This window comes from Haliotis asinina, chromosome 15, assembly GCF_037392515.1.
Source record: "Haliotis asinina isolate JCU_RB_2024 chromosome 15, JCU_Hal_asi_v2, whole genome shotgun sequence".
In the NCBI taxonomy this organism is placed as follows: domain Eukaryota; kingdom Metazoa; phylum Mollusca; class Gastropoda; order Lepetellida; family Haliotidae; genus Haliotis; species Haliotis asinina.
In genome coordinates this window covers 25,988,118-26,060,206 of record NC_090294.1, presented here as the reverse complement: position 1 = coordinate 26,060,206, position 72,089 = coordinate 25,988,118, and the positions used below count along the sequence as shown (strand labels likewise).

Sequence of the window (72,089 nt, the reverse complement as noted above, 5' to 3'; positions counted from 1 at the left end):
CCAGAGTGACGTAATTGCCAGTTTCTGTAGTTCCTGCAAATGAAACTCCTCACATCGATAATTGTTTCCTACGAACCTCATACAAGAGCCAGGTAAATTACCACGCGAGCGAAGAAGCTTTGACAGAGACTACGTACCATCAAAGTATCGATGTATTACGGTAGTATAAGAGTAATTATCTGTCAATTTGTCCACAAGGAGGCTTAATATGTACGTTCTTAAAATTTGAAAATGGTTACTCAAATATAACTATTCCGTATGTTTAGTGTTATTTCCTGATTGACATTTGCCGAATGTAATACATGGTCTTCATTTTACTAGGAACTTTCCATGACTGCTTGCAATATCAGTGTCAGGAGCTTTGCTGGATGCAGCAACATGGCGGGCGTCATTGACTCAACCCCAATCCCATATATAAACATCCCAAAGGGACCTTACTTTGCATGCACGGCAACGCGCGTCTAATCATCTCAATGCCAATCAAGCAAAAACGAAGACCAATTGTCCGGCCAAGTACGACAAGGACTGGGTTGTTTTCATAACCGCGAGGAAACTAAACGTGTTAGGAAAATGGCGCTCTGTATTCGTTTGGAATCGGATACTGAATTGCATTTATCCTGACTTGTAAATCATGGCGTGAGGGCGGGAGTCTTTCCTCAGCTCATGAAGTGCATATCTCAAGGGATATTGCAATGCTGAAATCGTGATCTTTTGTGTTGGTGTTACACTCTCGAGCGATTGAATTTAGGCTCGACGTTTCGTTTGTTGTATTTTTTCGTTTCACTCGAGTCTTTATTTTCGGATTTATCAATTCTGGACTGGTTTACATGTAACATCTCCGAACTTCAGTTTATTGCAAATCTGTCAAGTTGTCTCTCGTTGAAATTGTAATAGTTCCAAAGAAATGAGATGGGAAAGAAAACGATTGTATCCTAAACGATTTAGTGTCATATTTGAGCAATTTTAATCGTTATTAAGTATTAAGTATTATACCGTTTGACTGGTGGCTAAAGTTTCCGCGAGGAAAAGGAACACATGTGATCATTGACAAAGATGCAAAGAGTGTAAGTTGCAACGCTTGATGAAGAGATAACCTAGAAAGTACATTCACACTGGTTCCATCGAGAAGGGAAATTCGTATCAACATGTTTTTAAATAACTTGAATGAGTTTCAGCTTGCAATTAAAGTAATTAAATTCTGAAGAACAGTTTGAAAATTCTTTTCAATTTGTGTAGAGAAGCGGATTAGTGTATGTGCACTTGTTGCTGTCGAGTTGGTAAGGAAAAACGGTATCATACCATTCTCAAGATAAAAAATGTGACACCAGGACAGGTGAGACATGACAAAAGTCAGGTTTTTACACTATAAATAACAGAAATGGAATTAAAACAACACACACGACCAATAACTGCAATCTTTGAAGTTGACTATATGCATTAAAGAGTAACATCCGTTTCTCGTTACCGTTGATGAATATTCTTCAAGAAATAATAAGAATGTTTTGATATATCTTTTCTGAAAAGAAACCATGTCAGTTACAGTTTGGAACTGACACATAAAACCCGACCAAACCACAAACCCTGACAATAATCAGTTCCAAAGACTCACCAGATTCACCACTAGAAAGCTCCACAAATACTCGATCGATTTCCTGATGAGTTAAATTCCCACGTGTACCAAGGTAAAGAGTCGACAATCTTACCTGGAATAGATCTTCGGCTCGAGTTCCAGTTCCTCATTATTACCGCCCTGCTGTTCCCTTGTTCTTCAAGAACGCCCAATCTCCAGGAATGGAAAAGTAACTCACAGTTCCTGATCCACTGAGTTGTGCCTGAACAACCACAAGCTGTTCGGAGTCCACACTCCCAGAAGTTGTAGTGCTCGACACTGTTTCACTTTATGAGGTTGTATTATTCATATGTATTGTTTTATTAATTTCTTAATCCAATCCGACGTGTAAACAATATTTTTTCAAGACCCTCCAAAGACGTTGAACAAAATGGTGAAAGTCAAATGCGTGAAAAACTGTCTCCAGGCTTTTGATGACTGAAATGGATGTTTTAGTTATACATCTGGGTTATGCCATCAATAATTTTTAACCTTCCGATTGCGTCTTTCTTGTTTCTTGGTTCGTCTCCTTTTCTGAGACAATGTGTGGACGTAAAAGGTTTCGCCAAGATTTTCCTATTTGTCGCTGTATTGTTAGTATTATTTCATAAAGGATTTCTATCCCACTGAACTTCAGTTCCGTCTGGTAACCAATGGCAACAGATATGGGGTTGATAAAAAATCCTGATGCACTATCAGTCCGATCACCAACAAATCCTCCTTACAATATATCTAAAGATATGACAAGAGGAATATATGTCTTCTTAGTACGACTGTAGACTAATCCCGTTAAGATTAATATCTCTGCTTTTAATAAACGTCCACATATTCATCGTGCTTCATCCCTCGTTCCTTAAGCGTTCCAGCTTCTCTGCGTCTGTCTGGTACCACTAATTGCAGAAAGTCCTCACGAAAATACTCCTCCAATTCTTCCTGATAGTTTCACTCGATCAATTCTGTCCAGAAATTGTCACGAGATCACGTGAGGTGAGGGTAAAAATAGACACACGTGGAAATGCTGTACCATAAACACAACCAGAGATTCTACATGAATTCTTTGTCTCGGTATTATTTTAATACAGTACTGATTGTCGGTTTTCGGTACCCACCAGTGACGATGTTCAGCGATATAATCATAAATGTTTAACTAAACAATTCCATCAATAGATTCCTTGATTTTTCAATTTCTTTGAATTATTGAAAACGTTAGATCTACAATCACATCAACAAGAGATCTATTCACACCCAATAGCCTTTCAAGCCAGATCTATAAATAAGATATTCGGTTAAAACGTGTAAAGTGTATCACCAGACCTTGAAAAACATCCCCAAACATCAGCTCCCGATGAAATGTATCATTGATATGAAAGCTTTCCGTCTCAAAGGAATACAGTTAGTTGACCGGTTTCTAGGAAGCGTTGTTTCCAGGAGCCCTTCTGATGAGAGATGACAGCTCTGTTTGTGACGAATGGGACAGTCTACTGAAAAGCGCGGCTCTAATTGCCGTAAGCAGTCACCGGCGGATATAGTGATGCGGAGGAACATGGTTGACATGGCAAATCCTAATTACGACATATTAACGACATTTGCCGCAAACCCTTGCAATGTACGTTCGGTACAGGACTAGCGGGAGAGCATGATCACTGGTGTTTACTGGAATGTTGATGGATCACAGCGCATGAAATATCAATATACCTCTTAGGGTTTCGTTCGGGCGTAATTATGGTAATCGAAAGTGGATTTTATATACAGTAACTCGAGCCATTGCGTTGTTCTTGCGTGTCAGTAGAAGGATCGCCATTAGGGGTACCGAAAGTCTTTTAGAATTTTTTTTTATGTGTGTACATGCACTTATGTATATGTTTAGTTATATAGGTACACGCTCTCAACTCGCGAAGATGCGGTTTAGAATTTGTCTCAAACAATCCAAACTTGTATGAGGCGACTAACTGCACCTTTTGGCTTGAATCGCTGATTTGGTTGACACGTGTCATCGTATCCTAACTGCGTATATCGATGTTCATGATGTTGATCACTGGATTCTCTGGTTCAGACTGGAATATTTCAACAAGGCCGCAATATGGATGTAATATTGTTGAAACGTTTAATAACCAAACACACACGCACACACGCACACACGCACGCATGGTACACGTGGGTACCATCAGTGGTGTATCTGTACCGACTTCGATCATTTTCAGCCGGTTAACATTGCGGCGTAAAGCAACAATCATACTATCACCGCTGGGATGTCGAAGATTAAGCTTGTTAACTGTAAACGTCCACGAATATGTGGACTGTCACTATCTATCGACTCCAACACACTCCATCAGTTGTACCTATCAATACCCTAGCCATGCCCACTAGTCACTGCCCAACGTTGTCAATGTACGTCAGTCATCATTATCACTGAAATGTGCAAGAGGGAACATTGTTATCGATTGGAAACTACTGGTGTGTTTCACGTACCTCGTGCAAGTTTCTGATGAAATTAAACCGTACGGCCTTGCACTCCGACGACGTTGACGTCACGGTGACGACATGGCGGTCATTAACGCTGATCTTTGACCCTCCGTGCAACACTCGGGGTCAGTGGTTCCCCCATCTTTGCAGAAAGGGAGGCCTTCTCTGCACAGCAAATGCTTTGGGCACATTGCTATTGATTTGTTGTTGATGTACGATCCATACAACGTCTTGCGACCGGGGGATATAATTATTTGGGAAGGTTAGTCCTTCCTAGCTTAGGCCTGTCCCCTTTCAAGTCATTTTGATGAGATTGACTCAGATTTACAACTTTTCAGAAGAACGGTCCTTATTACGCTGATGTAAAAGCGGCATGTGTGGACTGGAGATGAGACCGAAAAGCCAAATGGATTGAACTTTCTTCTTTCTCAACTCTTTAATGATGTTTTTTTCAAGAAACATGTAATTTCAGATGAATTACCCATTATCGATTTAACGCATTCGTAATATTTAGATGCATGAGACAGTTCAAATTGGAGGTATTGTTGGGGTTGAATGCGACTTAAAGTCGCTTGTTATCTCTTCATGCATGCAGAACAAATTGTGTGATGGTAGTATTTTTTATAAGCAGAACATTTGACTTGAGAATGTTTTAGTGGGTTTTTGCTAAGCCGTGTTTATTGTTTAACCTCACATTCAGCAATATCTCCGCTATTTAAGGAAGGTCTGTAGATAATCGAGACTGGACCACACAATCCAGTGACTGACATGAGCATCGATCTACACCATTGGGATACGATGACACACATCAACCAAGTCAGGGAGTCTGACCACCCGGTCCCGTTAGTCGCCTTTTACGACAATGATGGTTTGTTGAAGACCAGTTCTAGTCCGTGTTCACTGACAGGGCGCACTTATGACTTGACCACCTCGTCGATGTTCACAATGACCCAGTACAACTCACTTGAATTAAGTGAATGAGTGACTGTGATTGCACGCCGCTTATATCAATATTCCAGCAATATTTGGAGACACCAGAAATGGCCTTCACACGCTGTATCCATGTTGAGAATCGAACACAGGTGTTAGGCGTGACTAGCAAACGCTTTAACCATTAAATTATACCACCGCCCCTCGTATAATAGAAAGCCTAAATGCATATATTTATGTAAGATCAGCTAAGAACATTATGACTAACTTTGGGAAAGATCATATAGTTTACAACACGCTTATGTTTAATACTTTCTATTCATAAGGTATATGGTTTCAATTGGTTGTAACTGAGTAAATTAGCACATTATTAAAAACTGACATGATTCCGTAAAACATCAAAACTTGTTTAAAAGCTACAGCTGCCGACATGCATTAGAAGACATTTACGCGTTAGTTCCAAACAGTTCGATAAAAGCAATCGATTACGGATGCACCTATCATTATTGACAATTCTTTCTACTTATAAAAAACAATGGCACTTGCAGCAACGGAACTAAAGTTACTATATGCGGAATCTTTAACAACAACAAAGAACACTTCAAGATTACAATTTCGTCGCGTTAGATACTATTTTGGACATAGTGGAATAAATAATCGTTCTTTACGCCCTATCTTCGACAAAATAACTATTTCTAGACCAAACTCGGTTTATTTTAGGAAATTTTTTATTTCAGGAACAAGAGATGGTCTTTGCGGAAAACACCTCAATCGTATTTCAGTAACGCGCACCTTTGATTAGAGCTCTGACGTCATGTCGTTCCCAACGCTCCTTCCATGACGTCATCGATGCTCTTTGCTGTCAGCGTATGCCGAATGGACTGCATTGATGTCAAAAAGGGCTGCGTATAGCGCCAACGGTTCCCCTGAACTCAACACACATCAGTTACCGAGTATATTTTTACCTTTAATGAGCAATGGAATCGGTAGAACCTGCAAAAGATTGAGTTTTTAAGGATTACTGCTCTTTGAACCGCTCACCACTGATGGTTTGTAGTCATGACAACGCTCAGTGAAGCGATACGTGCCACTAGCTTCGTTTGTTGTGGTGACACGTTAGGTGTGAAGAAATTTAATTGATTTGACACATTACATGTATAAGGTAAAACAGCTTGAAACCTGCTTAGTCAGATATGTAAACTGAGTGTAGTTTTACGCCGTACTGAACAATATTTCACCTGTATGGTTGCAACCTGTAAATAATCGAGTCCGGACAACCCAGTGATCAACAGCATGAACATCGCTCTATGCAACTGGTATTCGATGACTTAGCAGCCAAGTACTAGTGAGTGATTAGTTTCAAACCGCACTCATATAGTCGAGCTGTATGGCGGCTGTCTGTGAATAATCGACTCTGGACCAGTGATCTACTCTATGGGCATCGATCTACGCAAAAGGCATACGATGACATACGTCATCCAAGTCAGCGATTGACCGTCAGATCCTGTTAGTGATAATTTAAAGGAGGTGTATATATTATTGAACCTGGACCAACAATCCAGTCATCAGACGAGCATCTACCTATGCATACCAAAGAAGCTCCGGGTTCGATTCCCAACAAGGAAGTGTCAAGACCTTTCCTGGCTTCCATTTTTTCTGAAACAGCGTAAAATCACTCACTCAATCTAGATTGTGGATCTCCAAGTCGTAAGAGAAGTCATATTGTCTGATGCACTGGACTTTGTTGACCAGACCTGCGTCCCCTGGGCACACCAAGGTGCCGTTAGCGTAAAGCTGACCTTAACTCCCATACCTTAACATAGACTAAGGCAGTCTTAGCACGACAACGACCCATAGCGTTTCTAAACTAGTTCCTCCCGAATATATGTCTGTGTCTGCTAGCACCATTCCCGAGCTCACCCGTGTAGATCCTGGTTAAAATTTATCTTCAGTAACGCAAGTTTGTCGTAAGAGGCAACTGACGGGATCCGATGGTCAGACTGGCTGAGTTTGCTGACACATGTCTCCGTATATCAGTTGCTGTCGATCATCGGACTATCTGGTCCAGCCTCATAAACCCAAAGATATTCCCATTGAATTCTAAGCTGGCGAATAATGCGACCAGGGTGTCCCAATTGTGTAGCTCGATGATCATGATATTGATCACTGGATTGCCTGGTCCAGACCCGATTATTCACAGACCACCCCCATATAGCTTGAATATTACTAAACTCACTCACCCACTCACGTGTTCGTGGGTTTCACCATAAGGGCGATGTCTAAGATATTCTGCTCTTTCCCATACCACATGAAGCTTACAATCTGAGAAAATCAGTTTTAAACCCAACCCCGTTACCTTTTATATTCAAACGGTTTGGGGGACAGTGGAACAGTAGTGCTTAAAGGGTTTGCTCGTCGCGCCAAAGACCGGGTTTGATTTCCATATGGGTACAACACTTGTAGCCGTCTTCTGGAGTCTCCGCCGAGATACAGAAAAGATTGGTAAAAGCGGTGTAAAAATATACTCATTCACTCACTCACTCCACGGATTTTCAAATCAAATCCGTAAGACAGTGGCATTTGCCATACTGTTGTATTCAGTCTTCGCCAAAAATCCAAAACTTCCAAATGTAGCTTGTGATCTGATCTAATCAGGTTTTACATGACACGGCTGAAAAGTTTTAATTTGAAAAAAATAATGGTTTAAAAAAACATTACGCAATCACGAATTTTACTAACGTATGTGGTGTGTACTTTAGTTGTAATGATTCATTATGAGTTCAAAACACGCACTTTATAGATTTATTGTTATTTTTTTCAAAGAGGAAAAGAAAATGAAGAGAAAATAAATATGCATAATTGCATCTAGAACAGCCGCGCTATCACCGTGAGCGATGTAGGTAGGTAGCGACATTCCATAATCAATAGTTCTCCTTTCTGTGAATATATTTCGGTCATCCGTGGGTGGACAAGTGCATGAAAGTTGTCAGTCGCTTGCCTTTTACATTGTTACATTGGGAGTATAATTCCTTTTTGTTTAATCCCCACTTATTGTTCCCGAGCAGTGCTCCAGATAAGAGCCGCATTGGCGTACGTACGAATAAAACATATGCACGACACGGTAGGAGATAATTTAGAAAACGCAGCAGATACGTACCACAGCAGTGGTGTACAGTCTTAGAATCATTTAAAGGCGTATTCATCTGAGGAAATATTGTTTTTTTTGTTTATTGACCTGTTTACACAGAACGAGCAATGTAGTGGTGCCTAAATGAAATACACGTAAAACACAAGACATCTGATACTCCATTAAATTCCATTCCATGTGCTTATTAGGTTTCCCAGTACACCTAAATTGAAAAAAATAAGTATTACGCACTCCCGATGTTGAAAACTTATCTGGAGCCCTGCCGATACAGGACTTGATCAGCTGGTGATTGGTAAAGTGCGCAATGACCCATTCAATGCCATTATACTGGACTTGACAAACGAGTGATTGATAAAGTGAACAAAGACCCATGCACCCTCATTTTCATCGGATCCTGTTGCTCGCCATCGCCAGAGATAGTTCTTAGGACACCCAATTACATCCTGCCACGTCAGACCGATCTATAACGGAACTTATAACGGTGGTTGATAACACGAGCAGCAGGCCAAAGGAAACCGTGCTAAATGTCACATAATTTGGTGTATACATATTGAAACGTTCGACTTAATAATTTTGAGATTGAGTAAAGAAATAGTTTATAAATCTTCATATTGAATGTTTTGAAACATTTGACATGAAGCGTCACACATTTTGCTAGAAACCGGCGAAGGTTTTGTTGCCACTAATATGGATATTAACAGGCCGCTTCAGGGAATTCAACTTCGTACACACCTCTGTGGAAATAGCCGCAATACTTTTCACGACTGGAGGGGGCGATTACAGCTTACATACAAGCTTATATACAAGCTATCATTTTGAGACAGACAGACAGACAGACAGACAGGCGGGCAGACTAACAGACACACATGCACACATGCGTACATACCTACCTACATACGCACGCACGCACGCACGCACGCAAGCACGCACACACACACATACATACATACATGCATACATTTGATCTCTTGATCAGGGCCTCCTTTCACAAAGCACTCAGGTGATCGTAAGTCACTAAGGTAACCTCGGCACAGTGTTAAAGAAGGGGAGTTAAGGTTAACCTTAGTAAGAGTTGCTTTTTCTGATGTGGAAATAAGTTCGCGTGGCGATGGTATTGAGATGAGTCTCAAGACTGAGCATGAGACTGCTGTCAAAGTTGCGGGCCCAAGTTGCGAGCACCTTGCTGATTGGAATTTCACAGTCTCCATATGGAGAAAGACAGAGTGGGAAGTACCGTAGATGTACATGTTTTGGGCCGATGATCATCAGTTCAATCTTATCAATTTACAGTTTAAAGAAATGCAACGTTATCCATGTTCAACACAGATTTGGAGTTGGGGAAAGCATTGATTACTGAAGACCGTTGCATGGGCATGTAGGTGGGATAAAGTTGCGTGTCGTCCACACATAAGTGGAAGCTAAACGTTTACTGTCTGGCTTCAATGTGTCACTGAGGTGGGAGGTGACATGCAAGACATGCAAGTCACACACCATTCCAATGCTTTGCCTGTTACTCCTAAAGTCTACGTGTACAAGATACTCTGTTATATGTGTTCATAATATCTAAAAGTCCTTAATGTGATAAGGGCATTGTTTTTCCTTTTAAAACATTGTGACAAAAGCTGGCCAAAGTCTTCTCTAGACAAAACGGAATGTGTTCTATTGGTCAGAAATATATGGGATTACGGCCCGGAGATTCTGAAGGTCTTTCCATAGGTGACAGTGTTGAATTGTAGAAAAGTGGGCACAACTCATTGTGGACACGTACCAGATATAAAGCTGGGACCACGCCGTTCAGTCAGAGGACGGAAGTCTTGATTTAAAACTAACCTAATTAAGTCTATACTGTGCATCCAGTTTTATCCACATTAGAACGAATGTAATTTACAATCTACTAAATGCCACTATTTTAAAATGTTCAAGTTATCTCCACGCCTTGAAGGTTATCTATTACAACTCCCCATTAAATGAGCGTATTTGGCTCACCTATGTTACAACTGTTAACCATAAACTACCGATAGAAACAAGTAGATGGTACCATGTTGTTAAAGAAGAAAGATTATGTGCCTGGAGTAAGAATACAATAGGAGATTAACTTTACTTCATGTTATATTTAAGTAAAGTAAGAAATACACATCTACCAAACTATTATTGTCATTGCCCATCACAAGATAAATATATATTCCCCTCTTGTCATTCACGCATAAAGCACTAACTATGTGAAAACCAGTCTATGTATGCTCCCATAAACAAACCTGTACATTTGTATTTTTCTCTTTGGCACTATTGTGATCTACATGAGAATAAACCATTCATTCATTCATTCATTCATTCATTCATTCATTCATTCATTCATTGAAGACTGGTGTGGTCACGCACACCTGTTACGGCACATGAGGTCCGTTCAATGTCCAGCCCGGACCTAAGCCCTTACCAACTACCACACAAAGACGGCAGAGCATAGTTCTGGTGCTGCTGCCATATTGTTTATTCATGTTTACTCCACACCCCTTAACCATCACTTAATTCCAATCAGTATCTCATTTGTAAGGAGGAGATTGCGCCAACAGCTGTCGATCCATATGTGATTGATTAGTGCATATCAGCTATTCCATCGGTTAATTTGTTTCATTTATATATATAGTTTAAGCTGTCCAAAACGGTACTCACTGGGACTGAAGAAACAATCCGGTTTAAAACAAAAGCTGGATTGTAGAGCTGATGATAAACATAGAAGTGACGGGTGGGACGGAGACACTGTCAGTGTTGACAACGTGCCGGATTAGACAGATGCCAGTTTTAACAGCCTCCACTGTATAAATTTGTTGCTTAACATTTTTAGATTGGTTGATTAATTGTTGGTTTGTTGTTTAGCCCCGCTCGCATGTATTCCAGCTAAATCAGGATATCGATTCCAGGATACAGGATATCGATTTTCACAAAGTCCCCTCACACCCAAAATGAAGTCTTGGTTAACACACGTCGTTGATGCTTATGCTGTTGATCACTGGATTGTCTAACCTAGATTCGATTATTTACAGACTGCCGCCATATGGCTTAAATATTACTAACAGCGTCGTAAAAACAAATTCACTCACTCACTCTTGCCGGGGGTACTCTAATGGCGGTATAACAGCACATGAAAACCTGTAAACTCCAGATGCGCTATGTTCTGAATATGATGAGGAAAGCCTCTGATATATCAACTACACATAAATAATTATAAAGTTAGATGAGATTGAATACCCAATTTATACACCGATAACATTCACACAACAAAAAGAAATCGTCAAACAGAAATGCAGCCACGGCCCTGTTGTCAAGGAAACATGTCGTCATCACTACGGTGACAATAGACTAGGAGATAACGACTAGGAAATAAACTGATACGTACATTCAAGTATAAATATAGTCATATCACCGTCGGTTTATTCTCTCTTCGCCGAAGACATTCACAGTCTACGTGTTTTCACATATGAAAGCGCTCAGATTGCTTGGGCAGTGGAGCGTGGCGCCTCGTAAATAATGACTCCAGGCCGCTGCACGTAATTTATGTCTGTGTATCGAGAGGCCGGCTGATTCGGTATATGTTGTGTCGAAGGCGGAGGTGTCTCTCAGTGTTCCGTGTTTCACTGCGAGCTTGTCCCATCACACGCTGCTGAGGGTCTATTTGAGTGTTTAGTTTGATCATTTGGTATATCACAACTGTATTCTACGATGGCAGCCGGCGACAAAGATACGGACAGCAGTTCTACAGGTAGGTAAACTTGTATCTGTTAACGACTTACAGACGAGATGGAGAGAGGAAACTCGGGTATTCAATACGGTAATTGCCAGTAATGCTAAGTGTAATGATGATTTGCTAGTGTAATGATCATAAGATTTTAGAGTTACGTTGTCGTAATTCTACTGTGAGAGTACGGAGGTTACGATACCCTCACCACTAATATCACTCCGCTGTACGGTAACGAATATCTACCCCGATCTACCCTTCGCACCCGTCGTAGAATTGGTAGGGAAAGATGTAAGCCAAAGTACCTGCTATCATTGTAGACACCGCATTCTAACATATTCCATTTTAACCAAATTTTGGTCAGTTCGCCTGGCACGGATGTGGTGTTCATCCACCTTTTCTAAAAGCCCCGTTTACCTCTCCTACCCGACAGCTTCCGACTTGCTTTCGTTCCGTTTGAGGTAGATAAGGGTGGTTGAATATAGCATTGGTTATTGTGCTATCTTGTCACTAAACACCCTGGTACAACGTCGAGACTAACTTGTTTTGTATAAGGCGATTTCCCCTTGTCCCCATTGCTAAAAGCGGCGTAAAAACACATTTAAAGTTACCCGCGTTTAATTACAGAGTGCAGTTACTGGTATGTTATTTTCAGTTATATTCATTCTTAAAATATTATAACGCCCAGATAGGACACACACCCCTGTACGTTCTTCAGTGTAACGGTGACGCATGGTAAAATATTTTTTATGCTAGTGCAGGGCACATGGCTTTAGAAGACCAGCCCTCACCAACAGGGCCATGACCATGCCGTTTTGAAATCAGTCAAGTAAAAACTGCTTGGTCATTGTGCTTGTTTATACCTCAACACATTTCCTGCGATGAATGGGTGTAGGAGATCAATAATGGATCAGCACAATCGTCGGGCCCATGATCGATATATTCTTCGGGTATTTTATTGATCAGGCAGTCAGTAACTATGGCCGGATGACTTGCAAATTTCTGAACTGCTCGTTGAAAGAAAATAAGTTGGATTTGATTAAACAATTGTAAACGTTACTGGGCTGAAATCACTTGCCTGGTTGGATGGGGTCGTTGATTTGATTCATGAAATATTCATGAATACCCGTTATCATCATATCAGTTATCGAGTAGCCAGTGTTAGATAGTACCCTAAAAATGCGTAAGGCTGGAACGGATTTAAATTTTCTACCCGGGTACCCCACACCTGTTACCCTACCCCACCCGGATACACGTTATGTTAATTCCTGATATCAACTTTGAAAGAAGGCTACGATTTCGAGTTTTTCAATGTCGCAAACCATGTATCATATTCAAAACAGGTGACTGCATACTTATATCTAAATCTTGAAAGAGTTTCAATGGTCATTTAAGAAAACAAAATTTCCCCCACTGAATCCGCCTATGCCAGTCCCAGTCTAAACAACATTGAAAATACTCCATTGAAGCGGTTTCACACTGTCAGTGTGATCATCATGAGAATGACGTTATTACAGTTTGTATAAATGAAGGACTCGAAGGATATTCCATAATATTCAACCAGATTAATCCCTTCTATACAAAATGATAAATTTGACTTCTGATACTTGAGGTAATGGTTTCGTGATGAAAATGTTTGTTGATAAAAATATTGTAAATCCTTAAACGCATAAAAGATATGTGGGTGGGTAGGGTTTGACGCCTATATTAGCAATATTACAGGAATGTCAGAAATGGTCTTCAAACGTCATACCCATGTGGGGAATCAACTCGAGAGAACTCTCTAGCCACAAGGCATCCTCGAAATAAAAAGGTCTTTGTAGATAACCGGCCTGGACCACACAATCCAGTGAGCAATCTGTGCAATCGTTAGTAGTGTTGAAAATCAATTCTAAACCGGATCTTCACGGTTACTGATAATGATGCGGATCAACATGGTCATATCAGATACAAACTCATACAAACCTCGACCTACATAAACATACAGAACATTGTGTAAGTCACCGCATGTGATAACACAGCTGTGCAGTCTCATATATCACTACCCGGATGTAAAAGCACACAAAAGAGACATTTAAACAAAGTCACGATATCCGATTTTCAAACAGCTGATTATGAAATGAGTCACTTTACTAGTTTTTTCTTGAGCCTACAGGAAGAACGACTTAAAATAGATTCGTTTCAGACGTACAGTCATGTTAACACATTCCCTACTACAGCTGAACATTGTGTTACCTATATATGATGTTGGCAGATACAGGGACTTGAAGGCAGTCCAGTGAAATTAAGGACAGCGTTTAGTGTAACCACCGAGTAAATCGGTTGGTCTGTTATCAGTAATATGAATAAAATTACTGAGTTTAGTTTTACGCCGCTGGATTTCACATATTGGCTTCACAATAGGGGAATCGAACCCGGACCTTGGGCATGACGAGCGAACGCTTTAACCACTAGGCTACCATGAATAGAATTAAAAAGACATGGATTTAATTTACCTGTATCGGAAAAGAAGAGTATCTGTGACTTTGATTCTGCTTCAGGAGTGGCTATGTAATATGTGTTTGTGGTTGGTAGGTTTGTTGTTGAATGCCGCTCTCAGCAATTTTCCAGCTATAGGAAAATAATGCAGTTTGGACCAGACAATCCAATGATCAACAACATTTGTATATGGAAAAGAAGAAAAGACCTGTCTTAACGCTAATTTATTAGTGGTTATCTTTAATATTCAGGAAATAAGAAATATATACTACAAGATCATTCAGTTGTCTAGTTTGCAGATTCTGAAATTATAACACTGTACTGCACTGTAAGCAATAGCAATACAGAACGACAAAGAAAAGAGGCAGAGAACAAAAACAACAAAACCAAACAAACACCCCCACCCCATCCCCCACCCCCAAGCAAGCAAGCAAACATACAAGCAAGCAAGCAAACAACCAAACAAGCAAACAAGCAAGCAAACATGCAAGCAAGCAAACAAACACACACACAAACAAGCAAGCAAGCAAGCAAGCAAGCAAACAAACAAACACACAAAAACAAAAACACAAAACCCAAACCAAACCAAAATGAAGTTACATATTAAAAAAAGTGTTATTGTCAAAACGTTAGACACGTCTGTCATTAAGATGTCTTTTACTCTTCAGTACACGATAGTGTATTAATAAATGAAACGTAAGACAGAAGAACGTTAATACGTAGCGATTAGCGTTCGTGTTAATTTTCGCCTGTCCTCTACGTGCATGTTTTATCACAACACCACTGGCACGGGTAGGGAACATTCGAATGAACAGTCGGTAGGGACTGAATGAGTTGCGTCAGTGTAAATAAATAAATAAAAAAACCGTTTTATTCACAGGCCACTGACTAATATACAGTAGGTCGGGTGACTTAAAACACACACAAAAATGAAAAAAATCCTTATCCCCATTACTCACACATCATCCAGCTTACAATCTGAAATCAAAGAGGGTAGTTAGAGAGAGTGTACATGCATAAAAATAAAATGATCTTGTTGACATGCCTAGTGGTTAAAGTGCTGGCTCGTCACGCCGAAGACCGGGTTCGATTCCTAAATGGGCGCAGTGTGTGAAACCCATTTGTGGTGTCCCTTCCTTGCTATTTCTGGAATATTACTTAAATCGGCGTAGAGCTAAACTCACATAAATGTAGAATCGAGATCACCTTATTTTTATATATTTTGTCACAGCTTCAAAACTTGAGGATGTCAAGGGACCGCTGTCGGCGCTGCAGACGTTGTCAGTTATCGAGATCGTCGTTGGAGTACTGTGTTTCACCCTCGGCATCCCAACACTGGTGTTCACCAAAGACAACCCTGCTTACCCCTTCTCTTCTGGGTCCGGAATATACACAGGTGTAGAGGTACCGGAATCTGACTGGATGTTGTGTGTTCTTTGGGATTCAGGGCCTATTGTTCGTTTTTCTGTAATGAAAATGAGAAAAGACACGTGCTCACAATTTCACAAATCAAACATTGTCTCTGAAGGGTTAATATGTTTTCTTGTGTAGTATTTGGCATGCGTAACAGTCTACCTTGAGTATCTTTAACAGCGGTAGTGACAATATGGTGCCTTGTAAAAGACGTTTACTCACTTGAAATGTGTATGCCAAAGGCCAATGATACACTGTTTATATACTACTCACACTCTGCCAAGGATCGAATCATGGATTCAACAGAAAACTTTTATGTTAGGTCAAATATTGTTAAATGGTTAAGCTTAAGCATTGATCCTATGTGTCCGTATGTGCTGTTTACTTGTCATATACTGATGCATCAAGCACATAAGGTTAATTAAAGTGGCTGTTTGTCTAAAGAGGGGTTATCATATTATTATTTATTCAGTTTTAGATGGATGTACTTTCCAATTTTCGATCTAATTTTTTAAGAAATTTTGTAATCCTTAACAAAATGTTCGTAGTGTATAATGCAGTGTTACAGAAGTGATCTGCGAAACTGTGATCGGAAACGTCGAGAGCGTAATCTGTTTTATTCACACTAGAAGGATATTTACTTTGAAATATTCACTCAAAATATCATACTGTATCGGCGGATGGAGGCAGGAGCGGCGAGAGAAGGGAGGGTCCGCTTGGCGCCCTATATATATATAACCGTTTACGTAGGTAATGTTTCATACTATGGACGCGATACGATTCGTTTCCCGATACAATATTAAGATTTGATAAGACTTAACGCTGGTGAATCGCATCTGTCAAATTTCAGATATGGGTATTGTAGTTGAGGAACACACTCACTTGGGGACATTGCAGATTCTGCTCTCTACAGCGAATCGAGAAAATGTGCATAAACTATACTGGACAAAACTAGTTAGGGCTATATGTAAATTTTGAAATTATGAATATTGATCTATTCATTCATTGATACACTAATAAAATATCAATCATGAAAATAACAATATCCCTAACTTATTTTGTCCGGTATAGTTCATGGACAGTTTCTGTTATTGTTCACACGCTGTTGCACCAATGTATCATTTAATGCATTGAATCATAGCTATTGCGATAAAGAGTAAGTATTGGGTTGTCAGCCTAGTATTGTCGAATAGAACCACATAGCACAGATGTTATATTGTGCCAGTATTACAATCATATGTATCGTGGTTCTAAATACTTGCTTTGTTCAACAGGTTATCTTGACTGGGATGTTTGGGATATTAACACTGAATGAAGCACAATCCACAAATCCAGCGAGACTGCGATGCCTAGTAAGTACTATTATGTAATGAAATCATCAAATACCATTTCATACACCTCATATCGTTAAGGTTGCGTCAGCTGAATCAAGGACGGGGGCTTGTAACGCTAAAAAACTGCCATCTGACGGGGTATTAGTACGATGAAAATTGGTAAAGCAAGCCCATGTTATAGTTTTGAGTTTGGGGTATACTGTGAAAGCTAAGCTGCCGTGGGTGTTTAAGAAAGAAAAGATAACCCGTCCTGTGACATGTTGACAGTCACAAAAACAAATATCGCAAGAGGCTACTATCTGGATGGAGTAGTCATGACATGTCATTGTATCGCCGACTGCGGCGTTAAAAAACAAACCAGTCAACGTACCTGACCACCCGATTCCGTTGGTAGTCTCTTGCGAAAAACACTGGATACTGAAAATCAAATTTAACCTGCATTTCATGGGTTAGTTGATACGTGTGGCGGTGTGGATCGATGTTCGTGGCTTAATGATCTGGTCTAGGCTCGATTATGCATAGACCGTCGTTGGAATATTGCAAGCGTGGTGTTAAAAAACAAACTACAAACTAATATTATGTGTTGAAAGTTATTTTCATACCAGCAAAGAACCCTTCACGACCTTCTCACAAGTTGCACACTTCAGGTCGTCAGTATTATGGGGTTTGGTTACACTTGTTGTCGGCGTTGTTGTTGTCAGTGCCTTCTCGGATTTCCTTGGGTTGAGTGTACAACCGACTGGATCAGTTTAGTTTTACGCCTCTGGTAAAAATATTCAGGCAGTGTCACAGTGGGGAACACCAGAAACTGGCTTTACACATTTTACTCATGTCGGATCTTCGGGAACGCTTTTATCACCTATTCATATGAAAACGCTACATGCTATGCTATGAAAATCAAATTCCGCTTATGAAATGGTAACTCATTAAATTAACAACTAACGAAATTGAAATTACTTGAAATATGAGAAGAATACCCAAGAAACGTGAATGTCAAATTAGAGCGAGTGAGTGCCCATGGTTTTACGTCGCTTTTAGCAATATTCTGTTAATATCACTGCGGGGGACACTAGAAATGGTTCTCAAGCATTGTACCACACCGAAGAGCCGGGTTCCTACATGGGTAAAATGTGTTCTGGGTCCTTATCTAACTTACAATTTGAAATCAAAGAGGGTAGTTAGAGAGAGAGTGACGAATAAATACAATCATACTGTTACATATCGAGGGGAGGTGGGTAGCCTAGTGATTAAAGTGTTTGCTCGTCAGGCCGAAGCTCCGGGTTTCCCACCATAGGTATAATATGCGAGACCCATTCCTGGCGTTTCCATCCGTGATATTGCTGGAACATTGCTAACAGCGGCATATAACTGAACTCAATAAATTAGTGTTAATTCAGTTTTCATTTTTCTCCAGGTAATCACATTTCGAGTGTTTTTATCGCTGGGAATAGACGTGGGATTAGTTCACTTCGCCTATGGGATCTGGTCATGTGTCGTCTGCTTCACCGGAAATGGCGGTGGGACGTGCGGGGGCACACACCATTCCGCCAACAGCCTACTCGCCGTGCTCAATATGATCGTAGGACTTGCCATTTTGGTGCTATGCTTAGTAAGCACTATCGTCGGCTGGCAGTCATTCAAGTTATTCTGGAAAATGGGGAAGGTGGAGGACGATAAAGAGACGGCGAAGGCCTAGACGTCCTTTTTAACTTCGCCCCTGGGTCTTCGAAGCTCAACAGAACCTCGGGGTAATGGATAGGCGAGTGACCCGAATGTTCTGTTCCGAAGTCATCGGAATATGGATGACTTTCGGGAGGTACATTGTCTGTGATCCTTCATACGCTCAGCCTCTCTGAGCTTCTGTCTTATATCAGATTGAATGGATATCTTTATCCGTTGTGTAAATTATATACTTATGGCCAAAAAGAGGTTGGAACCGTGAAATAGCTAACCTATCCCTTGTTTCATTTTCCCGGAAACTGCTCGGATGGTGAACTTAATATGCATATTTAATACCAGATTCAGATCGGAAGTGACGTCACAGGCCAATCTTACACTGTCCTTTCCACAAAAACGTAAACTCAGTCAGATAAAGCCCCATTCTGAATGGTAGTTCAACACAGGTCTATATTTAAACATACATTAGAACTCTCAGTGAGATCGGGGTAGTATAGTGCACGTGGTTAAAGTGTTCACTCGTCACACCAAGACCCGGGTTCAATTCCCCACATGGGTACAAAGTGTGAAGCCGATTTGTGGTATCCCTTGTCCTGGTATTGCTGACATGTGGCTAAAAGCGGTGTCGAACTAAACTAAACGCCGCTTTTAACTGTATTCCCGCAATATCAAGGCATGCGTAGGGGACACCAGAAACACGTTTCACAAGTTCTAACCATGTTGGGAACCGTATCTTAGGCGTTGTGAGCATTATGTTATAATCAAAAGATTACCCCCTCGCCCATTCTGACAGAGAAAGAAACTAAGGTGGCGAAAAGATGTGTATGGCATACTAATAAGTAATTATGAGCCCCTGGACCATCCAAATGGAACACGTCACGCACTGTATGTTTTTAAAATTGTCTCTCACTTTTAGTATGTAAAGATGCAACATGTATGAATATTCATCTCTGTGTGTGATGCAAATGTGTTCATATACCTCAGATACATCAACACTGGATTCAATTTGCACAACAGCAAATTTGTGTTTTTGAAAGACTTTCCTACTGATTTTTATCAGGGGCAGACTTAGCATTTGGATACGTTTCACCGTACATGCAAATCACCCTACAGGGCCCAAGTAATTGATTATCAGCATTAAGTATTAATTTTCTGAATGTGTCTGTTATTTGCAGGAACTCTTAGCTAACAAAATGTAAACAGTTTCTTCACTGCTGTCCCATCCTTGCCTCTATATAGCTGTGATAGTCATGCACGCGCGTCTCACAACATCGAGTTGCCTAGGGGGTTACGTAAGTCGATTTCTTGCTTAAGTGATTCATATCACTGAGGTGCCGGGAATCGCTATGTTGAGTAGCGTCCTTTTGGTTTCGCAAGAACGTATGATCGAGTGTTTGAAACGCGTTGGCCCGATTGTAAGCTGACGTAGAAAAGAAAGTACACATCTGGTTCGTGGATTTTTATCTTTTCTTTTTTGTTTTTAAATCAAGGTAAACAGTTAGGCGCTGGCAACGTTTCTTTTATGTATGATATCTATGGCAATGTGCACAATATTTGTGACTTACAAGTCAGAATCAAAGCACTTTTAAGATACGTCCTTTCGTTTATAATAGTCTAAAGGCACTAGGTGTGTACTCTCTTGCGTGCGTCAGTATATTAATTTAGGTTTCTCGGCACCGTGTTTATAGGTTTTCGCAATGGTAAATATCTATGATAAACACCTCTGCGGGTTTTATTCCCTCGTGAGCTTTAAATATAATAAAAAATAGTGGTATGTTATATGGATGTATGTGAAACACTCGATGTGTTTGTAGAAAACCACCAATATTTTTATTCAAGATCTTCTGGAATACTATAACCTGCGTCAGTAACTTAAAAAATTATGTTGGGCCGCCAGTTTATGGTAGTGAGTGAGTAAGTGAGTGAGTGAGCGAGTTTATTTTTTACGCCGCTTTTAGCAATTTTCAAGCAATATCACGGCGATGGACACCACAAATTGGTGACGACATCAGAGTGTAGCAGAGAGTGCCACACAATACATGTATTTACATATTTACCTATTGCCGTAGCTGATGTATAGCATACAACAACGATGTACGTTCGCATACCGTATGAAATTCTGACGTTTTGTATAGTGGCACTACTTCAATACTCATCTGACATTTGATTGTATATTCTCAGTTTTGAAAGGTGTACTGACGTACCTGTGTAAATACTCCGAAAACCGTTTTACTTGTATTTGTTTCAATGCATCCTTTTAAAATTACATGGCTAAAGAAAGCGTACATCCTTGGTGATGGTGACCAAACAATGGAACAAAATGAATGTTGTTGGTTGGTGGTTCGTTTTTTTATGTTTACACTGTTGTTACTTTTAGGTTTAAGTTTTCAATGTTTGCAGCAAGTACGTTTTTTGGAAGCGATGTAAATATTTCTCCATCAAAACAAACTGCCAAGTGTATACTTTCTTTTGTCGGGTAGTTTGTATACTGTACCTGTGTAAATACTCCTATAAATACGTTTACTTGTTCATATATCTACTTTGCCTCTTTAAAATAAAATGGTTTATTTTTTGTTTTTCTGGGGTGTCATTTTAAAGTAGAGTTGTTTCCCTTAGGCCAGGAGATTATCATCATGGGTTTGAATCGCTGTTCACTTGACTTTGTGTCTACTCAACACCATACTATTGCGTATGACTTTCACCGAAGTGGAAGTTGGTACCGTTGGTGGCCTAGTGGTTAAGGTATTCGCTTGTCACACCGAAGACCCAGGTTCGATTCACCACATGGTTACAGTGCGTGAACCCTATTCTTGGTGTTCCCTCTGTGATATTGCTGAAATATAAAAAGCGGCGTAAAACTAAACTCGCTCACTATCGCAGATATGCCAGCAATCCATGATGATGGTTTCGAATCTCGGTTCGTTCGGTTATGTTTCTTGGTTTACTGGCACCATAACATTGCGTTGAGAGTGTCTGGCAGTGAGTTCCCTTTAGTGAGTTCCCAACTGAAACACTGAAGGACTTGTAACCAACGTTCATGAAGAATATGAGACGACGTGTGAAGGTCTGGGTTAGAAAGGTAACTAACGGGTTTGGGTGGTCAAGACAGTTCGTAAACAAGTTATCTCTTGCTAACATATCGTATCTCAGCTGCGTAGATCGATGTTCATGTTCTTGATTGGTTTGTCTGGTCCAGACTCGAACTGACTGTCTGACTGTCGCAGTATAGCTGGAATATTGCGTAAAACAACAAACAAACACACACCGCCCAACGACTGATACTCCGTGTAAAATTTAGATACCAGGTTAACAAAATCATTTCTTGAAGGGGGACAACTCTATTTTGCAATGTTGACGTTGACAAATTTTACGGATGCTTCATATAATAGCACATACGGTCGGAAATGCTTCCAATGTTCTAATATTAGTTATATGGATTGTTGATTAACGCTACATGCAGGAATATTCCAGCTACATGCTGTGGTCTGTAAATAGTTGTGTCCCCAGACATCGCAGATCAGCATCAGAAGCATCGATCAAGTTTGTAAGAGAAACCTGTGCTAACTGCTTTCTGTAAAGTCCAGTGAATGTGTGAGGATAGTTTTCACCAATATTCCAACAGTTTGACGGCGGGACCAAAGGAAATGGACTTCACACACTGTAACCATGTGAGGTATCGAACCCGGATCTTCAGCGTGACTAGCGAACTCTTCAACCTCTATCGACTCCACCACCCATGAGTAATTGTCCTTAGGCAGTAACTGTAATATGTATTGACGGTATGCTTTGAGATGACCAGGTAAACATCAACCTTGCCTTTGACGCAGCTTGTCCGTTATAGGATTACACGATGCCATTTAGAAAGTGGTCAAATGCAACATATGTCATATTTGGGATTTCACTTTCTTAGTAAAGTACAAATTCTAGTACTTTTTTTCGGTTGAGTCCCATCCGGGATTCGAACCCGCACCCTCAGAGTCAGGCACCTAATCGCCAGCACACAAAGTCAGCCGCCTAGCCCGCTCAGCCACCGCGACTTCCACAAAAATGAAAGTCGGACAACTGGTAGTCTAGACTGCGTACTTTGTGTACCCCTCTGATGAGTGTAAATTGGCACGGCTCCCACGGCCGAAAGCTATGATTACACGATGCCATTTAGAAAGTGGTCAAATGCAACATATGTCATATTTGGGATTTCACTTTCTTAGTAAAGTACAAATTCTAGTACTTTTTTCGGTTGAGTCCCATCCGGGATTCGAACCCGCACCCTCAGAGTCAGGCACCTAATCGCCAGCACACAAAGTCAGCCGCCTAGCCCGCTCAGCCACCGCGACTTCCACAAAAATGAAAGTCGGACAACTGGTAGTCTAGACTGCGTACTTTGTGTACCCCTCTGGTGCGGGTTCGAATCCCGGATGGGACTCAACCGAAAAAAGTACTAGAATTTGTACTTTACTAAGAAAGTGAAATCCCAAATATGACATATGTTGCATTTGACCACTTTCTAAATGGCATCGTGTAATCATAGCTTTCGGCCGTGGGAGCCGTGCCAATTTACACTCATCAGAGGGGTACACAAAGTACGCAGTCTAGACTACCAGTTGTCCGACTTTCATTTTTGTGGAAGTCGCGGTGGCTGAGCGGGCTAGGCGGCTGACTTTGTGTGCTGGCGATTAGGTGCCTGACTCTGAGGGTGCGGGTTCGAATCCCGGATGGGACTCAACCGAAAAAAGTACTAGAATTTGTACTTTACTAAGAAAGTGAAATCCCAAATATGACATATGTTGCATTTGACCACTTTCTAAATGGCATCGTGTAATCATAGCTTTCGGCCGTGGGAGCCGTGCCAATTTACACTCATCAGAGGGGTACACAAAGTACGCAGTCTAGACTACCAGTTGTCCGACTTTCATTTTTGTGGAAGTCGCGGTGGCTGAGCGGGCTAGGCGGCTGACTTTGTGTGCTGGCGATTAGGTGCCTGACTCTGAGGGTGCGGGTTCGAATCCCGGATGGGACTCAACCGAAAAAAGTACTAGAATTTGTACTTTACTAAGAAAGTGAAATCCCAAATATGACATATGTTGCATTTGACCACTTTCTAAATGGCATCGTGTAATCATAGCTTTCGGCCGTGGGAGCCGTGCCAATTTACACTCATCAGAGGGGTACACAAAGTACGCAGTCTAGACTACCAGTTGTCCGACTTTCATTTTTGTGGAAGTCGCGGTGGCTGAGCGGGCTAGGCGGCTGACTTTGTGTGCTGGCGATTAGGTGCCTGACTCTGAGGGTGCGGGTTCGAATCCCGGATGGGACTCAACCGAAAAAAGTACTAGAATTTGTACTTTACTAAGAAAGTGAAATCCCAAATATGACATATGTTGCATTTGACCACTTTCTAAATGGCATCGTGTAATCATAGCTTTCGGCCGTGGGAGCCGTGCCAATTTACACTCATCAGAGGGGTACACAAAGTACGCAGTCTAGACTACCAGTTGTCCGACTTTCATTTTTGTGGAAGTCGCGGTGGCTGAGCGGGCTAGGCGGCTGACTTTGTGTGCTGGCGATTAGGTGCCTGACTCTGAGGGTGCGGGTTCGAATCCCGGATGGGACTCAACCGAAAAAAGTACTAGAATTTGTACTTTACTAAGAAAGTGAAATCCCAAATATGACATATGTTGCATTTGACCACTTTCTAAATGGCATCGTGTAATCATAGCTTTCGGCCGTGGGAGCCGTGCCAATTTACACTCATCAGAGGGGTACACAAAGTACGCAGTCTAGACTACCAGTTGTCCGACTTTCATTTTTGTGGAAGTCGCGGTGGCTGAGCGGGCTAGGCGGCTGACTTTGTGTGCTGGCGATTAGGTGCCTGACTCTGAGGGTGCGGGTTCGAATCCCGGATGGGACTCAACCGAAAAAAGTACTAGAATTTGTACTTTACTAAGAAAGTGAAATCCCAAATATGACATATGTTGTCCGTTATAGGTTACAAAAACGGTCGGTGAAATAGCCCAGTGGTTGAAGCGTTCCCTTATCAAGCGGAAGACCCGTACAAGAAATGGATTTTGAACATTTTTGAGAATACACAGCAGATAACCATCGGAAGTTGTGATCACCCCTTTTGCCTTATAGGCTTGTGGTTTTTTCACACTGAATCTTATCCATAAAGTCAGCTATGAAAACTGGTTGTGATTCCAAAATTATAACAGCTATTTTATAATGAGGTATTTTACCGCCAAGCTAATGTGACGCATTATATATGGACGTATTGTCTGTTTGCCTGCAATTATAGTTTGTTAAGTAAGTGGAATACACTCCCCACTCACCACAAGAAATCAATCTATCCACTCGTGATGCTGTAAGAAAGGTTAACCTGTAACTATAAACACTACCAGCAACCTGTTTAGAACCCACAGGAACATCCACAACCATAAAAAACTGCCAGCAACCTTGTTAGAACATACAGGAACATCCACAACCATAAAGACTAGCAGCATCCTCGTTAGAACATACAGGAACATCCACAACCATGAACACTACCAGTAGCCTTGCTAGAACATACAGGAACATTCACAACCATAAACACTACCAGTAACCTCGTTAGAACATACAGGAACATCCACAACCATAAACACTACCAGTAACCTCGTTAGAACATACAGGAACATTCACAACCATGAACACTACCAGTAACTTCGTTAGAACATACAGGAACATTCACAACCATAAACACTACCAGTAACCTCGTTAGAACATACAGGAACATCCACAACCATAAACACTACCAGTAACCTCGTTAGAACATACAGGAACATCCACAACCATAAACACTACCAGTAACCTCGTTAGAACATACAGGAACATCCACAACCATAAACACTAGCAGCAACTTCATTACAATGTACAGGGACCTCCACAACCAACAGACGATGCCAAACTCATGATGTGACTTATTCCTGGTACCATCTCACCACTTGTTTATGCTGATATCATTTCTCATCTGGTTGAATTGTGAATGCGAGTATTAGGTTATATGAAACCAGTCATACAGCTGTATATATTTTCTGTACAATGCACTTAATGCACTTAATATATATTTCCTGTAGTGACATTTAACACTTATTTTGTGAAATTGCTGATCGAAAATGTCATCATATGTTACAGATAAATCGTTTTCATAATTTTTAAAATATGAAATATATTGTATGTGCAATATTAGTAAAATAAAAAGTCATATTTTCAAATGACTAACATATTTATATTTGCTGGTGCTGTATGCAATAAATAGACTTTGAAAAACTTCACTGTTTACCAACAAGTGCTGGCATACTTGCATTTCTATTACAGACTGTAGTTTTTATTGTCTGAAACCACTTGTTTATGCAGGCACCATATACCTGTGAAATAGGAAACAAGTAACCTATCGAAAGTCCATCACTGATCGAACGTACAGATGCAACTATTTCCCAGTTAACACCAGGAATAAACTGCATTTCATATTTCTTGACCAACTTGGATACGTTATTCATATACTCTCATATACGCTTACGGTTGACGCAGCATTGATTGAGAACCAGTCGAGATTTCTGGTATACCACAGGGGTAGGTAGGGGATAAAAATAGTAACAAAGGCAACAGCCATTCCCGAAAATCAACAAGCTAGTCTGCCTTTTTTCACGGGTGAGTGAAGAAGGGGCGCGCCGGTGTTATCCAACTGACTTCCTGTTTGTGACCTTTAACACGTTTCCACATCGCCGAGACTGAACAACACAGCGGGAACAGACAGTGCTCATTTAATCGTTGAAACACAGGGGAGCCCGGACGTCTTGTGATATACCCGGGATCGAGGTTTAACTGCTCCGATTTCTTCTAAAGATGACGTGTTGCCAAGGTCAACAATGTAAGTAAATGTGTAAATACATTGTTTATACGTTTGTGTCTTGGAGACTACACAATACGGAGCCTTGTTCTGTGAAGCCTGAGCGTTGCTTTCTGGATGAAGTGATGCACATCGTACCTACCTAATGTATAGCACAGTTCAGTAACGTTTGTGTTTGACTGCACAGAAACATATTTGTTGTGGATTAAAGTGCGCTTACTAATGGCGTTGGCCACCATAAGTAGCGCAAACAAAACGTCTAAATAAGTGAATAAAGGATTGCGGACCTGTAAGTCAGGTTGGCAGTACGTACTTACAACGCGAACAACTAGCAACAACAGGTAGACGCTTGTGACCTCATTACATACAAGCAGAAATGGATGGATCAATATTTCATTTACGGTCAGCCCTGGGATTTAGAAATGGTTGTGAATTGAGGTGACATAATGTTGACAACGCTTTCCCTGACAGGCTGTCAATTATCCAGCTATAGCTTCCGATCCAGAGTTTCATTCGATAGTACACGTTCCCACAGATATTATATACTCATGCCAATTAAGTTTGTCACCCCAAGCCATATAATTATTTATTTTTTAATAAAATTGAAGTGGGTACGACCATTTTGGCTTACATGCCACAGAAAATTTGTTCAAAATCAAATAGTGTTATGATGAGATAAAAATCGAATTTTTTCTGGCTATATAGTTAACCTATGACATGATAGTTCAGTCTCTAAAAGGTGCAGATTTTAATTTGTGTAAGTATATCCATAATACCTCAATCACTAATATTTGAATTGAATTCCATCTCCGTTTTACACGAGGGGTACCAAGAGGACGATACTGTCAGGCGACATGCTAATTTTCCCCTATTTCTTTACTCCTTTCCCAGAGAAAACAAACATTACCAACATTGCAAACAACAACTCAAAAAGTCATGTTTGATAAGTTCAACAGTGAGGCGACATCTCCATATTCCCACCATTTTATATCAGCAACTGTCAACATTCACAGTGAGAGCGAGTTTTTTTCTTCTAAATTACTTTTTTCTTAAACAAATGCCAATTAAGAATTTTCTTCAACATGTTATGTTTGAAACACAATGGTTTTATTACCAAATTTATGTCACATTTTATGAATGTCATGAACAATTCCGAAATGACGATAACGGGTCTTGTTAGTTCCTAGTAACGTACACTACAGCGCCTCCTGTTGACCGAGTATCGGAGAAACAAGATTGGTAGCTGTAAACACGCAGGAAACATCGGTGAATAGCTAACCTATCGTCAAGATAAACTTTGTCTGATTATGTCAAGAAATAATGGAGGAAATCGTCAAAAACCGTTAAAAACGGTGATAACTGGTCGCTAGCCAGTAGCATTTTCGGAAATTTTTAACATCCAGCCGTCTACTCATTGCTAACATGGCTCAATACGCTTAGAATATTCACGGGAAGAGTATCGTTGCAAGAAATAGCAAATTAAAAATAGATATAATGCAATCATTTGATAATTCATAAGGAAATCGTCAAACCTTTAGTGCAGCGTGACGCCATGACTGACGCAAAATCACGATGTCGGCATTTGTTGCTTCTCATGTCATTTACAGTTTAAACGATAAAAACATATAACAATACACAGATAGTGATAATAATTCGGATTACTTACATTTCACATTTATGTACAAAAGATCCCTGAATCAAGGAACGAGTCTTCAAAAAATCCTGTGTACCCTTGTCAGCGAACCCGCCATTTTGAAAGAAGTCGGGCATCGTTAGTGAAACGTTGTTGCACACGTTAGGCAATTTCTTTGAGGTGAAGGTCGGTTGAACAAGACTAAACACAATGACCATATCATTCCGATTGCACTTTCCGTATTGTGATATATATTTTGCGTATAATTCAAATATTTTCCCATGAAACAGATTTCAGTATCTACATGTAGCCATGTTCAGCATCATATCATGTGTGGATATAAGGTGTCCGTTTTTATTCTTTGAAAGCTTTTGATTGTTTGAATAATATTTACATGGGAAATTGACTCAGTAAGTGTACTAGAACACATTGTAAGCCTCTATACAAGTGTCAGAAGATCACACATAGCTAATACTGCAACATGTGCTTTAGTTCCTATGATGTACAATATTCAATACATTGGGACAGATATTACAGTTTCATAGGAACAGGTAAATAAACAGCGATTTAATTCAAGCTTATAAGTAAAGCTGATATTAATGAAAATGATTTGTATATTTTATGCAATGTATAGCCACACATATTTAAAGGAATTCTCTTGTTCATTGCATTGGTGTGTGTCGTTTTTTGTAGACAAAACAATCATGAAAATTGATTGACGTTTTATGATCCATTATCATTGTTGTCGATAATAAAGTCAATTCTAATTCGATTAAAACATTTTCATGGCAGAACGCAAACAATATTTACACAAAAAATGTTTAAAATGATATAAACTAAGTCATGTCTTAATTTGGACAAACCTTACGTCCATATTCTAATAGTTCATTACTAAAAAAGCAATCCCTTTCTACCTTTCATTGCATACATATGAAGAGAAATAATTAGATAATCATCAGAAGAAAAGTTTGTATCCTAAATGAATATTCAATGAATATTCAAATGTTATGAAATTTGCATTTACGCTAAATTGATGCCAGACAGGTGCGCGTGTTGCTGACAATCAGATACTTAGTAAAACCGTCTAATTGTTGATGTATACAGGACACTATTTCCGCGGTAAAATCATTGCTAATATGGGAATCTAAGAACTAAATTATGTATTGAATAGGGCCATCCAAATCCCTATTACCTGCTTTCCGATTAAGTACATTGGCATCTTTTCTTATAAATTTTGAAACTACCATATCCTCTCACACTGTGGAGCTTTGTATAAGAATAGTTTGGTTCAATGTGAACAAAATATAACGAAAATATACTGTGTGTATTCCCAGCAAATTCTCTCCATGTGATCTGAGTCAGGTTGACCTAATGTAAAGCATAGCGGAGTTGTGCCCCTTGTCTTTATACGTGCATGACCTCCCTGTAGCCGTTTGACGTCATAGAAGAAAATCGATTTTTGACATTTATTCCGGGTCATTTTTGATTTTGTTAATATGACGTTATGCATTAGCACTTAAATCCATTTCATATACACTTACGTCGGTCAGATATCAAGCTGTATTTTCTTCGCTCACACTTTCCGTAAAGATGACAAATTAAAAAAAATCGTACCTGAATGATTTTATAGGTACAGGATAAAAAAACCCTCTCAAACCCCTGAGGTAGTCGCAGTTATATTTATACCAACGGATGGGAAACTAAATATTCTACATTTCTGTGTAATTTTGCAGCCATACGCAGATCCAGGACCACGCGAGCACAATTCTCGCACAATGTTCACTTTTCAAATCTTATGAAAATGTGCGCCTGAAAAAAAACCAACTAAAGTTGCTGACAGCAGGATCACCGGCCAGGCGTGAACGTCCAATGAACAAACGGTGTCTCCTTTGATACCCACGGAACAGTACATACGATAAAAATATTATGGGTGCAAAGAGTACATAAACTACTAATCAGACATTTAGACTAGTGTAACAGTACACTGTTTCATGGTACTGTTTGCTCATGAAGTGGTGAGTTGTAAAACGTTGAAGAAATCATTGTCATGAGTTCAAGAAATGATGACAAAACCGAACTGGTACATATATTATTCAATTTAGATATAAATTCGTAAAATTCAGTTACTGTCTTAGTTGAGTTTTCTTTTTGCTCGATACACAGACAATATGCTATGACAAAATCGGCTAAGTCATAGTCGCTGCTTTCCCCGCCGATTTGATATATTATATTTATATAGCGCACATATCCACGAACTAATGCATGCTCAAGGCGCTGGCATTTTCCCCTCGATCACTGGATGTCAAAAGCACATAGTATTTCAGTCTCAACTCCCTGGGGGGTATACAACTCTTGCAGCCACTTGGCGCACCAAGTTTATTGAGGCTGTCTCATCCTAACGAGGTACCCATTCACAAGTGGGTGGACTGGGACATATAGTCACAATACTTTGTCCAGGTTCACTGCACGTTGCTGTACCCGCAACTAGGTGTTTGCACGTATTCATGTGGCTACCATCTGGTCATATACCAACGGATTCGTGGGTTCTTTTAAGTGCACAGGGTTGTGCACTGTACATTACGGGGTGTGACAACACTGATAGCGTCTACACACAATGTTGACTCCAAGGTTTTTACACCGGTCACAGTTGGGCAGGATCCCGACACCTCAACCTCGCTGGATCACTAGACCGGCGCCTTAGCCAGCTCGCCCACCGCGCCACCGATTTGTTTGTGGCACAAAACCCCTGGGCAGTTGACCATGACATCATAGATGGAAATAGCCTTCAGGCAAGGTCCTATCTCCACCAGAGCCTTTTAAGTTTGCGAGGGGCGGTTTGGGACCTAATTTTCTACCCAAGTACCCCACCCGGGCCCCTATTACCCTTCAAGTTAATTTAATTTGATTCTAAAGAACTGACTGTAATTATGTCTAAATCTTCAAAGACAATACAACTTTTTAATCATGAAAGGATAACATATTTCATTGTTTAACCTATTAGGCACATGGTTATAACGGGTCCAGGTTTCGAAACGGGTACCCGGGTCCAACTCATTGCCCACTCGATCCGGGTAGCCGAGTGACCCATCCAAGCCCATATGGAATTGTGTGAAGAGTCGACTGTGTCTGACCAGCAAGTAAAATTGTTAAAGGAATGCCCATATGTCTGGTCATATAATAGCGGTGCGACCTTGTGCACATAAAGCTCATCATTTGCTTGATTAACGGTGTCAGTACCAACGTCGAAACGTCGCACCGAAGACGTTGACTATCCAGAGGACTTGGTTCTCCTTCACATAAAGGAGTTCACAAAGGTCTCGTAAGTCTACGATCTCGTAGCTTTTCTCGTAGTTATTCGTATCTCTCGTGCTGTGACTATATCTATGATACACGCGTACGTAAGTATCTAACTACTTCCCAACCTACTATACTTACCTCCCTGTCTACGTATACCTACCTACGGGGCGTTAGGTAGGCTAGCGGTTAAAGTGTTTGCTCGTCACACCGAAGACCCGGGTTCGATTCCCCACATGGGTACAATGTGTGAAGCACATTTCTCTTGTCCCTCGTCGTAATATTGATGGATTATTGCTAGTACTGACTCTTAGTCCAGTTCGAACCACACGAAGCTCTAAAAAGGTAGCCTTGTTCATACGTCACCTCTCACCCATTTGCGTAAAAATGAACTCGACCGGTGCTGTTTAGCTCAATAAACCATGTTCACGGACCTACCTGATTACGAAATGCATACCTGTGTAATTTTGAAATAGCCTATTTAGGTTGCGCAATGTTCTTATATGGTTGGTGAGTAATGTGAGTTGCATCATGATCAATACTGTGTTTATATTAACGGCAAGTAACGATGTAGTCATTGATGACCTTGACAGATCCTTTCATGTCAATCTCATGTACCATTGGGATTGAGTTCTGGCGCACCTGGAACAGAGGCTTTTGTTGTGTGTTACGACCTCCTGATTACAACGCTGTGTAATTAATGCCGCATTTCGCAATTTCCCTGCTTATATTGATGTGGGGGTGCGTGTTTGTGTAGATCCAGTTTGACTTTCCACAAATCATATCGATACTTCCTAAGATGGGGCGAAACAATTGTGGACCTACATGTGAGCATTACAATGATGTTTCAAACTAATACTTTCTACTAATTTCGACTATTTCTGTCAGGTTGACTACATTTTGATCCCCTGTTCTGGGCGTTCTCAGGGCAGAAAATTATACTCTTTCACCATTGATGCCGATAAACTGTTTAGATGTAAGCTAATATGTCATGTATTTGTGTTTGTCACTGACCGAAGCTTATAGACTTTTTTGTTTGTTCGTTGACTGCACTGCAGTTTTCATCTCGAATTTCAATTCACTGGGGTAGCCTAGTGGTTACAACGTTCACTCGCCATGCCAAAGATACGGGTTTGATTCCCGACATGGGTCAATGCGCGAAGCCCCTTTCTGATGTTCCTCAGCGTAATGCTGGAATATTGATAAAAACTGCCTAAAACTAAACGCATTCACTCATCTCGAATTCTTTATGTATATTTATTTATTTCAGTAATACTGCCTCAGGCCCACGTGCGTATTACGTGCAAGTATTTACAATTGGTAAATTCCTATCTTTTAAGGATATGAAGATCGTAGACTGACAGCGTCCTTTGCAAAATTTGCCAGCCTTTTGTAACAGAAGGACGCGAGGACATACAAAACATTCTCGCTGCAAATTGTGCTCCGCTGTGAATGACTGAAGTGTTTAGGTTCCTTATTGATATCTTTGCAAATACAATGTAGATCTGTTTGATATCCGTGTTTCTGCAGAACTGTTTAGGTTTCTTCTTGATATCCTTTTAAATATATATATCTGTTTGATACCTGCGTGTGAACTGAACTGTTTTGGTTCCTTTTTGAGATATTTGTAAATATATATGTTTGATAGCTGTTTCTTTAGGCTAGAGGTTAAAGCGTTCACTCTTCACGTCGACAACCTGGTTTACGTGTGAAGCCAGTCCACTGTCGTGATATTGCATCAGTATTGATAAACAAAAACAAAAAGAAAATAAATGTCGCTCCACACATGAAAGGTAACTTCTGAGAATATTAATCCACGTTAGGGCTGCGCTAGAAAAGCGGTTTACCTGTATTTACCGGTTGAGATATGAAATCGATGCGTATTGCGATACCCTGATCGAAAACCGGTGTTTGATATGCATTCGGAAAACTTCGTAACACTCGGAAATCTTCGAATATTTCCGTTTTTGCACACCGGAAATCACGTTAGGCTCAGTTTGGAGTTGCGTTCTTAATTTTTGTTCAAGTGTTTCGCAATGTTTTCGATCGGAATGTTATAAATATTTACTCATTAATGACCAATGATCTGTTATAAGTCCGGACCAGATCAAACTGCTGCATAAAATCCCGGGGCTTTTCTAAGAGTATAGGAACTAGTAACCACTGTGTTGATGTTAAATGGTTTTTTCCTTGTTTCCTTCATAATAAAATGATTGCTTGAAAAGTTTTTATCAACGCTTAATCAAGTATGGTGATTTATTGTGGTTTTTTTGCTTCGTGATTCTTTATAATTCAAGCATTAACACGAAGTTTTCTTTACGTGAAAAAAAAAATTCTTGCAGTATATTGCAATAGGTATGTTTTCGAATCGCAGTATATCGCAATATGAAAATTCCCTACAATATCCACTCCTGAATCCACTTTATCAATAACGATTAGTTTCGATTATCATATATACACATGCAAAAAAGTTAAGTGCCACTATTTTCATATTGTCTTGATTTCACCACTGAAGATCAGAAATACAAACTATAAATGTTTATGACTCAGTTAAAAGAAAACGTTCTGCAAGTCCATTTCCCTACCATCTGAATCTTGAAAATCAAGTTTCACAGACTTGGTTTCACCGGTCTGTTGTGAGATTCTCCTTTCACTTTAGAATTAGAAAATCAGTCAGGATAAAGTTAACTACCGCTGAGAGATGGCAGGTGATAGGCATGAAAAATGCTGACATGTCATGCAGGGCCATTGCAAGGCAAATGGGTCGTCATCATAGCTGCCAAACATAATCAAACCAGTGATGTCAATGACAGGCATAGATCTCGTCATGATAGTTACCATGGAGTATCCAAAGTAGCAGATCACTGAAATAGTGGATGGCGCTTGACTTTTGTGCATGTGTATAGTAACCTTGATACTCTATTCCAATATGTATTTTGCTGTACCATATATTAATGATTCCAGTTCTGACGATGCATCAGTTCCAAAGCATCACATGCTTTTTTCTCTGAACTGATACCAGCCTAGATTGTCTTGATTACAGTGAGTGAGTGTACGCCGATCTGATGCCGTTGAATAGCGGAAATGGGCTGCTCACATGTGGGGAACAGAACCTACGTTCACTATGTACACATTTTCTGTACCAAATTTCACTGATGTATTGAAACTATTTTATGCACTGAATCTTTCGACCACTCACCTTAGACATAAGTAGCCATTTCCATGACAGCTGAAAGCTTGTCACTATGTGTTTCACTGATTTTGAAAATCCAGTTGAGAGGCAGACGCCATTTTGTTGAAATGTTACCTAGTGACTGGCGATATTCAAAACAAAACAGAGGGATATTTTGTTCGTTCAACATGGCTGTGGGATAAATGCATTGTATGCTTCATCCTCATCCCCCAGGTAACGCTGAATAAATCCCCGGTTGAGGTTGGGTTAAACTATCGTTTATTCTCGGAAATACAACAGAGTTTGTTGTAAAACTGTTTCTTTTTTTCAAATGTCTTTTGCTAAAAATCGTAGAACCCTGAATCGTGGAACCCAGAGAAAACGCAAAAATGCAAAAACCAAAAACCTTTAGCTAAGCAAACTTATGTTAGGCTTACTATAGTCCGTTTGACTCAAAATCCGACCGATGAATTGCAATCTAATTTGAAAACAAATAAGCATGAAATACTCAATGAAACACTGATCATAATCACCACATCATACCAACTCTGTGAGAGTTTCGTCCCTCAAAATATAAAAGTTGTTGAGCATATTTTGATTCAGATATTGACACAGTTCACTATCTGTTACGAGGGAGGAGGGCAGGGAAAGGAACAGCCAGGTGTGCGAGAAAGGATGGAGAGTGCACATCACAGGTTAATGAATAAATAGCTTTGTCGGCACTTAAGCACGTGCTTCTCGGACACCTGGCTGCCCTTTCTCTGCACTCCTCTCTCGTAACAAACAGTGAACTGTGTCAGTACTTTACTAAAATTTTGTTAAACGTCATTCCATTTTCAAGAGAAATAAAATTGTGAAAAACGATCAGATGTTTTGATTATGATCAGCGTTTCCTTGAGTATTTTATGTTTATTAGTGTTAGACTGCCCTTCATCAGCCCACTTTAGGGTCAAACGTATTATGGTGGCGGTATTTCTATTTCTGTGTGAGAGTAAAGATTTTATTAAAGGTCACATGCAACGTAAAACACAACTTTGCAGATTTTGGTACCTTTCGGTATGCAATTACCGAAACAAATCATAAAAAATGCCAATCCAACCTATAAAGTTGAAAAAAGCGCGATAAAAAAAAGCCCGCGAAATCGAAGTTCAAACGTTTCACTAAATTCCCCCCAGCGCTGGGGGGAAAACTGGTTTCAACAACTGTGCTGCGCTGCGTCCATAACACATGTGCAGTGAATAGGTTCGCAGAGCTTGAAACAGTATGCATGCCCAGCGTCTGAGGTCGTGAGCAGTAGTCTAATCTTGGTTGTGTACACAAACAAGTAAATAATCTACTCGTTACGTAAAACAACTTGTTGATGTGTGGTAAGCAGTCTCTGTCACAGAGAAAGCTCAGTGTCTGGTTTATTCACACCTATATGTCTGTCTGCCTGTCTGCTAAAGACAACATGCAATACACAGCTTCAGTCATCGACCACGTGCAATTTGAACTTAAGACCCATCAGACTATACGACATAAAGAAAATAAGTTGATTTATGACTTCTGCACCCGAGTCCCGTGTCTGCCACATTATGTAATTAGGCACGTGTGATACACATGACATGTTTTATGTCTGTGGGTTGCAAACAAACTACATTCATTTTTTTCGGATGACTGGATCTAACGGAAACTGGTGCAAACTCTTGTCAGTTTCAAGGCCTGCTTTGTACTTGGACGAATGACAGATTCCAGCCAAGCAGTAGTTTACCATCTCTACTGACATGATTTTTGATTGGATCGAGCGCAAATTCAGAGTTTGTATTTTCCAAACCCAACATCTCTATATACATTCTTCATGGATAACGACTTCTTTTCGTGTATATGATTTTGTTTGACAACAGTATATGAAACCATACTGAAAAGACGCATCAAGTACACAAAAAGAAGTTGTTATCCATAAAGAATCTTACTTTCTTGTGACTCGCTATACTTCTAAAATGCCCATCAAACAGATCATCTTTCTGTACACACAATGAACCCTCAGCATATCAGCAAATGAAACAGCCAATCGGAAGCCGTCGTTACACTTGAGTGCATATCCACCCGCTATGGCTGGGTTCGGTCTCCCGAGGGCTTCGTTTCGGGGGAAGTAAGCCCAAGTACAAAATATTGCACTTTTGAATCGCGATTGTACGCTTATAATTGTGTTTATTTGTTTTTTTTTAAAGCAGCAATGTATATTATATGTCATGAATAAGTGATGAATGTGTTTGAATTATGTTTGATTTTTTGGTTGCATGTGACCTTTAAGCGTGTTTGTTATCGAACGCTGCACCGAAGCAACATTCCAGATTTAAAGATCTGTAAATGTTTGGGTGTGGTCAAGACCATATCAGCCATGCAAATGAAATACGGTGGCATGCGTCAACAGTCAGTGAGCCTGACAAACTCATCTCGTTACTCGCCTCTTGCTTGATGGTTATTTCTGGTTGCAGTAAGCTCTATTCCAGCTACATGGCGGCGGGCTGTAAATAATCGAGTCTGTACCAAACAATCCCGTGACCAACAGCAAGAGCATCGATGTACGTCACTGAGATTCGATGACAAATCAGCAAGTCTTACCACCCGATACCGTTAGTCGCTTCCTACGGCAAGCATGGATTTGGTGACCTCCTGAATCTTTCTGTCGGATGAGTCTTACTGTGTTAAGTCTGTCATAAATATCGAAACTCGGTCAAACAGGACCGTGCGTAGGACGAAAACACTTTAAGCGAGCCTTGAGTGAATAAACAAAAATTACGACATCCAAACCGGTATTGGCTAATATCTCGTTTGACTGAACACTAGTCTGAGCGCTTTCACAAAGTATGTTGCAATCGTTGAACAAAAGGCGTAACACGTAAACATGTGCTTTTTTATGTACTCTTTGTGCATCCGGAGAGATATATCGTGTTACAGGACTGTCCCTCATTGAACATTCCTCCACAACTCAAAAGATTTAGAATCTTTCAAGCATGACCGTAGCCAGCAGAGGGCGAAATGTTACACCCCGATCATCGTGTACGTCTCTGGCGGAGATATGATTGGGCGCTCAGGTGCTCTTTTTCACGTGAGTCACGTGATATGTGAACATGGTTCAGGGATTTCAGGTTAAGGTTTCAGACTACGTTGACAGTGTTAGGAAAATACTCTAGGTTTGTAAAACGCATTGCCCCAAGAATCTTGCGTGTGCATGCACCGGAGGTGTGTGCCCGAGCCAGGGAGCCAGTTATCTCGGTTCCCCCAGTAATATCGTTAAAATTAGATGTCATTTCCTTGCATCACCGAGCATGCTTTCATCATTCGCAAGTCAAATTAGCTGAGAGAAACCTTTTTTTATTTTGTTGTTTCCTTTGGGAAAATATTTTTTTCTGTTACTTTTACCCAGAACACAAAATGCTTTCCGTGGAAAACTCTCGTGGAAAAAAATATCGTGCGTGAAACACGCAGGTTTTTACGTTAACTCGACCCCCAAGTCAGATGATGAATATGTTAAACGTAAACATCATAACCATATCTAGAAGAAAAGCTAGGTAAATAAATGCGACAAAACATGATTATTCATACTTACTGGCAGCTCTTCATATATCTCCACCGCCCCAAGCCACCCTTTGCGTGCTCTTCATATATCTCCATCGCCGTAACCCACCCTATGCGTGCTCTTCATATGTCTCCACCGCCCCAAGCCACCCTTTGCGTGCTCTTCATATATCTCCACCGCCCCAAGCCACCCTTCGCGTGCTCTTCATATATCTCCACCGCCCCAAGCCACCCTTTGCGTGCTCTTCATATATCTCCACCGCCCCAAGCCACCCTTTGCGTGCTCTTCATATATCTCCACCGCCCCAAGCCACCCTTCACGTGCTCTTCATATATCTCCACCGCCCCAAGCCACCCTTTGCGTGCTCTTCATATATCTCCACCGCCCCAAGCCACCCTTTGCGTGCTCTTCATATATCTCCACCGCCCCAAGCCACCCTTCGCGTGCTCTTCATATATCTCCACCGCCCCAAGCCACCCTTTGCGTGCTCTTCATATATCTCCACCGCCCCAAGCCACCCTTCACGTGCTCTTCATATAGGTGAATGTTATCCCATTAAGAGAGGTTGGCAAAATGGTACACATTGGTGGGAGGTATCGTTAAACCACATTTTCTGATCATTTCAATTATTCTTTCATATTTTTCGAAATTTCGATTTTTTCCCCCTTACATCGATTTTAAACTTGTAATTTCAATCATTCGCTTTGTCGTCCGACATTGACCTTTTGAAGTAGTCCAGATGTGGTTTAAGTGAGATTTGAGTGATGACGTTTGGTTTCGAAACTTTCATGCGCATGCACAAGGCAGTTTGCTGTAAAGGGTTGTCTCCCCTGTCGACATGCCCTCCCACCAATCATTATGAACCTTGGTTACTTACAACTCCGTTTTTAATTTTAGCTATATGTACCTGCAACTTATAACCCGTGATGATCTGCTTTAGATACAGTCTTCAGCAACCCATGCTTTTTGTACGAGGAGACCTACGGGGTCGGGTGGTCAGACTCGCTGACTTTTTTGACATTTCATCGTATCCCAATTGCGCATCGATGCTCAAGCTGTTGATCTCCGGTTTGCTTGGTCAAGACTCGCTTATTTACAGACCGGCGCCATATGCATGTAGCTAGAATACTGGAATATTGAAAACCCCAAACATTGTTTCCTCCCTAGGTGGCAAGGCGACCATTGAGGAGGCCAGAGCTCGTATGCCGTCATTCCACGTATTGTCAGTTGTCATGATCGTTGTCGGAATAGTATGCGTCTCCTTTGGCATCCCAACTGTGATCTTCGCTGCACCAAATCCATCCAACCCATTCACCTCCGGATCTGGAATTTTCACTGGAGTACCGGTACGAATCTTCAGTTCATCTTATCAATGTTTAAACCCATGGAGATCCTGGTTAGCACTGGTCCTCAGCAACATGTTTGTCTTGAGATCTGGTTCGATGACAGCTGTGAAAATCGATGCCCAAGGCGTCTCTAACTGGATTATCTGGTAGAGCCTCGATTATCTATTGTATAGCTGGAATATTGCTGTATACGGGAAACAACAACAGGCTATTATTTGGACATGAGAGAAGAATTCAGGTCTTGTCTTTTTCTTTAAAATTTTCTGCATTCGAAATTCTAAATGCACTGCATGTATGATCACAGCTATCATGGATAGTTGTACAGTGGAAGCTGTCAAAAGCAGCATTGTCCAATCCGGCAAGTTGTCAACACTGGCACAAAATCTCAGTCCCATTGGTGGCTTGTAAATTTATCATCAGGTCTTCAACCCGGCACATTGTCTAATCCGGATTTTCCTCAGTCCCGATGAATGCCAGTTTAGACAGGTTCCACTGCATGTGTTTGTGCCCACTAATGTGAGCTTATTGAGGTGATTTTGGCAAATGTGTTAGATATATGGGGGCTCACTCACTCATCCAGTGACCCAGACACTCACTCACTGTCTCATTCACTGTCTCACTCACTGTCTTACTCACCCACTGTCTCACTCACTCACTGTCTCACTCACACTCACCCACCCAGATAGCCAGCCACTCACTAACCCTGAGACCCTCTCATCGACCCACTGAAAACTACCTCATCCCACAGGAATTAGACGTGGCTGTTTCAAGCATCAAGTTTGTTATTGTCTATAGTCTAGTTTTGCTTGATCTGCTATTGAGTTTTTGTGTAGACTGTCTTGGTCGGCATCTTTGGGATTTTGTTGCTGAAGGAGATACAGTCGGAGAGACCATCAAAAGCAAGGTGTCTGGTAAGTATTACTAAGTAATACGCGCTATATTGGGGATTGCCTGTGGTAAGTATTACTAAGTAATACGAGTTATATTGGGGATTGTGTTTGGTAAAGTATTATTACGTAATACGTTTTATATTGGGGATTATCCGTGGTAAGTATTCATAAGTAATACGTGTAATATTGGGGATTATCTCTGGTAAGTATTATAACAGTTGCAAAAATGTGCATATTCTTACCTAAAAATTATTCAGATATTTCTCACCAAAGTCAATGTTATATTTCATACATTTTGTTAAAGTATTCACGTTGTAGCAGGCTTGTTATCGGTAACTTGCGTAACTGACAGCTGTCTATGCTACTGGCATCACCCCATGCCGTTAAAAGCCTGATGGAGTATACACTCCAGTGTTTGTACTGACCGATCCGACCACAACTTAATGGTCAAATATTCACGCCTGTACACGCTGTCAAATTAGACAGATGTAGATGTGGAGGCTTAACCACGTACATTACTGGTTATTACTCAACCTTTCCGACAACACACGGCCAAAGCAATTAGAATCTCGAAAGCTATCTGCCAAAATTGAGTAATATCTCGATGCCATAACTTTTCAAAAGATAGACAAAGCGTCGTCTCCATTTTAGGGAAACTGGTTATACCGTACAAGCAGAGGGTTCAGCTATATAAGCACCAGGGTCTGAAACATACATCAGTCTGACCCTGGAACCCTTCTGTTTGTATCAAGGTAAGCCATAGTTACTTTATACTTTGCTCTTTTCATATTTTTGCTTAAAATGCGCCTTACTTGAATAATGAACCTAGTTCTGCACTTCATCAAAGTCATGTTCTAATCTTGTACCTTGGCCGCGTGGTTATGATTAATGTAATTTGGTATCATTACTACGGTACTTCTGTATGCCGTCACTTTGTAGTTCTGTATGCCGACCCTTTGTAAGATCTGTATGCTGTCACTTTGTAAGACTAACATAGTTATAACTTAAACACACAATTCGGCTGTATGTCAGATATGGTTTACAAGTTAGGCTTCTATTATTTTTTAAAACTATCGCAATATGTGTCCTGGAAGTTTTTTCGTTAACAATGTATACACGTGCGTTCTGTAATTTAGAATATGTGCAGGTTGCACGCTGTGAGAATGTGTTTTAAGTCGCCACTTGGGCACTGATTGTAATATTCATATGTGTAGAATTCGTCTTTTCAAATATAATGGAAAATGTTGAATAACATGAAGCACTAGTTCTGCCCATACTTTCCGGCGTCAATTCACTGTTCAGTTTCATGTACAATTCCTGCCTGACAGACAGAGTTATTAGTTCACTTAGTTGAGATGTTTTACCATCGCATATTGTCGAAACCAAAAACCATGTCAGCGCAAGTATATGTTTTATATTGTGACTAGTTGCTTTCGTAGATATTGTAATTTTAGGTAACTAAGTTAACGTTGTGACTGCATATATGTTCAGAAGAAATACTTGAACGTTAAATTATTCTGACCAAATGCGTACAGCATTAGCAAAGCCTAAGTGAATATATATTTTCCATTTGATATACGCTATTGTCCTTCACTATCGTGAGTTATTAACTCGGAAAATCTCCGGTAAATAGCAATCATTTGGAAGCTACGAAATTTAGTCTATTTGTGTTGTAGATCAGTTCGTAAAGAACCAGGGTTTTTCAGAATTCCAAACTTACAGATATATTCTTCATACCTTTCTATATTTATCCTGTTAACAGTTTAGTCGTTATAATATTTTAGTGAGTTGTTTACATTGTCAGTTTAAAGCACTTCTGTGGATTTAATGAATAAAGGCTAACGCTGTAGAATCTGTGCAGCAACGCAACGGTCACGGTTCATTAGCATGCCGCCACACTGGTCTGCACAGCTAGTACGCGGATAGATTGTTTACTTGTGACGTAACGTACCGTAGTCAGTCTCAGTGCGCTCTAATTATCAGTCACATAGGCCTTCATTTATATAGCTGTTTGTCAGTCAATATTCTGAACTAGTCCAGAGATATTTATTTGTCAAATATATCACGGCTCATCTATAACTGTTATGTTAAATTTACCGTACAGCGGATTATAACAGTACACGTTCAACACTGTACGGGCGTACCGTATTCAAGGGAAAGGACGCCCCTGTATTGAAAAATGGTCGCTGTTCAAGAATGGCACAATGTTTATGAGTAAAATGTACATGATAAATGATTGCAGATTATGTTATGTCAGATATTGTTAGTACAGACATGCAGTTGTTAATTATAACTTTAAATGTGTTTGTATTACACCGTCGTAACGGTAATGAACATTGTATTGAGTTTAACTTAAATTGATAATGATTTATTATATAAAGTAAGGTTTAGATGTTATTCTACTCTTCTCATGTGCATCGGTGACATTTTATATCATTGTGGTTGAATGATTTTGTATGACATTGAATCCATGTATTGAATAAACAGTCTGACCCTGGAACCCTTCTGTTTGTATCAAGGTGTGGAGATCCCCCCGGCTAATTCCCCAATTCTAGGTACGAAGTAGCTTGGTGACAAACCAAGCCCCGACTTCAGTATCACTAGGTAATGCGAGTCATATTGGGGATAATCGATGGTAAATCTCACTAAGTAATGCGTGTTATATTGGGGGATTGTCTGTGGTAAGTATTACCAAGTAATACGTGTTATATTGGGCATTATCTCTCGTAAGTGTTCAATAATTTTAATATCAAGGAACCAGCAATATACTGAACAACAAAAGAAACGCAAGTTTCGAAAAAATGAAATCTCATAAAAGTAAGCGTTAGTGTTTATGTCTTCTATTTAAATACTTGACAAAAACTAGAGTGTTTTCTTTTCAGTGTGGTATATAATTGTCTATGTAATCTGTTTCACGTAAATAAACAGCCTTACTAAAAACCCCCTTTGAATAGATCTGACTCACTTTATGTACAATTTGATCAAGGAACTCCAGATAAAATACAGATTCTAGAACTTTTGTTGGGTTGTGTACCATCTGGGATTCGAACCCATACCCTCAGAGTCAGGCACCTCTACTCTTATAATGAATCCACCTAACCAGGGCTGTAGTGATCTTGATTGGCTGTTGTTGAAAGAACATTTAGTGGAGTAGGAAGATAAGTATATCCAAAATGGATTCCATTATTATTTAGATGTAAAGCATTGGCTAATGAACGTTCCGTTTTTAGTGGCTCTTATTTCTATAAATGGTCTAACATGTCAAACTACAAGCAATATTTTTCAAGTTCATACTGCCAAGAGATACGTTAGCTTGGCCGCCGTGTGCAAAGGCAATACTTTCACATGATTTTTAACATTTTTTTTTATCTCACTTTTGATCTGGTGGAAGTTATTTTTCTTCTTAAAACCAGATAATATATTTTCTAGTGTTGATTCAGTCTTTCGCCCAATATCCCAGCCAGTTCTGTCCACACTCGCAAAACTACACCCAAGCAGTTGATGCCATACAGTCTCTCATGCGTGTTTACAAAGTGGGCATATAGTGATTCTCTCATTCCAGTCTTATGTAAATAAGTATTAGTTGTTAAAATATTCTGAGTAATACTGTATTGGAAATATTTCAAATTTACACTCTGTATACATCTGTTGGGCATTAAATGTATCTATCCCAATCATTCTGGGGAAATCGTCTTCCTAATACTTTTTCCGATTAAGACATCATTTAATATAAATAAATAAGGTCATTTTTATACCTTTGTATATCTCTTTTCTTCTTTCAAACAGAAGGGTTCAGTTTCAGATCATAGGGGTGACGTTCGTTTATCCTTGCGTAATCTGTGGTCAACAGACCACGAAGTGTTGTTCTAAGAATGTAGGCGAATAGAGATGTAGGCGAATAGAGATGTAGGCGAATAGAGAACAACCCCCAAATCAATCGCCTAGCCCGCTGAGACACCGCAACTTCCACAGAAAAGAAAGTCAGATATCTGATAAGTGTAAATTGGCACGGCTCCCAAGACCAAAAGCTATGATTACTAGCTCCAATTAGAGAATGGTCAAATACAATGCGTGCAATATTTGGGATGACATATTGTTCTGGTGTTCAGGAATTCTAATGATAAGGTAAACAAAAACATACTTTAAATTGTCCTTTAAAATCTACTTCACTAAATCCCTATTAACACTCCCCTCTGAATAACGCAATAACCCAAGATTCGCTTTAGTTACAACTAAATTAAAGAATTGCATCCGGCGTAATACAGGAACAGAGCTGTTTTTACGTCACTAATTGGGAAACTAAATTAGTTGATGAACATTTGAACCTGTTTATATTTAGCTTCAGCTTTGAGGGTATAGCGTTGTTATGGAACACACGGACTCGAAGCATGTCATTCGTCAATCTTAAACTGAAGTGATATGGCATTGATGACATCGTATTGTCATTATATTAATTTGAAACCCAAACGACTTGGCACCTAGCCAACCGTCACTGTTGCCTGGTAACGACGGTGTCCGGTGACAAGTCGGCTGAAAATATTTGTCACGATCAATGACGACATGGTTTGTTGAGCGGCTGTGACAGTCTAAGCCTTGTTTACATGCACTCCTTTTACCCTATGGGTATTTTACCCTACGGGGTAATTTTACCCACACGGGCAAAGGGTAAAATTGTGTCTGTGTTTACATTACAACTATGGGTGGGGGTGATGATATACTTCCTGTCACTTCTCTCTAACTAGGTATACGTATTGACATTTGCCTAAAGCTAGAACATGGAAGAGATTCATCCTCAATTTGATTTTATGCTTAGGTTCGTCACTACTTAGAGAATACCTTGTGCGGGATATGATATGGTTAGGCGGTCGACTCTGTGTGCTGGCGATCAGGTGCCTGTCTCTGAGGGTGTGGATTCGAATCCCATAAAAATGTACAAGAATCTGTACTTTACTACGAAAGTAGTATTCCCAAATATAACATATATGTGTTGAAAACATAGCATTACATATGTATGTAATGAATAGCGTAATGTCCTGAATGAAGAAGGAAATGTACAGAAGTATTGTGTATGAAAATATCAGAGTAAGTGAGTTAAAATTTACCGTTAAAATATCAGAAGCCTCAATGAGACCATTTTACCAGCCTGCATGAAAGTACAAGGTGGACTCACCACGCTACTAATTTTGCGAGCATGTGAAGTCCTTCTTGTGGTACGTACACACACACACGCACACACAGACACAGACAGACAGACAGACACGCACACACACACACACACATACACACACTTCGTCTCTGAGAAAATACGTGCCCTTGATTTAAATCTTCGGAGTAGATTTCGTAACTTACACTTGATGTGGAATATTTTTTTTCAACAATCGTTTGAGATAATATATTTGGGGATGAGGCTTTCGATTTTACTGATTACAGTTTATTTTATTCAGGTGGTGGCAGTGAGGGCGTTTTTGCAAATACAGCTAACGGTCGGACTTCTGCACCTCGGTTATTCGATCTGGTCATGTGTCGTCTGCTTCAGCGGTGATGGCGGCAAGACATGCGGTGGCGAACACCGCTCTGCTCTCAGTCTGCTCGGTGTGTTCAGTTCCATCGTTGGGTTGGTCATTGTTGTGATGAACTTCCTGGCCTACGTGTTTGGCTGGAAGATAATGGGTGCCGCCTGCGCTCTGGGTGATAGGGCTGAAGTAGAGATGGTTCGTGCCTAAACTTGTGACGTTTATACCTGGAAGACACTGACATCACACCTGGGTGTCGCTGTACATAATTCTCTCGCAAGAGTAACTGTAGCTCCCATGCCTGTGCACAGACTTACGTTAGCCCTAGCACCAAGGTTGTTGTATACAACGGCACCCAGGATCACACAAGGACAGCACCAGACCTCTACATGACCGCACCAGACCTCTACAAGACTGTACCAGATATATACAAGACCATACCAGATCTATATAAGCCATTACCAGATTTATGCAAGACCATACAAGGTCTCTCTACAAGACCCTACCGGATCAATAAATGAACTTACTGAAGAAGATGCAGTCAAACACGTTTGTATCGAGATTGAAAGGACTTATCTGATATTTCGAGTTACCCAGGTTCAGCGTAATGGTGAAATCACGACTAAGTAAGGGTAAGCCTGGAACAAACTTACACTTTGAGACAAAAGTAAGTTTCTTAGAGACAAAATCTAGTTTGACACAAACGTGAAACCATAAAAAAATAAGGGTTACCCAGGGACAAACTTATATTTCGAGACAACAGTGGTTCGACTGAACGGTGTTTGACTAGTTCCTTATCTTCACCATCGTTACTGAACATAAGCAAACAAATGTTATAACCTTCCTGTGAGTTCACACAGTGGGAGACTTTCTTTATTGCCTGTTTTCCGGCGGTCTGCAACGGTATAATTACAGGTTTGGAGTTTGGGGTCTCCTTTCACGAAGCAAAATTAACTAAGGTTAACCTTAACTCGAGTTTTTTTAACACTGCACGGAGGCTTCCGTAGTGCTTTGTGAAAAGACACCCCGGTTCATAGGGATTTGTGATTACATTATTTGGGGGGACAGGTAAATTTCAAGCGACATGTAAAGACAATCATATGTAAAGCACATCGTGAATCTGACGAGCTATCTACTGTATACAGTGATATACTTTGCACAATCTACAAATCGTTTATATATTCAGATTTTCTGTCGACAGTTCAGGAATATTGTCCAGTGTCCGGCTAAACCGGTTTCAGTGCGCAGTGGGATTATACTTTGATTCTCGTTGAACCGATTACAAGGCTTGTTCGTTGATTCGGTAAACCATGCACTTGCAGGCGCATTTGGACAAATCCCTTGTTCAGGACAAATCGTACGCGTGTGATGGGCAAACAACTCGTGTAAACATTATCTGATATTTGATAAAGGTAAATGGCATTTGTAAAAGAACTGAACTTTGAACACCTACTTGGGTTCTCGACAAAATTTTAAACCTTCATGCCTGCGTCAGGGCCAATTGTCCGAAAACATTTAACGTTATCTCGTAAAACAGTATGTGTAGAAAAATCCGTGCTGGTACAATGTACAACGCCATTTTTTAAGTGTTAATTATTGCAAAATGCTTCTGAATACTGTGTTGATATTCCTGAGATCTGGTAATTACTTCTGATCAACTTGTTCACAACTAGCATATTTTTGTAATAAAAGACCAATTTTCGTATTACAGGATAGCTTTTGTCATTTTTCATAGAACGTAGCCATGATGTCACGCCGTTGATAAGTACTCATGATTCAATGACTGACCTTGGAGCGACGTCGACTTTGTGGATCGGATGGTCAGTTTCAGCGATCTGACCACGTATGTAAAGTGGTGTGTGTGGAAGTATGAGCGATGGGGAGGGGGTAAGGTGTTGGTGTGAGAGCAACCGTATAGCTCTATATATACAGATACATGGGTTATGTTTTATACAGCAAGGGATTCTATTTATGTGGGTTAGTAGTATATGCTCACAGAAGTTCAGTTATGGCCTTGAGGTCAAGTGGTCAGTCAAGCATGAAGTTTTAGGGCCTAAAGTCTTGTTTTCCGAAATATTTTTTATGGCTACTGAATTAGTTACGACAAACTTGAGGGCAAAGAATGAACTACTGAAATTTTGGAGGTAGGTATTTTGTGTTCTTAACCATTGCAGGTCAACCTTAAGGGTTTCAACTCCTTACTGGCCTTTCATGTGCTTTTTGTTTGTTTACCACCACACTGAACACTATGAAAGATAAATAGTGGCAGTCTGGTTGAGGCCAGATATTCCAGTGATCAACAGCACGAGCATCGATCTACACATTTGGCATACAATGACACGTGTCAACCAGGTCTGCGAGCCTGACCAATTGATCCCGATAACCGCCTCTTACTTCAAATATGGGTTGCTGAGGACCAGTTCTAACCCGGATGTGCACAGTTCCCATGTGATCGGCCAGCGAAACTGATTTTATTATACACTGGGGTCATCTGGATACGAGTACAAACCGATACGTGTAGATCAATCTAATCGACAAAGCGTGCCATCTTTTGCTACGACAAAATGTCTTCACTAGTACAAGTCACTTCAGACACAAGTTAAAGCTACCTACATTGTCAAAACTGTCAAGCGTTCGATGAAGATGACCTTTGGTTTCAAAAAGAGACTTTCATTTCATGAATTGTAAATGTCTAATATGCAAAACGCGAATTCGCTAAAGCACATGTTGTTTTATAGCGTCATGTAGTCGTCAGTCTCATTTAGATCATGTCAGTATAAAACCCAAAGAATAAGGAAGAAAATTCTTTAATTGCCGTTGCATATAAACCAAGAAACATCTCCAAAGGTGACATTAAGTTGCAAACTGTCGCTGAAATAGTGAGTGAGTATGGTTTTACACCGCAATATGTCGGTAAAAGCACGACGGGAGACACCAGACAAAGGCTTCCCACATTGTACCCATGTGGGGAATCGAACCCGGGTCTTCTGCGTGAAAAGCGGACGCTTGCATCACTAGACTATCCCACCGCTTCGTATTTCAAACAGGGGACAAATTAAAACAGGCATTTGATGCAAGAGTTCGCCACAGCTCATCATTGCCAGCCATCTGAAAACGCAATATCTGATCACCTACTCCACAGGTAATATGATCATGTCATTTCAGTTTATTCTGCAAGTCGCATTACAATTGTTGTGGTTACAAAATACTCTGCAAGTCACATTACAATTGTTACCACAACAATTGTAATGTGAGCTCTAAGGCCAGAAGTGACCCGTGAAGGTCCCGGGGTAGAATAGGCCTTCAGCAACCCATGCTTGCTATAAAAGGTGACTATGCTTGTCGTAAGAGGCGACTAACGGGATCGGGTGGTCAGACTAGCTCACTTGGTTGACACATGTCATCGGTTCCCAATTGCGCAGATCGATGCTCATGTTGTTGATCACTGGATTGTCTGGTCCAGACTCGATTATTTACAGACCGTCGCCATATAGCTGGAATATTGCTAAGTGCGACGTAAAACTAAACTCACTCACTCACTCACTAAGGCCAGAAGTAGCGAATAAACTGAAATTTGAAAACAAATGATCATGTAATTTCCATTGGCCAGTGCCATGTGGATGTGTCCTGATGATTCACACTATCCGCTACATTATCTGTATATTATGTGCATCACCGCCACCACTACCCTCCTCTTTTCTCAAAAAGCCAGATCCATCCCTTGTAAGATTTATATCTTGCATATTACATTACATTTACCTGTAATATAAACGTTTTTGCGAACACCGGGGACTAGGATCAGTGGTCAGTCACTGGTCAAAATACTTCTTTGGTTAATTCTACACATCATTCAGATAAATGAATAAATGATTATCATATCATGTTATGCTTTATATATTATAATAAGATCACGTATTTGCAAATCTATCTTAAAGGATGTTAAAGTACTGTAGAGCACATGGTGACTAACACGGCAATAAGAAAGGACGGAGAACATAACCTTGCAGAGCCTCCAACTATTGCTGTGTAGCAAGAATCGAACGAATCCTCGGTCATGTGGATGAAACCACAGTATAATTCAGCTCGACACTTCTCGTCACAGGCATTGACTGTCGTTTCTCCATTAGCCAGGACAGTGTGGTGTCTGATATACTGATCAAGAAGAGATTTGTCTGTCTTCAAGGCCTGTATAATGTTGTCAACGGAAACTGCTGAGAGATCAGACTGCCCGTACGCTTCACTGGCTTTGTACTCAAGTTTCCAGTCAGAGGCGTTGTTTCTGTTGCTGACAGTCAGGTCCATATAATACTGGTGGATGTCAAGTGGGACTCCGGTCTGCTGGTTGTACTTGACAAGTCTGATGGCTGGGTTGTGCATATCGCTGGCTTCATCGCCATTCTTGTATCGCCAGGGGGTCAGTGATGGAGCCATGAACATTGGTACACCAGGTCCCCCTGGAATATAAACATAGCACCAGAACATGGAGAATGTTCTGTATTTCATCTTTTCAATCTGTGATACAACGTTTCAGGGCTTGTTCTGGCACCATCATCTGGTAAAACTGATGGTGGAGCCAGAGCAATGTCCTGAAACACTGAATGAAGAAACAAAAAGAGGGAACCCAGAAAATTCTCTTCGCTCACCAAATACATCTTCTAAAATGCCAATCAAGCAACAAAGACGTTTTTCAAAGTAGGGCATGGGCAGACTTTAAACAGTGTTGACCTTTTCAGTGCTACTAAAACCTGTGTGGACCGTCAACATTCACGGTGCATTCGAGATTTGTATACCATATAATTTAGTCGGAGGTTTGGGATGTAGTTTGGGGAGGACTGGTGAGCAACTCTGCATAGTGAACTGCGGCTCCAGAGACACCTGGGTGAGTGAGTTTTAGTTTTGTTTTAGTTTTAGTGACTTTTTAGTTTTCCGCTGCACTCAGCAGTATTCCAGCTATAAGGTTGTCTGTAAAAAAATCGAGTCTGGACCAGACAATCCAGTGATCAACAGCATGTGCAATTAGGAACCGATGACATGTGTGAAGCAAGTCAGTGAGCCTGACCAGCTGATCCCGTTAGTCGCCCCTTACGACAAGCATAGTCGCCTTTCATGGCAGGAAAAAAAGAAAAAAGAAAAAAAAAACCCCGAAAAAAACCCAAACAACAACAAAACAAAACAAAAACAAAAACAAAAACAAAAAAATAAAAAAAACTTAATAACAAAAATATAATTGCTACGCGGAATCTCCACTGCGGATAAATGTATCATGTTAACATAAAGCGTACGGAAATGCAAAACCGGCTTCTTCAAGACGTTCTCCGCCCGAACGTAAATTTAAAATAATGCACCACTGGTCATGTTATTTTATCTACGGAATAGACCACTTATTTACTTGCCCTTCATATCATATCATATCATATTGCCCTTCCTAGTAGGGCTTCGAAAGGGCTATGTCATCATATTAAATTAGTCTCACACTTGCACCCTCCCCTCCTGATCCGGCTATGCTATCCAGAGCTCTTACCTTTTGGATTATTATCTAAATATTTGTTATGACGTGATGTTTTAGACAACCGGAAGCATCGACAAAGTTAGCAGTAAATCGATGATTGAGTGAGTATTCGAGCAATATCACGACTGGGGACACCGGAAACAGACTTCACCCACTGTAACCATGTGAGGAATCCAACCCGGGTCTTTGGATTGACGAGCGGAAGCTTTAGCCGCTGGGCCAACCCACTGACCCAATAAATCAAAAAGTCTACCTACCACCGGACGTTTGCAAGAGTTTGAATCCGTCGGCGTGGTTGTGACCGAAGAACATGCCCACGAGGATGTCGGAGTATGTACGGCTGATGTCAAGAAAGCGGGTGTTGTACTGGTCGTAAAACCATTGGGCCTTTCCTGGGACGTGGAAGCCGGGAGGGACGTGGGCGGTAATCAACACCTTCAGCGGGGACAGGTTTCAAGAAACAAATAAGTAACGTTTTAAATGTGTGTTTTCAAAGATCGTTGACAACTTTTCAAATCACGTAACTCTAAACAGCAAAGAACTGTGTAGCATCAACAAATCACCTTTTCTCCAGCATCCTTAGCGTTCTTGAGGACCTCCTCCAGCCAGGCGAACTGACCATTTGGGTCGGTCATAGCAGCAGTCAGTTTGTCTGACGTGTAGTAAATGTTTGTGTTCAATCCTATAATCCTCAACCCCCGAACTGTCTTTGCTGTGTAGTAGGCACCTGACAGAAAAAAACATGACCATAAACATAAGACTTACGTAAAATTGAAGTGTTTCTTTAATCGTCAAAAGCAGTTCTTTATCTCCCGGCATGTGTGTGAGAGAAAATGCAGGCAGATTGCAAATTCTGTGATCACTATGCTGAACCATGACCAATGTGACATCTGTATTCACAGTGCTGAAAGATTACAGAATACCGCATAACTCCCGATATCTTTGAAAACTTTAGAACTGCACTAAAAATGTGCTCAACTCAACACTTCAGTACTTCGCTTTCTTAATGTACTTATTTTTTAGCCCTTGGATATCCGTGAGTATCCCACGTTCATACGTTCTAAATCCCTGAACTCCGTGGCTTCGTCCTTTTTCATTTGCAAAATCGAAGGCTCGTTTCACTGACCAGAAGTAGTCCCAAATAATGCGATTTTAATGGTTACATTTTATTTTGATGCTCTCTTATTTTTTCGAATCTTGACTGAGTCATGGTAGAGGTATTACGTCCACAGTGCGAAACAGCCACTGGTCCGCTACTCCGTGGCTTGCAAAAATCCCGTTGGGCCAGTAAATCTTCACAGTCGCTGGTGCGACTAGCTAGTGAATTTTCATGGGGTCCTTTTGTAAACTTGTTAGGTTAATACACGTTTATATCATGCAAGATTAGAATTAGCAGTTGATATGATGAAACCAGTATCTACATTCAAATTAGTGAATCATTTTGTGGGCTAGTAACTTTCAGGTATACCTAGCCCGATTGGTTTGGGCAGTATTGCGTGCACTGATTATGTCAGTAGTGTTAGTAGGACCACTCACAAAAAATCTAAACATGCCACTGTTGTGACGTTATATAGATCCAAACAGAAGTTTACAGAATGTCGAGGACGAATTATAAATATTTGGAAATATTCTGATTATATTGTCTTTCCCACTTGAAATATATCTGTCTACCTTTACGGAAGTTCGCCATCTGTTCTGCATCACCAATCCAGTCTTCCCAGAGTTCCGCAGTGGCGTTGTACAGGAAGTGCGATATAACGGGGAACTGGTCGGAGGGGTACCAGTCGTGGTTCCCCATCGTGGCGTAGACCTTGACCCCTGGGAACGTCGTCTTCAGGGCGTCAGTGATACTTCTCAGGATGTGCACGACGTACGTCTCATTGGTGTACTGATCCGCGATGTGGGCCACATTATCTCTGTAACAAGCAATTGAAATACCGGTTATATATTTCCTAAGTTGTAAGGCCTTTGCGCCTTGTTTTGTCAGTGCGGATCAGGGGTGGAATGAGGGTAAGGGGGAGTGTACCTTCCTAAAGTACTCAAGTAAATAGAAATAATCTGATTTTTTGCGTTTATTTCGTTTTGAACACAAGCTTGACTGTTAAAATATTCTAAGATTATCGTTTCTGTTTTAAACACATTTTATAAAATCATCCATTACAGATGGGTTTACAGAAGAGCAACTCTTGTCATTTTAACCCCTTGAAATTTTAGCAAAGTTAAAATTACGTATTTGATGCCAGCAACAATATGCAAAGAAATGTAATCTCCATAGGTTCGTGTACATCACGAAAAAAGTCAATATAGTATAATAATTTCATTGTGTATTTCTTCTATTGTAACTGATATATAAAATGTTTCATTTGGGGATTTTCTCATAATATATCTTATGCCTGTACCCTTATTGAAAGTTGGCTGTTTTCATTCGTTCACAGGCTTGATTGTCAATTTCTTAGTCACTATGGCAACGCACATGTATCTTCACATCCAAACAGTCCTGCGGGTTGTTGTTACCACCATTGTTGGTTGTGACGAAAGTTTCTAAATTTGTAGATAATATGCAGATTTTTGTTTTGTTTTAATTACTTTATTCATTACCTGTAAAATAGTATTTTGGGTGATGATTAGAGGACCAAATTAAAGGACTTATTTGGAAAAAAACTTTGCTATTTTAATATTTGTTGAACTGCCTTAATGAAGTTATAAACAAATAGAAGCCAAAAACATTTTCAAAAAATATTTCTATTTCGTGAGTACTGAAGATCCGATCCTTCCTTAGAAAACCTCGATCCACTGGATCGGATGTTTCGCCTCAGTAAATTACAGATGATAGCATGTAATTTTACTATGACGGAGTTGAACGGTGCTCATAATATCAATCACTAGATTGTCTGTTACATTCTTTATTGTCCCCTGCCATATCACAGGGAATCATCCGAGCACTGTGTTTAACGACACGATAAACAAACAAACAGAATAAATAAGTAATTAGTACTGACAGACCAAGTATTTTTTACAGTCAATACGCCAATACGTATCTGCACAGCGTGGATTATACATACCCTGTACCTTCGTTGCGAAAATGGTTCGAATGCCATTAACTTTAAATTTGTGCAGAGCGACCAGTGGATAGGGTGGTCATGCACCCGGACATGGTTGACACATGCCATCATATCCCAGTTGCGTAGATCGATGCTCATGCTGTTGACCACTGGGTTGCCTTGTTCAAACTCGATTATTTAAAGACCGCCGCGATATAGGTGGAATATTGCTGAGTGTTGCGTTAAAATAAACTCACTCAATCACTCGTGGAGAGTTTCTGTTGCGCATGCTCAAGAAAAAACACACAAGAAAACAAGCAAGAACAAGAAAAAAACTAACTCTCCATGTCAAGAATTCTCCATAGATCTTACCTAATAACCGAGAACACGTTCTAGTGAACCATCGATATAAGACTCGCGTTGCCATTGGTCAGTTGAGACAAATCTATGCCCAAATGTCATTCTTTCAACAGCACATTCCGTTTTCAAGAACCACATTGTGCTCTTGTTGGGTTTCATCAAAGATTCTTCTTTTAAAAGCACCTAGCGCACCTGTCGGGTTTCAACATCGATCCTTTTCCAAAAAACACCCTGGAAAGATTTACACCAAATACCCACGCACTGGCATTTAAACACTGACAACAAATATGACCCCAAATATTTTGTCACAAAATACTCATACGAAATAAAAAGTGATGTTTGAGAATCAAATGAATTTCAAGCATCATTACCCAGTCCACAGGATGAAGTCGACGTTTCTCCTGATGTTTGCCATGGCGTTGATGCTGTCGTTGACGAGCCGCCAAGGGGAGTCACACCAGTAGTCGCCATAGATACCACGAACCGGAACTTCGTCACTACAGGACCGCATTTCAGACCAGTACGTTGTGTCGTAATGATAGTCCGTGATATGCCAGAAGAAACCTTTGAAAAAGTCAAGCTGCTTCTGAATAACATCGATCAAGTATTTATAGAAACCTGTAGTCAACGTTTACATCTTTATGAATATAGAATTAATTGTCGATACATCGTACATTGGGAGGTGGCTGGGTAGCGTAATGGGTTCGCACCTCGTGACAGGGACCCGAGTTCTATTCTCCACATGGGTACATGTGCGATACCTATGTCCATTGACCCCGTCATGATATTTGCAGGAAAATAACCTCAATCTGTTCATGCACGGGACTGTCACGGTATGTTATATATGTGGCAGGCTGCTTGATTCCAGCAACAGAGTGCGTGATTGCGTGATTGCGTGTGTGCGTGCGTGAGTGAGGTTTACGCCGCACTCAGAAATACTTCAGCTATATGGTGGCGGTCTGAAAACAATCGAATTTGGACCAGACAAGCCAGTGATCAACAGCATGAGAATCGATCTACGCAAATGGGATGGATGTTCATGCTTGCAGCAGTTACAATACACTGCTAATTCCATTGCATGATTTGTGATAGCCACGTACACTTCCTGTAGTTAATTAAGGATGGTGGCGGTGAAGATGTCGTAGTAAGAGATGATGAAGGTGCAAGTGAAGGTGCACCGCAGTTCACCATGTAGAGTTGCGTCCTTTGGGCACGCGAGAAATGAATGTGGGTTCGAATCCCATTTTTGTCCCACGTATGTTCTATGATTTGTCAGGGAACTATATATGTGTGAAGCCATACAGTCTGCACCCATTCCTTGATTTCGCAGGAATATTTCTAGGAGCGGCCTAAAACCCAACTCATTCACTCACTCTCACTTCAACAATTATTACTATCACGACAGCAAGTTACTACTCGAAACCAGATATGTGGTTGCTAGCATGACGTTTTGAGTAACGCTGCGAGGGGCGATTCTAATACACTTACATGTTTCGGGCGGTGTTGGTTAGAGCGTTCGCTCATCATGCCAAAGGTCTGGGTTCGATTCCCCACAAAGACTCAATGCGTGAAGCTTCGTGTTCTCCGTACTGATAGTCCAATGTAAAACACGTTTCACCTACTTACATGATAATCCAGCTCTCTGCTTATTCGCATACCCGTGAATATACCCTTCGAGGTGTGCGGTATGTGTTCCTTGTGTTACAAGTTGGACTACAGTCTTTTAACGACTCGATTAAACAGGAGGCAGTCGCTTAATCTGGGCTCGGTATGCAGGAGAGGAAGACAGTGACCCACATATTCAATGGGCCGGTTTGGGAGACCGAGTGCAATATGGACGAGGGCGTTCAGTTTAGCGTCTATGGTCGAAGGGAGATAACTCGTGATCTTGTTTCGTGCACGTGACTCCCGGCAACACATTCGAAGTTACGGAACGAGGCCACGGGGGACGTATGCCAACAACAATGATGAACCCAATCGTCAACGCTTGCCCATTTCCGTAACCTCCAAGAAGTAACTCCCGGAATAACATAAGTTGCTCAAGACTCTCCTAGACCTTACATGACTGAAAGGGTAGTGGGCCAAACCTTTGTGGGCCGTCAACATTCACGGTACATTCGAGATTTTATGTCATATGATTTAATCTATTATTTGTACATCTGATGGCTGGGGGTTTGGGATGTAGTTTGTGGAGGGCGGGTGGACAACTCTACATGGTGAACAGCGACTCCAGAGACACTTGGGTGAGTGAGTGAGTGAGTTTAGTTTTACGCCGCACTCAGCAATATTCCAGCTATATGGCGGCGGTCTGTAAATAATGGAGTCTGAACCAGACACTCCAGTGGACAACAGCATGAGCATCGATCTGCGCAACTGGGAACCGATGACGTGTGTCTCAACCATGTCAACGAGCCTGACTACCAGATCCCATTACTCACTTCTTACGACAAACATAGTCGGTTTTTATGGCAAGCATGGGTTGCTGAAGGCCTATTCTACCCTTCACGGGTCTTGTGGAGGACGGTAGAAAGGGTATAGGTTATGGATTGTGGGGTTGGGGTGATTTGGGATTTTGAAAAAGGTATGATGAGGTTTTGGGATATTAATTATAAATAATTCCTGACTATTTTCATTATATATATATATATGTGTGTGTGTGTGTGTGTGTGTGTGTGTGTGTGTGTGTGTGTGTGTGTGTGTGTGTGTGTGTGTGTGTGTGTGTGTGTGTGTACTCAATCAATATATGAATATGCGATCATATTTTATTACTCTGTGGCATAATATTACGTCAAGGACATTCAAACCCTGCAAACAAACATCCAGAGCTAGGACTCGGGGTCACTTCAAACACGTACCTACATAGGGGGTTATTCGCTATTCTGGATCTTTGACAACGGTTCGTGCGTGTTTACACATCCTAATATCAAAATCGTGACACTCTGTATGGTGACTTGAATAATATCTGAAGGTCGCTAGGCTTCTCCGCGTCATGAGGAGACCAGGTTTTTGAGATAGCCTCTCACGGAATACCGCAGATACAGGGTCGGATTTGACATTGTTATGGCGTAAAACCATGAGGTGAGTGAACGAGTTTAGTTTTTACGCCGCTTCTAGCACCAGCAACATCACGACAGGGAACAACAGAAATGGGCATCACACACTGTACTCATGTGAAGAATCGAACCTGGGTGTTCGCCGTGTTGAGCGCACGCTTTGACCACTATGCTACCCACCGATATGCTTTTGTAAGAAGGAAAGAAGGAATGTCACCAGTTTCTTTGTATTCATGATATAGTTTGTAAAAGTGTGTGATAACATCACAGTCATACCTGTTCGTCTGTCATATCACTACCGCCCTGATGTGTGATACCTAAACCAGTGGTTGACAGAATGAGCACATAGTAAGGGGTTGATATGACATGCAATTGCCACTAATAACATAGCCTGTTCCATCTAAGTCGACTCTTGCGATCCGCAGCATAATGCTGTAGACGTGGCCAAGATCACCACGAGAATCTCTCTATCAAAATGTCTCAAGGCAATACATATTATTACTGAAGAAATAAGCCACTCACATGATATGTTGATCAACTGACCGAATTGCAATGCACCAGAAACTATTTACCGAGCTAGAAAAGAGATTTACTCTTGATCACGTTTCTAAAATCTTCGAGGTACCAGGGTGTGTAAAGGTTTGAAAACCAGGGAACACTTCTCCAAATACATGACAGTCATGAGTAGCGTGTTTACACAGAATATCAAATGTCAGTTAAGAATGTATACTTAGACGAAAGCGCTTTGTATAGTCCAGAGAATACATTACAATTTATTTGAAATATATTTTTCATTTTATTAATGCTGAAAATTCCTTGAAAAGAAAGATACTTAATATCCTTTAAAAGCATGTAAATTTGGGTGAAGAGATGGTATTACAGTTTTGTGCTGTTAAACTGGAATGTAATAACCTTTTATGTGATAACTGAGAACTCTGTTTCCCCATTCTGGAGAACACATACACCATATCTGTCGATACGCTCTTCCTGCAGACCCTGATTAAGTTGGGTAGACTGTCTCCTTCTACAAAATACTGCCGCTAATTGACCCGTGTTGACTGTCCTTTTCTGCAGAATCAAAACGCTAATTAACCTGCGCTGACTGTCAATTTCTGCACAATCAAGGCACTGACTCACCTGTGTTGACTATCACTTTCTGCAGAACCCAGAACCCACACTCATTAACCTGCATTTACTCATTCTGCAGACACTGTTATTTCTCTCCCGCCCCTCTCTCTGAACTATCTTCCTTCACCTCGCTACAAACATCACAAACACTCCTCTTCACCTCTCTCCATACAAATGCAACAATATCTGCTTCTTTCCCCATTTTGCACACCACAGATGTCAAAAACTCGTTTCTCCTCACTAAACACATCTCTTTCTTCAATTCTCTGAAGGACACAATTTTCCATTTCTTTCTTTCACTCAGAAATTTTTCACAGCACCTTCTTCCTTTCACAACTCGCTTCACAACACAGACACTTTCTTGTTCCTTCTGTTCTATCGTCGTATATTCGCATTATATCGCAATGCAACAAGTTATAATTCAGGTCAAAGTTAAATTACTTGGTTTCTGGTTTCGGGATGTTTTTAAAATGCATACCCATACACTAATAGTGAAAACATTCTGCATCTCACCTTCTTGTGCACCGGCACTTGTTGAATATAAGAGAAGTACACAACACAGTTTTATCGAACTGCAGTACATTCTGCTCCGTGTTGGGTGATGGTACATCACTATTCCAGGTCACTTATTTCATTGTGCTGTCGACCCGACCACGTGAGACTAGGCCGTGTGCAAAGGTACAGTGATGGTGACCCGCAAGCCTACGATGTCATGATCAGAGTATTCAAACCCCATTACAAAATGTAAGTGAGATCGGCATGAATCACCTTACAAGCATTTTGTCACTTCAAACGTATGTAACAGCTATTTACATTGTCAACCTTCAGACGTTAAGTGGAGAGGGACGGACGGTGAAGATAATACATGGCTTCTACAAGTGAATGCCAAACGTGAATTTTCTGATCCACATGCTATTTTATAACGCCTGTAGTCAATCAGAGTCATTTAGATCATGTCAATATACAACCCAAAGATTAAGGAAGAAAACTGTTTAATTGTCATATTCTCAAGCATATAAATCAAGAAACATTTCCAGATCTGATTGTACCGCTGAAATAGTGAGTGGGTATGGCTTTACGCTGCTTTTAGCATCATTCCAGCAAATATGGGACACCAGAGATGCTCTTCACACAGTGTACCCTGGCAGTAAATCGAACCTGTGACGAGCGAACGTTTCAACCATGCTCACATACTCACTCTTCGCACACCACCTCTTCAATGACCCTGTGCGCCACCAGCTCATCTTGTCAACCATTTGAGTCCGTCATATTTGGTCACCTACGTCACAGCAGGTATGACCATACTATTCCCAGATGGATATGTCGTGATGATTCCTATTGTCCTCTACAGTTTCTGCTCAGTATGTGTGTCTGGTGTCATCATGTTTTAAGAAAGATACATTTCATGTGTAAAACATCAGGTTTGTATTTGTAAATAATAAAGATTTGTGCAAATAACAGGAACTAGGATAACATGTCAATGATTTGCTCTGATTAGTTTGTAACTCTTATGGTTAACTGTTCATAACGTTCATATACCGTTTATTATGATTACATTATAAGAAGATCGTGTATTTACTCATGTATCTTAAAGAGACGTTACTCTCTAATACACTGCCAAGTATAACGTGACTAACACGGCAATAAGAAAGGACGAAGAACACAACCTTGCCGAACCTCCAACTATTGCTGTGTAGCAAGAATCGAACGAATCCCCGGTCATGTGGATGAAGCCACAGTTTAATTCAGCTCGACACTTCTCATCACAGGCATTGACTGTCGTTTCTCCATTAGCCAGGACAGAGTGATGTCTGATATACTGATCAAGAAGAGATTTGTCTGTCTTCAAGGATTGTATAATGTTGTCAACGGAAACTGCTGTGAGATCAGACTGCCCGTACACTTCACTGGCTTTGTATTCAATTTTCCAGTCAGAGGCGTTGTTTCTGTTGCTGGCAGTCAGGTCCATGTAATACTGGTGGATGTCAAGTGGGACTCCGGTCTGCTGGTTGTATTTGACAAGTCTGATGGCCGGGTTGTGGGGATCGCCGAATTCATCATCATTCTTGTCCCGCCAAGGTGTGAGTGATGGAGCCATGAACATTGGTACACCGGGCCCCCCTGCAATAAACAACTTAAACCTTACAGGCTATTTGTCTTCATCAACCTGTGGGTCAGCACCATGCCCGTGTTCGTGAGTGAGTAAGTGAGTGAGTTTAGTTTTACGCCGCTTTTAGCAATATTCCAACAATATCAGGGCGGGGTCACCAGAAATAGGTTTCACACATTGTATCCTTTTGGGGATCCGGGTCGGGACAAGCGAACGCTTTAACCACTTGACTTTCCCACTGCCCCCATGCTTGTGAGATTTACAAAAGGTGGTAGACGGGCAGCAATACTATAGGATTTCCTCCTACATTAAACAGATTAGCTGCGATATTACTGGAATAGTGTCAATAAGGCGTTTAACGCGGAACTTGGTGTGCAGTTTGTTCGTACATTAAAGCGGGATGAATATTCTCTTCAAGCGTTATTTTAGAGACATATACAAATTCCTTAATGTACTATATTCCATACGAACAAAAATGTAAAACGGTTTAATGTAAACGTAAAGATGAATGCCAAACCTATTTCTATAAATACGTGAGTAAAATCGCCATTGTTCAGTATTTATTTATGTGTGAGTGAGTGAGTTGGAGTTTTAGACATCAATATCAGGGCATGGGGGTTACAGGGACTTAACACATTGCACCAAAGTGAGGATTCGAACCCGGGTCTTCAAAGCTTTAACCACCGGGATATCCCACCACCACCCTTAACTATGTGTAACGATTTTACCATAGCCAAAGGTTAGCACAGGAATCTTGGCATGTGCCAACCAGGTCAACCGAGTCTGACCACCTGATCCCATTCGCCGTCTCTTATGACAAGCATGGGTTGGTGAAGACCAATTTTAATCTTCACGGTAATAAATGAAGATGTCATGCTACCTACCACCCGTCATTTGCAAGAGTTTGAATCCGTCGGAGTGGTCGTGACCGAAGAACATGCCCACCATGATATCGGCATATGTACGGCTTATGTCAAGAAAGCGTGTGTTGTACTGGTCGTAAAACCATTGGGCCTTTCCTGGGACGTATATGCCGGGAGGGATGTGGGCGGTAATCAACACCTTCAACAGAAACATGAGGTTAGTTACGTTTTAAAACCCCCAAAGCACGTAATCTGGAACTTAAAAAGAAACTGTGTTACGGTCTGACATCAAGAAATCACCTTTTCTCCAGCAGCCTTGGCGTTCTTGAGGACCTCCTCCAGCCAGGCGAACTGACCAGTAGGGTCGGTCATCTCAGCGGTAAGTTTGTCCGACGTGTAGTAAATGTTTGTGTTCAATCCTATAATCCTCAGTGCCTGTGCTGTCTTTGTTGTATAGTAGGCGCCTGAAAGATACAGGCCAGACAGTTAAAATGAACAAAAGACTTCGTGAGCGTTCCCTTGATCAACGGATGTCTTTTTCCTTTCATTCTTTAACCAACTCATCTCACTGGGAACTTTTCAACTCATTCAGCCTGTTTGGAGCAGCGAGTTATTGCCCAGCTGCATCCTCACAAAGTAGTTATTTGCAGCTGGGTGAATTGGTACACACAGTAAAAGGTATTTTGTCCAATGATACTGCATGTTACTATAACCGCAACTAGGTGTCTGCACGTGATCATTGTCCACCATCTGGTCAACTACCATCCGATGAGAGGGTTCTTTTAAGTGCACAGGGTTGTGTACTGCACACTAGGGGTTGTGACAACACTGAAACAGCCTGCAAGTAATGTTAGATCCAAGGTTCTTACACCCAGTCACAAATGGGGATCTTACCAGCACGACGCAATAGACAACTAGGCCACTTTACTACTGTTAATGACTTCTTCCGATTTTGTCTTTAGTTAGACGTTTCTCGAGTGTAAAAGAGAAACCATGAATCTCAATTTGGAAATTATAATTTTTTTCTTATAATATTTTTCAAACTGAGACATAGTGTTGTCTACCTTTACGGAAGTTTGTCATCTGTTCTTCATCGCCAATCCAGTCCCCCCAGAGTTCGGCAGTGGCGTTGTACAGGAAGTGAGGGGTATCTGGGAGCTGGGCGGACGGATACCAGTCATGGTTTCCCATTGTGGCGTAGACCTTGACGCCTGGGAACGCCGTCTTCAGGGTGTCCGTAATACGTCTCAGGATGTGCATGACATCACTCTCATTTTTGTACTGATCCCCAATATGACCAACGTTATCTCTGTAACATAATGGACATATATGTAGATGTATAATATCTATATTGTAAGACTTTTGTGCTGTCAGTCTCTACGGACAAGGGGTGGATGGAGGGGATGGGGTGGTGGGGATGGGGTGGTGTGTGCCTTCCCAGATTCCATCCTTAGATCGAACTCGACCTACTGGATCTGATGTTTTACCTCAGTGACTTGCAGATGATAGCATGCCACCTTACTTTGACGGCCTTGAACATTTCTTAAAATATGCATCACTAGCTTGTCTGATCCATGTTACATGCTTCTCAGTCCGATACAGAAGTAATTAATATCTCCTTTTCTCCAGCGTATTTTGTCAATCAATGTGACCACAGCATATGCTCCTTCTAGATTGCCCAGCTTGATATATTACATATCTTGGACCTTCGTTGCTGACCTCTCTTCACTCGTTGCTGACCTCTCTTCACTATAACGGGTGTTCATAGCGCTGACTTTACAAAGGCGAAGAATGAAATACATGAACTTCTTCGTGAAAAGATGTTTTCTTGAATAATAAGAAGGAAACGGTCTTTCCAGGAAGGGGATGTTTGTGTACTGAGCAGCAAAAGAAACGCAACCTTACTTGCAAAAATTATATGTTATTTCGCGAATAGAGAATGTAATCGTTTCAGGGTAAGTATATAAAGCTGTATGGCTTGCTTTATTTGAAAACTACTTTGGAATGTGATGTCTGTGTCAGAGGTTCTTCTTTAAGTGGCATTTCAGAAGATGGTATGATGAGGATGAAGACCTTTATGGATAGACAACTTCTTTCTTGCAGTAGATGACGTTTCGGTGTAGATTCTAGCAGCGTGATCAAGCAAAAGCTGCACAACAATCAATCACTCATTTAGTGGCGCCAATGTCGCCGACGGGGTGGGAGGGTGTTAACTTAATATTTGATAAGTGTACCAATAGGGAATAAACCACCTTATATTTATATATAAAACACATTGCATTTTTCCCTTTACCTTTATTACTTCGGCTTTTTATTTATTTTCAAATCCGAATAGTAATCATATTTATTTCAAGCAGTATAGCATAATGGGGCCTATGATATAAGTGCAGTTAAGCTGCATAAAGTGAAGAAGGGGGCCTGTAAAGAAAGAGAAAGTGGTTATGGTGGGGTGGGGGCGGGGGAGGAGCGAAGAAGGCCGTGGGACAAGGGTATAACGCGGGAGTGACGCACTTGAGGCGAGCGGACTGTGTCAAGTGGCCATGACCTTGACTGTGAGAGCTGGCGACAGGTTTGTTTACAATAGTGGGAGGGGTAGGCGAGCGTGCCGAGTGCAAAGAATGGATAAGTGAGGTTGATTCTGGGTCTAAATGTATAGGCTATCTATTGTTGACGCTCAACAGAGGAATGGATAAATGAGTTTTAAATGTCTGGTCTAAATGTAGAGGGAGAAGGGATAGTGGTAGTAGAAATTTGTTTGGGAGGTTCTAAATTCTTTGTAGGAGGTCAATACTATCAGCCACCATATCCACAGACTACTTAAGAAGGAAGCCAGTACATCAATTCAGCACATCCTACACGCCAACGGTAAACCATCCACAAGGAACTAAGAAGAACCTTCAGGCGCTGCCTACCACATGCAATGGGAATATGGTGACTCGTACATCGGAGAAACATCCCGGCCCCTCAACCTGCGAATCAAGGAACATCAATGATGACACATCTGTAAAAGAATAGACTCCAAATCAGCTATTTCCGACCACATCCAAGCCCACCCAAACCATACCATACTCTGGAACAACATCACCATCTTAGAAACCAACCGGTCAGATCTTGTAATCTGACCGGTTGGTTTCTAGGATGCTGATGTTGTTAGAGGCAATCAATATGAAACGACTCAATCCGAGAATCAACAGAGATAATCTTTTTTTGCATCCCTACTGCTTACAATCGACTAATCAATCCTAATAAAAAAAATAACCCACCCTTGCCCACTGGCTTTGTCATCTCTTATCAACAACAAGTCAACACACTATACATCACCTCCTCTATTGTATAAACTTCCTGTTTCTCCTTGTGCATGTGTTGTGCATCTTTTGCTTGATAGCGGTGTCAGAATCTACACCGAAACGTGCAAGAAAGAAGCTGTATATTCATAAAAGTCCTCATCCTCATTTGTTAGAGGTGTCAGTAGGTTTCTCAGGGTGCCCGAATCACGATATGTTTCAGAACCCTTGGAACTAAGCTTGTGTTGCCAAGTGGCCAGCTGAGGTAAGCACTACCGCATTGTCACCGCAAACATGTGTCCTTTATTTAAAAGTATTGTGCGCTTTTCGCGTTTCAGCAACAATCCTAATTTTAAGAGCACCGTGCGGGAAAGTCTGGTTTCAACAACGATCCTTCTTTTAAAAGCGCCATGGACAGTTTAACAACAATCCTCTGAACCAATTGGACTTCCTGCCCGATAAATGGGCTGAGTTCAAGCTATGTGCGCACATTCATTGCGTGGAAATTTCAAACAGTGTCAACAACTAAAACGCCAACATTGATATTTTGTCATGAAATACTCATTCGAATTGACACTGATATACTGGAATAAAATGAATATCCACTTTTCGTTACCCGGTCCACAAAATGAAGTCAACGTCTCTCTTGATGTCGGCCATGGCGTTGATGCTGTCGAGTATGAGCCGCCAGGGGGAGTCGCACCAGAAATCACCATAGATTCCACGAACCGGAACTTCGCCATTACAGGACCGCATTTCAGACCAGTACGTTGTGTCGTAATGATAGTCCGTGATGTGCCAGAAGAAACCTAAGATCACATCAAGACGTGTTATTTAATGTTCACATCATTACAAAATAGAATCAATCGTCAATACTTCGTGCTTTGGGGAGGTACTTGGGTAGGCTGGTGTTCGCTCATCACGCCGAAAACCCAAGTGTAATTCTCCACATAGTCTCAATGTGTGACGTTCCATTCTGTTGTCAGGGAAAAGTGATCCATGAACGCCAAAACTGTAGTTTCCACAAAGGTGAGTATGGATGATTTGACTTCTGGAGGGGGAGGGGGCGGTGTGGTAGCCTAGTGGTTCAAGCGTTCATTCGTCATATCGAACACATGGGTTCGATTCCGCACAACATATGAAACCCATTTGTGCCCCCGCCGTGATATTGTTCGAATATTGCCAAAAGCATCGTAAAACTAAACTCACTAATCATTTGAGTTTGCAGATCACTTTTAATAGTCACACGTCATGAGTAGATGTATACAGCTCGGAATGGTGGATGAACATAGTGCAGGTGTCCCAGATGTCTCAACCCGTGAAGGACCCGGGGTAGAATAGGTCTTCAGCAACCCATGATGGCCATAAAAGGTGACTATGATTGTCGGGATCGGGTGGTCAGACTCGCTGACTTGGTTGACACACATCATCGGTCCCCAGTTGCTGTTGATCTCTGAATTGTCTGATCAAGACCGCCGCCATATAGCTGGAATATTGCTGAGTTGCGTACCTTGGGCTTGCTGGCAACCTATGAATACGGGTTCAAATCCCGGTTTGTCACAATTATGTTTTATTGTTTGCCAGTTTCATAATCTGCTATTTTGACATAACTGTTGCCGATAGATAGCAACACGCGCTCGTTGGCGGTCATGACAGCACGAATTGTAGTTGACGGAAGCACTCGGAAAAATATTGTTGTTCTATTTCAACACTAGTTGCTTTGCTAGTGAAGGTAATGTAAGGCAGTGGGGTGGTGGAGCTGAGGGATGGGGATGGGTGTTGTGCAGTTGAGGGTTGGGGATGGGTGTTGTGAGGTTATGGGGTTTAGAGGTTGGGGATGGGCGCTGTGTAGTTGAGGGTTGGGGATAGATGTTGTGAGGTTATGGAGTTGAGAGGTTGGGGATGGGCGTTGTGTACTTGAGGGTTGGGGATAGATGTTGTGAGGTTATGGGACTGTGAGGTTGAGAATGGGTGTTGTGAGGTTGTAGAGCTGTGAGGTTGGGGATGGGTGTTTTGAGGTTGTGGGGCTGTGAGGTTGGGGATTGGTCTTGAGGTGTTGGGTTGGGTTGTTTGATGTTGTTTGATGTGTGGTTGGGGTTGGGGATATATGGTGTGAGGTTGTGGGTTTTGGGGTGGGTGTTGTGAGGCTGAGGCATGCGGGGTCTGGGTTTGGGGATAGGTGTTGGAGGGTTTTAGCTGACATTCACTCATTCGAGAGCCTTTTGAATGCAGTTAGGCACACTAAGGGTAATTGTACGGAAAATGATGACCAACTGATTTGGGGATGTTTAGTGCCGATCAAAACTGAAAGCTGGATGTGATCTTAATATAGCACACATTATTGAATTGAAAACAGTCTCTTACTGAGACATATACATTGTCATATAAAGCAGGTCACATCGGCTGTGAAACCTGTAACTAATACTCTACCACCAGAACTATTGTTTGTTTCATGATGAGAACAGCACAGTACGTTTAAGTCTCACCTCAGTCTTCCTGTCTCTATTACTGTCGGCGGTGGGGTAGCCTATAGGTCAAAGTGTTCGCTCGTCACGCCGAAGACCCGGGTTCGATTCCCCATATCGGTTAATTGTGTAAAGCCCATTTCTGCTGTCCTGTACCTTGATATTGCTGGAATATTACTAAAAGCAGCGTAGAACTAACTCACTGACTCAATCTTACCTGCCAAGAATATCATATGTTCAAGTATTATCAATGATAAATAATTCCTGACTTTTGTTGAGTAAAGAGATCTAAGAATCCAGTTTGGATTAAATAGTAACCCATATATTCACATACTCTATTACTGCGTCGAATAACATTACATCGAGGGCATTCAAACCCTGTAAGCAAACATCTAGAAGTAGGACTCGGGGTCGCTACATACATGTATCTAAATAGGGGATGTCATTTGGGGCTCGTCAAACTCGCGAGTCTATCCAATTCTGAATCTTTGACAACGGTTCGAGTGTGTTTACACACCTAAATATACATATCGTGACGCCGTTTTGACTTGAATACCTGAATGTCACGAGGCTTCTCTGTGTTGTGAGGAGATAAGGCAATGGAAAAGCATCGCTCGAAATTCCGAAGACATGGGTTCGATCCTGACATTGGCATGGCTCAAGACAAAACTAATTCGCTATGAAGGCAGTTTAGTTTCGGGTCATTTTAGCAATATTCCAGCAATATCACCACGGGGGACACCAAAATGGGGTTTCACACATTGTACCCATGTGGGCAATAGAACCCGGGTCTTCGTCGTGACGAGCAAACTCCTTAACCACGAGGCTACCCGACAGCTCCGCTTTTGTAAGAAGTAAAGTACGTATCAGAAATGTCACGTCTTTACGATTTCAGTGCATTTATAATGTATTTTGCATGAGAGTGTGGGATACCTATTGGCCTGCTTTTACAATAGCCTGAAAATAATCGGACATGTGACAGATAAACCAGTGGCCGATAGAATGATTACACACTAAGTGGTTGACATGACACGCAGTTGGTACTAATAACAGAGCATAGCCCAGATCACCACGAGAATCTCTCCATCAATATGTATCAGGGCATTAATAGTTCGCATGGGCTAAAGAAAAAAAAGTGTAATGTTTTTCAGGCATCGGCGCGTCACTTTTGTTTGTGCGTCCCGATCATCCATTTGTCCACTATAAGGGTGAGTATAGGTAAGAACGAGTGTTCCCTCGTCACTTTTTTCTATCAATAATATGAAAAAAACCCGTCTTACCGCCCTCGTCACGTTTGAAAAAAAATTTGGCAGAGAAATATTTTAATTAATTCTTTTTAGACAGCCTTATATGTCGCTCATATCCAAGCACATTGGCTGCTCACAGCACTACATACACAATATTACTAAAGACATAAGTCAAAGATATGATGTGTAGACCAACTGACGGAAAAGCAATGGATCAATAGGAATTTCCGGAGTTAAAAACGAGTGAGTGAGTTTAGTTTTACGCTGCAACCAGCAATATTACAGCTATATGGCAGCGGTCTGTAAATAATCGAGACAATCCAGTGATCAACAACATGAGCATCGATCTGCACAATTGGAAAACGATGACATGTGCCAAGCATAGTCGCCAAGCATAGTCGCCTTTTATGGCAAGCATGGGTTGCTGCAGGCCTATTCTACCCCGGGAACTTCACGGGTAGTTAAAAAACCCGAGGATTTGTATTCATGATCACATATTTCTAAACTCGTGGAGGCACCAGGTTGTATAAAGTTTTGAAAACCAGCGAACACATGAAAATAATAATAATAAAAAAATAAATAAAACATGACAGTCATGAGTAGCGTGTTTACACAGAGTATCACATGTCAGTGAACAGCGAAGACCTGATCAGTTTGTACAGTCCAGAGGATCTAGAATTTATTTGAAATACTCAAATGAAAAATTCTGCTTATGTTCTTATCAATTCTGAAAGCTCCTCACAATGAAACATTCTTACCTACTTTTATATATATGTAACGTTTTATGTCATTAGTGATGATATTACATTTGTGTACTGTTAAATTACTGGAATGTGATCACCTGTCGGTGAAACATCCGATCTTTTAAAACTGGTATGAAGAACGTATTTACACCACGACAACTGAGAACTCTCTTTCTTCATTCTATAGAGCACGCACACCATACCTATTTGAAACCCTCCCTGTAGAACCTAGACAGGTACACCTGCGTTGACTGTCACTTTCTGTAGACCCCATACATTAATTAACCTAATGTACTTTCGGTAGAATCCAGATGCTGATTAACCTGTATTGACTATTATCTTTCTCTCCCTTTCCTTCTCTCGAAATCGAAGACAAACTATCTTCATTCACCAACGATACACTGATATCTCTTCATGCTAATACAACAATATCTGCTTTCTCCCTCTTTGCACAACATAGATATCAGTAACCCTTTTCTCCTCACTACAAACACACCACTCTCTTTCCTCCCGTCTCTGCAGATCACAGCTGACGATTTTACTCTTCTGTCTTCAACTCTCCGCAGAACTCATTCAGCAGTATCTCCCATTCAAGCCTTACTAGAACAGAGACACTTCCTCATTCCTTCTTTCTGTTGTCGTTCATTCGCATTACATAGCTTATACAACAACAAATATTTCATTTCAAAGTTAAAATAACTTGGTTTCTGTTTTCGGGATGGTTTGAGATGCATGTACACACACTGATAATGAAACAAATGATGCATCTCACCTTCTTGTGCACCGGCACTTGTTGAATATAACAGAAGTACAATATAACAGTTTTATCCATCTGAAGTGCATTCTGCTGCGTGTTGGGTGATGATACATCACTATTCCAGGTCACTTATTTCGTCGTAGTCACATGAGACGAGGCAGTGTGCAAAAGTACATTGACTGTGACCCACAAGCAGAAGTTTTTAAAAGTCGTAACGAAATGTAAATTAGATCGAGTAAGTGAGTGAGCTTAGTTTTACGCCGCAACCAGCAATATTCCCGCTATATGGCGGCGGTCTGTAATAATAGAGTCTGGACCAGACGATCCAAAAATCAACAACATCATCATCGGTCGGAGCAATTGGGAACCCTTGACATGTGCCAACCAAGACCCGATCCCGTTAGTCGCCTCTAACAATAAGCATAGGCAGCTATTACGGCAAGCATGGGTTGCTGAAGGTCTATTCTAACCCGGGATCTTCACGGGTCGTAAATTAGATCGAATCAGTTTACATCCTCATTGGAATGCATTGAGAATGGCGCTGCGTTGCTGCGTTAGATGGTGTGGTGGTGATGATCTTCATAAATTGTACCCCATTTGGGGAATTGAACTCCGGTCTTTATCGTGATGAGTCGACGCTTTAACCATCAGGCTACCCCACCACCCCGTCTGATTTATGATGTCTATACCATTAGTGAGTGAGTTTTGTTTAACGCCACATTCAGCAATATTCCAGCTATATGGGGGAATATTCTGTAAATAATCGGACCTGGATCAGACAAAGCGAGGATCAACAGCATGAATACCGATCTACATGTGGCAACCCAGTCAACGAGTATGACCACCCGATAAATTGTAACACGGATCTTCACGGGTCCCTACACTATTATGCTTTACCCAACATCTTTACTTGAGTAAACTAAGAGACAGATGTCGCACTTCAACAGAATACCATCGGTCATAAAATATACTGCATGCCTTACTTCTCCAACACGGTAGTCAACGACTCTACGTCCACGTCTTTTGAAGACGGGCAGTGGAGAAGCCGAATGGCTAATGCGTCAGGCTGAAGATCCAGGTTCGGTTCCCCACATACAATGTGGGAAGCCCATTTCTGGTGTTCTCCGATATGATATTGCTGGGATACTGCATAATAACATACTCACCTAACAATTCCTTTGAGAATATAGGCTATATTTTTTCCACTGAGCGCAACCTGCTTTCTTGTAAGGAGCTGTGCCGGTGTCTCTGAATTATGGTGGAGTTATGAGGATGCGAAATGCTGGATTTGACTCGCTGGATTTGATGATTAATGCTTAAATCGTCATTAATAACAGTGGCGTCACTCTGTTGGTCTAGAAGGGTGTAAGAGTTCCGCCCGTACCCTCAACCCCAATCAAAAGCCAAAATTACAAACTGACGTGCATACCTCACCCTTAATATACGTTCAGTAAA

General features: G+C 41.0%; 3 protein-coding genes and 1 pseudogene across 3 annotated transcripts; 2 read left to right on the top strand and 2 right to left on the bottom strand.

Moving 5' to 3' along the window:
• Positions 1 to 11,544: 11,544 nt before the first annotated feature.
• Positions 11,545 to 21,361, top strand: LOC137265927 (uncharacterized). The gene is made up of 4 exons (XM_067801406.1): positions 11,545 to 11,907; positions 15,593 to 15,765; positions 17,049 to 17,126; positions 18,523 to 21,361. The coding sequence occupies exons 1-4, from the start codon at positions 11,868 to 11,870 to the stop codon at positions 18,802 to 18,804; spliced, it is 573 nt and encodes a 190-aa protein (XP_067657507.1). The 5' UTR covers positions 11,545 to 11,867; the 3' UTR covers positions 18,805 to 21,361.
• Positions 21,362 to 26,354: 4,993 nt separating this feature from the next.
• On the top strand, positions 26,355 to 47,782 carry LOC137265690 (uncharacterized). Its single transcript, XM_067801120.1, has 4 exons — positions 26,355 to 26,685; positions 39,493 to 39,671; positions 40,505 to 40,582; positions 46,006 to 47,782. The coding sequence occupies exons 1-4, from the start codon at positions 26,661 to 26,663 to the stop codon at positions 46,282 to 46,284; spliced, it is 561 nt and encodes a 186-aa protein (XP_067657221.1). The 5' UTR covers positions 26,355 to 26,660; the 3' UTR covers positions 46,285 to 47,782.
• Positions 47,783 to 48,865: 1,083 nt separating this feature from the next.
• Positions 48,866 to 59,871, bottom strand: LOC137265926 (acid sphingomyelinase-like phosphodiesterase 3b). The gene is made up of 6 exons (XM_067801405.1): positions 59,679 to 59,871; positions 55,356 to 55,548; positions 53,255 to 53,499; positions 52,147 to 52,310; positions 51,841 to 52,018; positions 48,866 to 50,528 (listed from the first exon to the last, which is right to left on the bottom strand). Exons 1-6 carry the CDS (start codon positions 59,773 to 59,775, stop codon positions 50,014 to 50,016), a joined length of 1,392 nt encoding a protein of 463 aa, XP_067657506.1. The 5' UTR covers positions 59,776 to 59,871; the 3' UTR covers positions 48,866 to 50,013.
• Positions 59,872 to 60,771: 900 nt separating this feature from the next.
• LOC137264941 (acid sphingomyelinase-like phosphodiesterase 3b) lies at positions 60,772 to 70,720 on the bottom strand (annotated as a pseudogene).
• Positions 70,721 to 72,089: the final 1,369 nt, after the last annotated feature.

Coding starts and splice junctions, on each gene's coding strand:
- LOC137265690 (XM_067801120.1), top strand. CDS start 26,661: ATGACGTGTTGCCAAGGTCAACAAT. Junction 26,686..39,492: donor GTGTTGCCAAGGTCAACAAT/GTAAGTAAATGT, acceptor TTTCCTCCCTAG/GTGGCAAGGCGACCATTGAG. Junction 40,583..46,005: donor CATCAAAAGCAAGGTGTCTG/GTAAGTATTACT, acceptor TATTTTATTCAG/GTGGTGGCAGTGAGGGCGTT.
- LOC137265926 (XM_067801405.1), bottom strand. CDS start 59,775: ATGTACCATCACCCAACACGGAGCAGAATGTACTGCAGTTCGATAAAA. Junction 53,500..55,355: donor GACTTCATCCTGTGGACTGG/GTAATGATGCTT, acceptor TGCTTGTTACAG/AGATAATGTGGCCCACATCG. Junction 52,311..53,254: donor GATGGCGAACTTCCGTAAAG/GTAGACAGATAT, acceptor TTTTTCTGTCAG/GTGCCTACTACACAGCAAAG.
- LOC137265927 (XM_067801406.1), top strand. CDS start 11,868: ATGGCAGCCGGCGACAAAGATACGGACAGCAGTTCTACAG. Junction 11,908..15,592: donor TACGGACAGCAGTTCTACAG/GTAGGTAAACTT, acceptor ATTTTGTCACAG/CTTCAAAACTTGAGGATGTC. Junction 15,766..17,048: donor GAATATACACAGGTGTAGAG/GTACCGGAATCT, acceptor TTTGTTCAACAG/GTTATCTTGACTGGGATGTT.